The sequence below is a fragment of the Cryptomeria japonica genome, chromosome 3 (assembly GCF_030272615.1).
Source record: "Cryptomeria japonica chromosome 3, Sugi_1.0, whole genome shotgun sequence".
Classification (NCBI taxonomy): Eukaryota; Viridiplantae; Streptophyta; class Pinopsida; order Cupressales; family Cupressaceae; genus Cryptomeria; species Cryptomeria japonica.
In genome coordinates this window covers 203,566,791-203,638,879 of record NC_081407.1, presented here as the reverse complement: position 1 = coordinate 203,638,879, position 72,089 = coordinate 203,566,791, and the positions used below count along the sequence as shown (strand labels likewise).

Sequence of the window (72,089 nt, the reverse complement as noted above, 5' to 3'; positions counted from 1 at the left end):
CATTCTATTAGCATGAACTTCCTTCTTGTGAAGTACAAAAAAATGGATCCACTAGTGATTATATAGTCTATATTAATAACATCAATATTAGACATACTCTCATTAATACCAATTCAATAGTAAATGTTTATAGTATTGATCGATTACCTAATATTAATATAAATTGTAGCTCACTTGTAGCTTAATCTCTATTCATTTGTGGGTTTTATAATATTAGCTACCAAGCTCTGCATACACTTATACTACCTTTGAAGCTTGGATCTATTACCATTCCCACCTTGGTGTGTGTTATATACCAAGATCTTTATTGTGTGACCTTCTCCTAGGAAGATTGTGGATTCATGCTATGAGTGCAATCTTATCTATCTTGCATCAATCTATTAAATTTATTCATAATAATTAAGTAGTTGCAATCAAGGTTGACCCTAATGCTATGCACTTATGTGAATTAGTTGCAATAGGTCAACCTTTGATTCCCCATACTCTTTAAAATTGTATTCCTTTATATCTCCCCATAATTTAGCATCATCCTCCAACACTTTTTTCAAGGATGATCTTATTGATCTTATTCCTCATAAGAACTTTGGTTCTTCTGAAAAATAATTATTCAAATTCTTCTTATTAATCAAATGCATTTCTTGGTGATGATTGGATTTCCTTTGATTTTATAAAATCCTTCATTGAATAATATAAAGTTGGCCCTATCCATCTTAACATTCCAAAAATATCATTGTCACCTACTATCAAAGATGAATATTCTTTTGTATCATGGGATAATGTGAACACTATTGACTATACCGTTAATGGTGATCCTCCATGTTTTGAGGAGTTTCAATCACGTTGCGGTCCAAAATTCAATATTCTTTCTAAGCATAGATATAAAGAAGATGTTGTTGAGCGCATGGAGAAAAGAGTTATGGTCCCTTTGCAACCAAAACCACATTCTGTCACGACAAATTTAGGTTACAAGTCTTCTCCTTTGTCTTCATCTCCTCGTCCTTTATTTGATGTTTCTATGTATTCTTTGTGTGTTCAATCAAAATTTTCTCCATTACAGAAATTTTTTCTTCTTGCTCCGCATCCATTTTTGTGGATTCTCAAAGCCCACTTTATTACTCTTCCTACTCCTACACCTAAAAAACTTTCTAAAATTTAGATAACAAAACTTTCTTTATGTGCATATCATCTGGTGCTCAGACATTCCACTAATGAGTGTAATGCCTTGAAGAATAATATGCAACAAATTCATGAATTGGGTGTCATAAATATTCCATCTATTGATATATTTGTATCTTCTTCTTCTCATGACAAGTGATATTGAAGTTCAACTCTATCTTGGCTTTTTTACTTGCTAAGCATTTTCTCATGAGGTTCTTACACCTCCCTTATTCTATTGTGCTACTCCTTATTATGTGGCACTTGTAGATTTCTTTCTCATTGTCATTCGTGGTGTTAGAATATTGTGTTCAACAATACTTTTCTATATGGTAGCAACATAATAGTTTCTAGCATAGTTTTCCTCCACCATGCATTGGGGCCAGGGACAACTTTATTTTTTGAGGTGTACGTCGATCCTTTTTCTCTTATTTTCCTTGAGATATCACCATAGTAAACATAATAATATCTTAAGCGATCATACATATTCCACTCTTTTGTGCATTCTTACCATGTCTCTTTTGTGTTTGTCTATTTTCCAACTGCGATGATGTATGTATGTCTCTCACAGGCACCGTAATGATTGTCTATTTGTCACCCACTATGGTGAATGCCTATTTTTTTCCCTCTAAGGCACTTATCAAAATCTATCATGTCTGGGCCATAACATCAACAATGATCCTACTTGTGTCTATTTATCTTGATCAATAGTGGCCCTCTTCCATAGTGAATTTGAGTCTAACGACAATCTTATTCAAGAAGGGTTTTCCTTTGCAATAGGTTTGGTCCTACTAATCTTTGATTGCCTTGAATAACAAAACTTCCTAGACTAATTTATCATTTTAATCACTACCATTTGTATGACCCGTAGTGACAAAGCAAGCTAGTGCATGATTCATGTACCACCTCTTCGAATTTGGTTACTTCCTTGTCTATTGGGTTCATTCTTCCCTAAAGCAATCAATCCTTGCATTATGCTCTTCTTTTTAGAATTATTCTGTGTTTTTTCTTATTATTTTGGGGACAATGCATAGTACTAAGAAAGCCCTTTACATTAAGTTCTTTTTCACTTTCCCGACTCAAAAGAAATAAAGTTTATTTTCCGTGTGTTGTTCTAATTCTTGTACATTTATCATGTTTCATCATGATCTTGTTTATATATCCATATGTTTATCTTGTTCTAACCCTTATGGATATGTGGCTTTTCTACTCTAACTTTGTTGTCTTGTGCAAATTTTTTTAGATCTTCACCCTGGACGCATGTTTCCTCAAATTAAAGAGTTGTTTGTTTCTTCTACAATATCCTTTTGTCATCATATTGTTATTTACTTGTACATTAGCTTTCCTTTAGCATTCATATTCATGTAAATTCATAAGCCCACTAAAGTGGGGGCAAAATGAAGAGTAAAAATTTGTATAACCCCTTTGCGATTTCACCTACACTTTTGTATCTATTTTAGTATCCATTCCACTAGCATTTGAGTAGGCTCGTTTCAATCCTTGAATCATCCCTTTCCCTTTCAAGATGCTCAAGGTCCTTTTCATTACCTACTTTTCTACGTTAGTTTTGCATTAATCGCGTGTTTCTCTCTTTTCCCACCATTTTTTAACGTGGTTGGTCTAGATACTCGCATGTTGTGTGGACGTCTATGTGTCATGCTAACATCCTACAACATATTAATGTTCAAAGGTCATTTATAAGCATTTTGTCACTTGTCACTTTCCCATGTTAGTGGAAACACTTTGAAATCTTCCAAAATAACACGACAACCTCTTCTATCCCTCTCTCATCACTTTTAAATCTCTCTTTCATTGGTGCTTAGTTGGATGTTCGCTAGTTCTGTCTTGGCTTTCACAAAATTCTATATACTTGTCTAGCTTGCACAACTCTCTATAGCTTAAACTCGTAACAATCTAAAGCTTTCACAATAATGTTTTGCTACCCTCTTAGCTTTCCCAAGCCTTATTGGTAATACCTTTCTACTTGTCTTGTCTCTTTCAATGTTATGGGATTTATCACATTCCTTATTTATTAATACTTTATTATTATCTATTTGTCTTTTTATCTATCTATCTATCTATCTATCTACCTAGTTGCTATGGAGGTGGAAACACCAATACAGAGACTTGATCGAGACAAGCCTCTGAACAACCCCAAATATTTATCCTCTTCTATGTTGTGTAGGTTTATTTGAAGACATTCAACTATACGAAGGTTTGATACGTGGTCATATATTTTATTTCTCTCGTTTAATTACTAAAGTCTTGTTATTTATTTTATTCTTTTATCTCTCTTGAATCCCAAGAAATGTGTCTTTGGAGTAACCTTCAGGAATCTCCGGGGATAATTTGTGTCACAATAAGGTACCAAAGTTGATCCAGTGAAGGTCAAAGCTATCTTAAAGATGCCTACACCAAGGAATATCTGTCAACTCAAGTCACTACAAGGAAAGATACAATCAATCTAAAGGTTCATCACACAACTTGTCAATAATTGCCATCCTTTTACACATTTTCTACACAAGAACAACATAGTCAAATGGGATGACAAGTGTCAATAAGCTTTTGATATTATTAGGAATTATCTCGTGAATCCTCTTGGTCTCATGCCACTAATTGAAGGTAAGCCCCTACTTTTGTACATATCAGCAACAACAACAACATTGGGGGCACTTTTAGAACAACAAAACTATAAAGGAAAAGAAACAACTATCTACTACATCAATCACACATTAGTGGTATATGAGCTTACTTACACTCATATTGATTGTGCGTGTCTTGTTGTATTTTTTTCCTCACAAAAATTATGACATTACATGCTCAGTCACAAAACAAAGCTAACAGAAAAAATTAATCCCCTTAAGTACACTTGCTCGATGAGGAAGCCCTCACAGGTCAACTAGAAAAATGGGTAATGATTGTCAGTAAAATTGGTATTGAGTATGTTGAAAGAAAATACTTCAAAGGAAAAGTCATTGCATATTAGCTAACAGATGCACCAATGATAGATGATCACCCATTGATTTCATAATTTCAAAATGAACCCATCCTAGTAGTCTCACGTTCAAGATTATGGCAACTATATTTCAATGGGCCACACATCATGGATCAAAAGTAGGAATCCTTTTTGTCACACCACAAGGGGATTTAATTTCAAAATATTACATACTATCACTCCCTTTCACAAATAATATAGAAAAATACGAGACACTTACTATAAGACTACATATTACAATTTAATGGAGGGTCAAGGAACTTTATGTTTTTGGTGATTCTCAATTAGTCATTCAATGGGCAAGCAATGATTATCAAACAAAAGATGGGAAACTTATATCTTACAATCAAATTGGCCAATGAATTCAAGAAATACTTCATCGAGATCACTTTTGAACAGATTTCGATAGACAATAATAGAGTTGTTGATGCTATAGCTACCATTTATTCTTTGATCAATATGCCACTGAATACAATATGATGTGAGTTGTTCATAGATAATCTCTTGGTCCTTGCATATAATATCCCTCTATCTAAGCTTATATGTGTTGTTGGTTATCATTCCCCTTAGTATGATGATATTTTCTCCTACCTTCACAACAACACGTTTCCAACAATCAACGTCATACCTTCATCTGCCTAATCTCCTATTACGTAATAATTGTCGACACCCTTTTCCATAAAGGTCTCAATAGTAATCTCCTTATATGTTTATAGTGTGAGGAAGTTCAAACCACGTTGTATGAGGTACACAAATGTAGATGTGGAGCTCACTCTAGTGGTCCAACCCTAGCTAATAAACTAATGAGGACTAGTAACTGGCCCACTATGGAAAGAGATGCCTATCAGTTTATCAAGAAATGTAAACAGTGTCAAATTCATGTAGACTTGATACATATGCCCACACAAGAATTATAACCAATCGCAACACCTTGGCTCTTTTGTTGGTGAGGACTTGATCTTGTGGGTAAGATACACCCTCTATATTCTAATGACTAAAAATTCATTTATCACCACCACTAAGTATTTCACCAAATGGATTGAAATCATTCCTCTCCCACAAGTCGCTAACAAAAAAATTGTCACATTTATCCTCAATTACATGATATGCTGGTACGTTGTCTCTATCTCCATCATCATAGATAACGAGTGTACCTTCAAAAATTAGGTTCTTCATGAACTTTGTGAGAAGTTCCATATTCAACAATATTTTTCCACTCCATATTATCTCCAAGCCAACGATAAAGTTGAGGTGTCTAATAAAACTATCTTGAAAATCTTTAAGAAGACGATCAATGACATTGGTCATGATTTGCACATGCAACTTAATCCTACCTTATGGGCTTACCATACAAGTGTCTATAGTCCCACTAGTGCCACACCCTATTCACTTGTCTACAGATTCGAAGCTATCTTACCCATTGAGGTCAAGTTACCATCTTTGTAGGTATCTTTGCATGATCTTATTACTGGTGAAGATTATCGAGTATCTCAACTTCAATATTTGGAATTATTGGATGAGTGTCGGCAAAATACTTTTAATCACCTCAAACCATATCAACAATGCATGAGTCAAAGTTATAATCACAAGGTTTAACCTCGTACATTTGAGGTAGGTATCCTAGTTCTCTAAGAATCAATAGGATCAAGAGAAAAGGGATAAATTTTAACCTAACTGGCTAGGCCCCTACATTGTTACAAAAGTGTATGGGTCTGTAGCATATCGACTATCTACTCTTGAAGCTGAACCACTTGAAAATCCTATCAACAACATGCACCTTCACAAGTTATAAACTTAGGCCTTTAGAGAATCCCTTGATATCAAAAATACAAAAATAAATAAAAAATTCAAAAACAATACAAAAAATCAAAAAGTAAAAATAAATAAATAAATAAAAAACTCACCACCTTGATGAAAACTTGGCAAACATGCATCTTGTGTGACACAAAAAAAAAGAAGAGAAAAAAATTAAAGAGAAAAAATTGTCCAATGGTGAAAACCACTTCTGTGGTACCCTGGGCAAGTACCACGGTGAAAATTAGAGAAGCGATGCCATGTATAGGGACTTTTCTCCTCCCTCCTTTGGGATTCGTGTATTATCATTTCACTCTACGTACACTCACAACCATCATTTCATAATAAAATTTCCATCCCCATCGTGGCTTGCTATTATTCTACTAAGGTCATTTTCCTTTCGTGATAAACTTTTTTGTCACCCTTGCTTCATCCATAATAATTAGGTCCTGTCTCTAACTTGGAGCATATTCTCAACCTAGTGATGGAATTGTATCTTTAACACCACTACCTTCCATCTTATACTCACAATATGTAATAAAGTTTTCATATTTCTTTGCAATAAAGCATCCATTTCATGGAGTGAGAGACTTTCAGGTGGGCCTATGTATTGGTGAGCTTAAATCTAATCCATCATTTGATTAAACATAGATCCTAGCATGACTGACGATCCTACTTAACTTAGCACTATTTATCCTTTATCAAGATACAATAAAAAATTTGACCTTATCAAAATCTAATTTGTGGCAAGAAATATCTATGGCATGAGGATTTCATTGATTGTTGAATTAGGTATCTTGTTTTTCTTTTGATTTGATCCTTGATCACATGCTTACTATGCTTCTCATGGATGTCTACAAACTAGAGTGACAGAGATGAGGCATGGTCACTTGATTGTTGTCTATGGTTCTTTATCTAGTAACACTATGGTTTCTTTGAGGATATGATGGTCTATGATCATCAAGGACCTAATGAGTTTAGTGTGAACAAGGTAAATCCTTTTTTGTGATTGTCTTCTCTCCATGTAAATGGTATGTGGATTGTTTGGGTCTAATTCATATCTAGATAGTTGTATTTAATTGTCATAATAAGCTCAATAATGATATAAGCACTCTAAATTTGCACAAGAGCTCATCAATCATCTATCCCTTATATCTCATCATTCCATCATTGCTCCTTTATTCTATGGCCAATCACTTATTATTCCTCCTCCCCCATCCTGGTAGTCCCCTATCAATCAACTGAGTATACTAACACACCAAAAATACTAGGGGTGTACATTGCATTATAACCATCCTGCATCACCACGTGGTTAGTATCATATGTATAAGCATATGATCTCATTTAGTATCACATCTTTCATCCATAATAGGTTATATCACATCACAATATGCATCATTATTCATCCATATTGCATATAGAAGCATCGTATATCCATGTACATATCGATATAAAATCATTATGCATCATAAGTCCATCATGATAGTACATGCATACATATATAACATATATCATAGAAATTATATAGAATAATCATATACAATCATGTCATAAAATGCATCTCGTCATAAGATCATAACATGAATCATGATTGCATCACATAGTATGCAATACATAATCAATCACATAGATCATAGGAATCATAGAATCATATAACATCATAAGAGCATAACGTAAATAACACATGCATATAATCCTCACAAGGAATCATGTCATCTCATTTATATAATAAAAAAAATAACGTGTCAGATACAATGATGCCATATATCAAAAAATGGCTACTAGGAGCCCCAAAATTATGTCTCATAAGGTGTCTGCATATTGTACAAAAATTGATACATAAGGACTGAATGGAGATATGATGAACTCCCACCCTCAATACTAGTAGGTCTTGAAGGTATTTGAGCTCTTGATGGCCCTATCCCTCTTATCACTGTTAGTGGAGGTATTCCTCCTTGCCAAGCCTCTTGCTCCTAATGGTGTTTGTGGTGGTCCCATGACTCCCCTACTCTTTGTCCTCTTATTGTCAAGACCTCCCATAGGAAGTTCATTGAAATTTGTGTGCTCTTTGACCAAGAGGCACTATTGCCTCATATAATCATCTCCAATTTGGATCTCAAACTAATCCTCCGATCACCCCACCCACATTTCTTGGTAGTGTCTCCCCAGATCGAATTATCTAGTCCCTACTGACCTATCCTCCTTGGATCTCCAAGTCAACTCCAAATACTCAAAGCAGAGCATCATGATCTCCATCCTTATCATAAACCACATGCTCTCCCACAATGGGTATCCATAGTATGTAATAAGCATCCTCTAAGTTAATGAACATCTCTCCTATAGGCAAGTGGAATGAGTTATGCTCGATGTACCATCTCTCAACCAATGCTAACAAGATCCCTAGGTTATCCCTAATATTGGGCATAAAGATCAAGTGCCATAAACCTATCTGGCCAAGAATGAGGTGCTTTGTATAAGACAACTCTGGTCTTTATCACTATAACCACAAAAATCTCTCTCGTGACTCCAATGACACTAAATTAGCCTCTCATTATAGAAATCATTGCATCAACAATGGCTTAATTTGCTAATCATATTGGGGCAGTTGCCTAATTTTATCAATCTGGTAGTCATCCATATGAATCGCTTCAATGTATAACATTTACAATTTTATCTTGTAGAGGGGAAATTTGCAATGTAGAAGGGAGAAATTACCAAATCAATTTTTCTTAAAAAAAACCCTTTGCATTCAAAAGAAGGAAGGGAATCCTCTAGATTTGGTCACAAGTTAGATAAGGACTGAATATTGAAGGGATTGATTAATTTTTGTGTGTAATTCCTCTCTTTTGTAAGTTGAAATGTTGATTTAAGGTAAAGTGCTAAAAAATGAAAGTAAAACTAAAAAAATAGTGAGCTACAGATGCAAGATCGAGCTGGGCACTTGGAATTCAGCAGTATAAGCTGAATTAGATTTGACCAAAAAATCTCCTAAAAGGCTAGGACCAGGGTGCGACACCAAGGTCCTCCAAACTTTTTGTGTGTCGAAAAGGGTTGATTCATCTCTATCAATGAAGCTTATTATGAGAAGTACAACTTCATACCTGTTTTCTGCACAGAAAAAGAAAGGGAAATAGGTTGGGAATAGAAGCTTGCCTTACGTCAAACCCTAGTTTTGGAATTAACCATGAAATTGATATAAATTTAATTGAAATGACTATAAGGAAAGGATCTCCTTTCGAGAGAGATGCTGAATTATGACTGAAAATTGAATGATTATACCTCCTTGTGAAGTTTTGCTTGCCTCCACATGAAATTAGGGTTTCATGAAACAAGATGCAGATCTCCACTCAAATGCTTAATACTTGACTTTATTGCTACTCCAAGGCTTGAAGGAAGACTGAAAATTCTCAATTTCTCTTGAATGCTTGATTGCTTGATCTCATGTGTGTAATGTATGCTTGATAAATATGTTAGATGAATGTGTATATTCAAATGAGACAAGAAATCCTCTTTATATGCTTGCCCATTGAGAAAATTGATTAATTTTTTGACATGATTTGACACAAAGAGGGAATTCTCGCTCATATTTGAAATGTGAAAAAGAGTTTAAAGGGGCCCAAAAATTAGGGAGACCATGGCATGGTGCCTTGGTCCTATTGAGGACCAAGGTGCCATGCCCTAGTCCTCCCCTATTTTGGGGCAAGGGTCAAATGTCAAATGAATGATGCAATATGAAAGGAGCATGAGCATAATCAGGTCCCAAGCAGGTCAAGGGGTGCAAACACTAAGGTGAGGACCCAATGTGGTTGAAATTGCAAAGGGGTGCAAGTTTAGGACTCTACATTTAGCCCCCACTTTATTGGGAATATGGAGTCAATCATACTCTCGGTAAAGTACAAAGGGTTCACATTGAAACCAATTCTCCAAGTTATCAAGGAGGCAAGATACACCAAGCCCCCAATGGAATTCAAGATCTTACAAATTCAATGATAAGGTAAAAGGGAAGATCACAAGAGAGAGAGAAAGAGAGAGAACCATGACTACAAACTAGTAAGGTTCTCTTACTATGAGTCACAAAAAGAAAAATACCAAAAATTACAAAGCAAAAGACAAAGTTCGCTAAGTAACTTTAAGTATCAAGATATGAAAGAGAGAGAATCATTGAGTGGAGTGTATGCCCCCATGTTAAAGCGATTGCGTTTGCCTTATCGAGAGCAATTGCTTTAAGGTAGGATACACCCAAAAAGACAAGCATGTTATCACAATAATTTAGCCCCCAAGAGGGGACAAATAAAAGGATAATGATCACAAAACACAAAACACGAGGTGGTTTCACGTAGCTTTGGAGTTAGTATGCTTTTTATGATAACCAATGCATATCGTATATATATATATATATATATATATATATATATATATATATATATATATATATATGCATGGAATTGTCCTCATCCTCTAGAGAAAGGAATCCATCGTGGAAGAAGGGGACACATTCATCTTTTGAGTCAACATGGGAGAGACCAAAAGAGATCTCAACCCTTTGCATCGTCCTTGAGTAGACAACACTAGGGACAACAAATAGAAGAATGGAGAGATAAATAGAAGTTAAAAAACAAGCAAGAGAGGAGAGAGGGAGATAATATATGGTGCTAATGAAGCTAATCAAGCACGTCATATTCCCCCCGATCTTGCTCATCATTGTTTTGGGAAGGTGGAAAACACGCAAGAGGAGTGACATCAAGCACAGTAGATCGAGCTATCACAAGTTCCAAATGAGGACCATGCTCTAATGATGAGTCACTTTTTCTATTACTAGATGCTAGGATCAACGATTTTGAAAATTATTTAGATAAATCATTGTCAACATCAACATATTAATATTCATCATCAAAAATATTAGGATCAACAACATCCTCACCTATTTCTTCATCAAGATTAACCAAAATAGGAACTCTAATGGAATAGAACTTGAACCATCTTTTGTTTTAAGCATTTTGCATCTTGGAGAATTAGGTTGAACATCTTGGTTAGGAGAAGGTTGATAAAATAGTTTTATATCAAGAGTGGGTGCCTTTGGAGAAGAAATGGTTTGGGAAGCAAGTTCATGAGCTCTCGCAGAACGTCTTCATCAGTGTTCTCTCGTAGAACGTTTTCATTTAGTTTTAGTGGAAGGTTGTGAAGGTTTACGTTCATTAGGTATAGGAATTTTCTTCTTTGAAGGAAGGATGCATAAGAGAAGGTCTCTTAGGTTGAACAATAGGAGAGGTCAGTCACTTCCCTTTGCAAAATGTAGGAGGCGAAACCACACCATATAAAGGACGAATGGAAGGTGTAGGAAGGAGACCAAGTTCGTCATGAGAAAGAGGAATAGGTCTACCCTCGGGAGTAATGTATTGAAACTTAGGAGGAAGAGCATTTATATCTTTGGGAGGAAGAATAAACTCATCCTTAGGAGAAGGAATGGATCCTTCCTTAGGAAAAAGAATATCTATTTCCTTAGGAGGAAGGATAGTCTTATCTTTAGGAGAAGAAATAGGTTCCTCTTTGGGAAGAAGATTATTTCTTTCCTTGGGAGGAAGAATAATCTTGTCCTCAAGAAGAGGTATATGATAATCAAGAAGAAAGCTAAGTGTTAGATTTCTAGGTTTATTCAAGGATAAAATCATCTCATTTTTCCATTTTTGATATTATTAAAGAGAGAATCACTTCTAGGTTGAAGAGGTTGGAATTGTTCAGACCAAAAATAATCAAGACAAACATCTCCATGCCTCACTATAGGTTGATATATGATATGATTTTACCATCATGAGGAAATTTCAAATACATATGAATAGTAGAAGTGATCACTTAAGAGCCAAGGATGTCCCAAATTCGCACGAAATTGATCGGATGTAGGAATGATAGAAACGTTAACATCTAAGAGTTTAGCGCCAACATCAATAGGAAGTATCATAGAACCAATAGAAGGACAAGAGAAGCCATAAAAAACTCTAACTATTAGATCAGTTTTATCATATGTCACTTCATGCAATCGTAAAGTATAAAGAAATTATTCAATTATCACATTAATCATGCAAGCTAGATCAATAAGCACTCCTTGAGAAGGTATGCCTTTGATTTTTGCAATTATGTAAAGTGGGCCATCGGGTGCTTTAATTCTCTCACTAGGATCAAATGTAATGCATAAGTCCTTGAAAGTTTCATTTTTGTCAACAAGGTTCAACACATTATTAGATTCAAGGCCAACATCACTGGGAGAGAAGGCAAGATGATCAGTCTCAAACACATTAGTGGAATGGGAAGGTAAATGATCAATGAGAATTTGAAGGTTCTGATTTGGAGGAGCTACTAATTTGTTTCCTTTGTAACAATTGCGACATAATACTATGAAAAGTTTCATTAAGAGGAGTGAATTATTTTCTAAAGCATTTGGGGGTAAAAGCACAATGTTGTGTCACACTTTTATAAAGGAAGTGGCCAACGCAACTAAAATTGTTTAACTTTGACTGCATAAAAGTGACATTTCTGAATTGAATTTGAAAATGATGTAAAATAATCAAATTTAAAAACATTAATGAAATTTATGTATGTCCCAAATTCGCACAAAATTGATCGAATGTAGGAATGATAGAAAAGATAAAATCTAAGAGTTTAGCACCAACATCAATAGGAAGTGTGATTGAACCAATAGAAGGACAATAGAAACCATACAAAATTCTAACTATCACATCAGTTTTATCATATTTCAATTGATGTAATTGTAAATTATAAAGAAATTATTCAATTAACATTAAACATGCAAGCTATATCAATAAGCACTCCTCGAGAAGGTATGCCTTCTATTTTTTTAATTATGTAAAGTGGGCCATTGGGTGCTTTAATTCTCTCACTAGGATCAAATGTAATGCACAAGTCCTTAAAAGTTTCATTTTTGTCAACAAGGTTCACTACATTATTAGATTCAAGGCCAACATCATTGGGAGAGAAGGCAAGATGATCAGTCTCAAACACATTAGTGGAATGGGAAGGTAAAGGATCAATGAAATTTTGAAGGTTTTGATTAGGAGGAGATACTAATTTTTTTCCTTTATCATTCACACCTGCCACAAATATGGTATTATTATCAATCAAGTCTTGAATCTTACTCCTTAAGGAATAACACTTTCTAGTGTCATGATCGGGTTGATGATGGTATTGGCAAAAGGCTTTGACATCATAAGAAGTTGTAAAAAGCTTGGTTGTATCAATTGGTTTAATAGGGGGAAGTTTCAACACATTCCTTTGTAACAATTGTGACATAATACTATGCAAAGATTCATTAAGAGGAGTGAACTCTTTTCTAAAGTATTTGGGGCTAAAAGCACAATGTTGTGTCACACTTTTATAAAGGAAGTGACAAACACAATGAAAACTGTTTAACTTCGACTGCATAAAAAGCGACATTTCTAAATTGAATTTCAAAATGATGTAAACTAATCAAATGTAAAAATATTAATCAAATTTATGTATGCTATTTTTTATTTTATTTATTTTAAAATAAATTTAAAGAGATTTTTTTTTACTGAAAAAATGCTGAAAATCGGGGGTTCTAGTCGGTGTCACCAAAAAAAAATGAAAATAATTTATTTATTTATTTAATTTTTTTTTCTGATTTTTTTTTCCAAATAGAGGACATATATATGCAGTGTTAAAATAATAAAAATTGATGTATATTTTTCTCATAATAATATTTTGAAGTCCAACATAGCTAAATTTGGTAGTTTTCAAACCTGTTCATGGGTTCCCTAGGGTTAATCCTTTGTGCAATGATCTTGGTATTGAAGAGGTGAGTTGGTCAAAACCTGAGCGGGGCTGGGTTAAGATTAATTTCGATGGGGCTTTGAGGGGGAATCTGGGCATCTGAGGAGCGGGGTGCATGGCCTGCGATGATGAAGGGAATGCTCTCTTCAAAGGTGCAAAAAGATTACAAGATGGAACTAATAATGAAGTCGAGGTGCAAGCAGCTTTGCTAGCTACTAATTTGGTAGTGAATACGAAGGCTTCAAAAGTCCATTTGGAGGGGGATTCCCAAGTGGTGGTTAATGCTCCTATGAAAGGAGACACCCCGTGCTGGACATTGAATAAGTTCATCACCATTATCTGTGCAAAATTAAAAAAAATTCAAGACTTTTGTATTTCCCATGTAAGGATAAGTGGAAATATTGTTACCGATGGCTTGTCTCACGTGTCTTGTAAGCTATCCAAGGGTGAGGTGAGGTGGTGGGATGGTAATGGGGTAAAAGTACAAAGTTGTGTCACATTTTTATAAAGGAAATGGTCAATGCTAATTCAACTTTTTAAATTAAATCAATAGAAAGTGAAATATATGTTTTGAATTTTTAAATGATGTAAACTAATAAAATTTATATTCTTATGTCTATTTTATGTTTGTAATTTTAACAAAAATTAAAAAAATTATTTGAATGTAGTTTTTTATAAAGTAAACACTATAATTTAGTTGCTGAAAAAATGTTGAAATTGAAGTTACACAAGCCACCACACTTTATTTAGTAAATTTTACCTTTTTGTTGAATTTTTTTTTTGTATATTGATAACTTGAAACTTTAGTGCATAGATATATTTTTTACTGTTTTTTATATCTATGTATTTTTCAATAAATTTGAAAAGTTGCATGTGCTGAAATATAACTCTTTCCAATTCCCACCACCTTTTTTCTTAATTATTTACCAAATTAGAAAAGAATTATATCATCTTGATATAGATTCTTTTCTCTACTGCATCATATTTTTTTAATTTTTTAAAATAAATTTTAGTATTTTTCCTTGACAAGATAATCAACCTTATATTTTAGTACTGATGACCTACTTTCAACAAAAAAAATATTAAATATAAAAACTAATTAAAATATTAAAAGATATATATTTTGGAAAATTCACTTATAGATCTATAAAAGGGTATTTTTATATTTCAAAAAACGTATTATTTATAAGAGTAGGAGTTGTTGAAACATTGAGTTTTTTTTTTTTTTTGTAATTAGACCAAAAGTAGTATAAAATATACATTTAGTACACACTTCCAATTGAAAAAGTTGTAGCCCATATATAACTTAGCTATAATGAATCTATATAGACCATATCTTTGACTAAAATTAATTTTTAGTTAGAATTATTTAAATTCACTCGTGCTGATAAATTAGCCTGAAGTGTGACAGAGTTTTGTGCTTTTGCCCAATGACAACAATGTTGTATGGAGTTAAGACGATCTGCCAGGGACAGTACTATCGCATACTTGATATGTGCGACATGCGGCTTGCACCTAATTTTATGAGCTAAGTTTGGATCATGCTTTACGAGCAATTAATGTTGAATGCTTCTACAATGGGGGTGGTTGTGGTGCGTGCCTCTTTAATAACTAAAAATCAAATGTATGCTCATTCAATGTGGTAGTTGAGCGTGTTTGGTGGGGGAGATTACAAATTTTCTTTAGAGCTTGACTGGTTGGTGAGGCTTCTAATATGGAAGTTAATTTTACTCTTAAATCCTCTAAGTTGATGCCTGTGTTCTAGGGTCCTGTTCCTGTGAAGAGGCTTGAAAATATGTTTTTGGCGAGAGACCCCCTATTTCTGAAAGCTATCCAATTGGTTCTTGGTGAAGAGTTGTTGGTCATTGGCCATAGATATCGTTCGAGGGTGGATATTTACTCTTTAATCATGGCTTGGGATCTTGACTTGGGCTATTCATGCGAGGAGGTCAGAAAGGTGATGACGATGATAGTCCCGAGCGACTACCTTCTAAACATGAATTTTTTGCTGGAGTGGGCAGTCCCGGGTTGGGGTTTTAATGTTTCTGAAGGAATACTAGAGGAAAATGCAGAGCTCCGGAGCAGACACATTAAAATTCCCTTCCTACAATGCCGTGAGGAGGTTAAAGCCAGATTTATAGATGCCGCAAGGAGAGGGTGGGAAGGAATGATGATTTATGTTCAAATAATGGAGTTGGAAGAAGTTATCAGGCAGGCGAGACAAGAAGCCAGGATGGTGGACGAGGTGCGGACGAGGCAGTCGATTACCAGGGGACTTTTAGTAGAGTTATCAAGGCAAAACAACCTAGGTAGCGGTGTGGTTGGTGGAATTAACAGGTTGGGGGACGCTTCGAGTGCATCGAATGTAGTTGAAGACTGAAAAATGAAGCATGGCGGATCAGGGTACCTCTTGGTACCAATTTTCCTTTTGTTATTTTTTATTTAGTTACTTTATGTTAATTTCATTTTGAACAGTTATGCCAATTTAAGTTTGGCTTGGTGTAATTGGACCTCTTCTACAATATTTGTGGGGTAGGGTTTTTGAGCTTCTGGTTTGAAGAACAATATGTTTTTTGGTAGGGTGGTTTGGTGATCTGAGGGTGATTTTTGGGTGGATGATGGTTTTCATATTGTACTGTTTTAGCTAATCTTAATATAATCATAAATATCACCGATAAAAAAAAAAATTGGTAGTTTTCATTCGGCGTCACCTTTTGACTACTAAATTTATCATTATCAAAAAAAAATTATACCCTTTTGGAGAAGATTCTCTCATCTAGTGAAAAATATTTTTCAATTTTTTTTTAATATCATTTAATTTTTTTTAAATTTTTTAATCAGCTTCTTTTTGAACTTTAAAAACCTACTCGCAATGTCTAATTAATAAAAAATAGTAAAAATAATCAAAATACTAAAAAAAAATATATGACCAAATTCGTGACTTCGAGCTTTGTAAAAGGCTATTTTTTTATTTTTGTAAAAAAAATTACCTGATGTAAAATAGGGCAGAAGTTAAAATTCTTTGAAATGAAAAGTTTTTGAATTTTTTTGTGCCACATCGGATGATACCTAGGCTAGTTCGGCCGGACTTAGTCCAACCAAACTCAGTTTGGCCCGACTACCTTAGTTCGACTAGATTGAGTCTGGCCGAACTACTTCCCGCCAGCCTCGGTCCCCCGGCCAACCAGGGGACAAAGTACCATTTGTTGTGATTTTTTTGGTGTTTTTCACAAAGTCAATCAACTAGGTTAATTAAGTCGACAAGGTTAATCCAAAGGTCATTTGAACGTATTTTTGTGGATGACTTTAAAAGGTTTTTTTAATTCAATTTAATATTTTTTTATGTTAATTTTAATTTATTAATATAAATAATATTTTAATATTTATATTATGTGTGTAATTGGATATAAAAATATTAAATTGGATAAAAGTGATATTGCATTGGGTTTATACCCATATATATATTTTTAAATAATGCTAAAAAAATAGAAAATTTGTCTACATGTCTGTTTGTCTTTTTCTTTCTAGTTTAATTAGGTTGACATCTTTATTTTATTTTGAGGTTAATTAACTTGCTTGAAGTGTCTTGTGCCTTTGGTATGCTTTGTGTTTGTATAAAATCCTAAAGATGATAGCAAAGTATCTGAGCCCCCCTCCTCTTCTATTGGACGTTGGGTGTAAGAGATCATTTTCATATTCTTTTTAGCTAGAAGGGCCTGCCCTCCCGAGAAGCCCATAAGGCCGGGTGAGAGGGGAATGACCCAAGCAGTACTTCTTCAGCCCGCTTTATAAATTAATACGTTAGGTGAAAGTCAAGAAGACTTGGTGAAGTTGGCCTATCTGACAGGTTCCCTCAATATCCACACTTGTGTGAGATGCGTAAAAATCCTCTTATGTAGACCAGGATAGATTCTTAAGTGGATCACCCTTGCATTGATAGGCACCAAGGACCGCTGAAGTTCCCCCACTAGACACCTTTGAGTAGTGGCCCACCCTTTTTTTGACCGAACATCACAATAATTTAAATGCAAGGGGATACTTGGTTTTCCCCCAAGATACTCACCATAAGGCTCCTATGAGATGAGGCAGAAATCCTCAACTTAGCATAAGCTACTTGTAGCTTTCTAGAGTCATTCATCCAGTCCTAGAGGCTCCTAGCTATCCTCTTACAAAAAAGGCAAAATTAGTGAATAGACCCCTTAAGGTGTCCCGATACTTGAGCTGACGGAGATTCCAGGTTGAGGGCTGAAGTTACCGCGATGAGAACATTGACCTTAGGATAAGAAAGTGTTTTATGTGCTTTCAATTGCATTTAGACTCATGAAAATTGGGTTGAATTTGGCCTATGAACATACACATTGATGTTAATTTTTGGACTATCACTAGTTGTAACAACCATTGTGTCTTCTTGTTTGCGATGTTTGATCTAATTTTCTACAAAAAAATATTATTTTTCTATTTATATATGTACGTATGTGTGTATGTGTGTGTATATGTATGTATGTATGTATGTATCATGTATGTTTGTCTACATCTGTGTGCATGTATGTGTGTGTATGTATGTATATGCATGTGTGTACATGCATGTGTATTTGTGTGTATGTATATATATGCACGTGTACATACGTGTGTATGTATGTGTCTATGTATGTGTGTTTGTGTGTGTACGTTTGTCTATGTGTGTATGCGTGTATGTATGTATGTATGTATGTATGTGTCTCTATATAATATGTATGGTTCTCATACAATGTATGGACTCATTAGATTAGTTAATAAGAGAGTCATTATTAGCTAAGTGTATATGTGTGTATGTATGTATGTACATGATATGTATGTGTGAGTGTATCCATGTGTATGTGCATGTGTACATATAAATAGAGATGTGTATGTGTATGTGTATGTGTATGTGTGTATGTGTGTGTCTCTGTGTGTGTGTATATGTATGTGTATGTATGTCTTTATGTGTTTATTTGTCTATGTTTGTGTGTTTATGTGTGTACTTGTGTTTATGTGTGTATGTGTGTGTGTACATGTATGCATGTATGTGTGTCTATGTAATATGTATGGTTCTCATACAACGTATGGACTCATTAGATTAGTTAAGTGGACCATTATGTATTAGTTAACAAGAGAGTCATTATTAGTTAAGTATATTAGTTAAGTGGATCATTCATGTTCATTTTGTACGTGGACTTGACAAGTAGAATAACTTAAACATACAATATGAATATTTAAAGTTGGGTCCAGTTCACTTGCCATATATGTGCATGCAGGCATGTGTTATTAGGGGTCTACAGATTTGGATTGTTTCTCAATAGCAATTTGTCCAATGAGCAATAAAAGGACTGGATTACGGAAGTATGATTGAATAAAAGAGACAAAAAAAGGGTTACAACACCTTCTCATGAAAAAGTTCCCATTGATGATGAAGTAGTTGCAATTCAGGAAAGCCAAGAAATTGGTCCTACTCAATCTAATTTTTTTTCTTTGGTATGGCCAATTTGACGGAGATGGATGGAGATACTCTTTTCAATGAGATTTTAGCCGAGGATATGGTACCAAAAAGCACATTAAAATTACACTGCAAAAAAATCTGGGATGAATATTTTCAAGATAAATCTCTAATTGGAAGAGCACAATTGTTTGCAAAGTTATTTAGGAGAAAAGAAATGTCTCCCGTTTTGGAGTTGTCGGGTGTTGATAACAAGAAGTAATCATCAGATGGATTAGTAAATCAGACAGTGGTTGAAATTTTGCAAGAAGCTCTGAAATGTATCAAGAGCACGAGTCAAAGTCCTAATTGAAGTGTTGCCCAAAGAGCATTAATGACAATGATTTGTAGTAAGAAATTATCATAGAGAATACAAACTCAAGCAATTGCCTAGTTATTGGATGTCTCCAAAAGAACTGTCTAGAGATATATTAGCAAAAGAAATAGGTTGGATGAGAATATTGAAAATAATTGGGCCCATATTTGCAGAGTTCCTCGAAAAGATAGAATTGTTGAAGATCTAAAAAGACTTGTTATTGAATACTAGACCAGTCACTCTCATATTTCTTCCAATAGAAGAGACACTATATAGATTAGGGATGAAGATGGTACAAAAATTTCACATCCAAAATAGTTTATAGACACAACACAGAGAGAACTATTTGAAGCATTCAAACAAGAATTTCCAGATGTCAAGATATGTCAAAGGATGTTTGAGGGATTGCGACCATGTTTTGTGTGTATCAATAATGTATGTGAAACTTCTTGTTGTCGAAATCACGTTGACCTTTAACTGCACCTCTAATCATATAAAAATGAAATGGAAGTAACTAATCCAAATGTAGTCATCCATGCAAGTACAACATAATTTGTGAAGTCTATTTTATGTGACAGATTAGAAGGTTCAGATGAGTTCAATGTACAATGTATAAAAAATACATGTGCTTACTATGGAGATTTGAAGAAATTTGTACAAATTGAGAACATTGATTTTTCAATGCAATTTTGTGGAAGAGATTTTAATATGAGAAATATCAGACAAAGTCAGGAGCTGAATTGAAAAAAAATTATGTTAAAAGAGAGTGAATTGTCTTACAAAGAGTTTGTGTAGATTTAAGAATATGATATATCTGTATATCCAACATTGTCACGGTGCAAGATGACAAGCTAAACAGTTTCGCATCTCAAAAAATTTCTTTCCTTCAAGTTGTATTCTCTCAATAGTAGACTTCTTTGAGAACTATACATTTAGTCCTCACACAAAGAATCAAAGTCAATACTATCATTCTGAGCAGATTGCAATCTTTGTACAAGTTTTTGTATAGACATGCACTTTCATGTGGACGGTGTAGAATGTGGTGAAGATGAACACATTATCATTAAGGAGGTTTATTTTTATATCAGTGATGATATTGGTCATGACAGGAGTTAGGTAGCACATTGTTTTGGGTTTTTTTTTGAAAATATCATACAATGTCAGATAAATGCTTCACAAAAATGGATTTGGTCTAATGGATGTACTGGTAAGCGTAAAAATTGATTAAATTTCTTGTAATATTTTAATTAACTAGTATAATTAAGTTTTTTAAACTAATAAATATTACATTTGATTGTAACTTCACATGACAATTCAAATCTGCAAAAGTGTTCAATTGGTTGTCACAACAACATGCTAAACATGGTCTAAAATTTTTGTGGAACTTTTTTGAGAGTGGACATGGAAAAGGAGAGCATGATGGAGCGAGAGCATGCACTTCGCCAACATGATCTTGGAGGTACATGATCAACGTATATTTGTGTACTTCGTTTAAAAATTCTTTATTTACTTGAGTATGTATCTTATGAGTCAAAGTTAAATTGTTAAAATAAGTTAATGTGCAGGTAATAGCATACGGAATTCAAGCGAGATAGTAGAATGGTGCAAAAATCATATTGGTTCTCATGACATGACATACAACAAATGCTATTTTTGGGAAGTTAAAGATATTGATCGATCCAATCCTTATAATTGTCAAACAATTAATGGTATTAGAAGTTTTCATCAAGTGATGAATACAAGACATAGCAAACCTCTTGCGATTTAGGTAAGAGAAATTATAACTTGTTTTTTTATTGAAATTGCATCAAGAAAATAAGTCATGTCTAGAAAACTTAACAAACCTCTTGTGATTCAAGTAAGAAAAAAATCATGTTTTTGTGTTGGTTGCATTGAAAACAACGCAAATATTCAACAATGTTAGAACATTAGAGATGGATTTGTTTCACAATGGGACATGAAATAATTAGTCGCAATGCCTCCTTATGAAGACAACAACATTGTAGATATTCATGATCCTCTATATTCAACTAATTATGAACGTGTGTGTGATTTAGTTGTCAGGTAGACTTGCATTTTATTTAAATATCCTTACGTATTTTCAAGTACTTTGTTTAAAATTAACTTAAATTTAAATTATTTATACATTCCACCATACACTTTATAATTTAATTGTTTATAATTTGTGGTGTACAGGTGATATTTTTGTCGTTGTTGCATATCCTGGTGATGTAGAAGATGTTGACTATTACCTACTAAGATGCACAAAACCAAAAAGTAAATTGTCAGAATTAGTGGAAGATGTTGACGGGTAACAATATCCCACTGGATCAATCATTGTTGAAGGTACTTATTATCAACAAACCAAGATAGATAACAATGGTGTTACATTTACTGGATACATGCCTGGCCAAAAAGTTTTGCATTATAATCACTTAGTTATAGCAACAAGATTACATTTAGAAACTTTACCAAAAAGAGGTCATGGCCCCCAAAAGTGGAGGTTGCCTATCGAAGATCATGAATGGATATTATAGATAGTAAAAGATAAAGAGGATCTAGATTTTATGTACCACAAGCTCACTTAACTTATTAGTACAAGAGAACTCATGTTTTTTGGACCACGATACATGTATATATGCATATATGTATGTACATTGGAGTTTTTATTTTTGAATTGTCATACATATATACATTTACATGTACACATGTACATTGAGTTGATTTGTTGCAACTGCTTTGATATCAAAATTTGTTCAATTTGTCATACATTGTATGTATGTACATTCGAGCTATTTTTTTGGATCGTCATACATATACATGTACACATGTAAATTTGAGTTAATTTGTTGCAACTACTTTGAAATCAAAATTTACTCGATTTGTTCATAAATTGATCCTTACATAGTCTCTAAACGCAAAGAGTGCAAAATTACCTATTTATATCCCCTATTCTATCTTTACTTTTTTCTCTATTTAAACTTTCATTCAATTTCTTCTTTACATGACTTCCCATATAGCCTTTTTTACTAACCATACATTCAATAGTCAAATTGTCTTAATCATCATTCTAATGATAATTAAATAAGTTTTAATTTATAATTAATCTATCTAATATCTCTTCTAACATTGATTGAGTAAATCAATCAAACATGACCTTTTCTTTGAGCAATTATTGTGTTAGAGTAATTGGGTCTTTACTTGATTAATTAAACAATAATTGTTTAATTCTCTAAGTTCCCTATTATCTTTTTACACTTAAGCTAACATTAGGTGCATATTAATTAATTATTTTATTAATTATTATGTGCAAGCCTAGGGTTTTCCATTTTTGGGGTTTATTGACCTATTAGAGGTTATTTTTGCTATTCATTGTATTATGATTCACAATACATTTTTGGTGAATTGGAGCTCTCATCTTTTGAGCATTATTTTCCTGTGTTTTGTGAGTTCTTCAGATTATTGCTTCCTTGCTTCTCCTTGTAACAGGTTATTCAGCTTGCAGAAGATCTTCAGGCTCCTATGGTGTTGTATTTCTCAACTCCAATATGGTATCAAAGCTCAAATTTGTAGCTATCTGTTCCTGGTTTTGAGAATTTTGCATTGGAAGCGGATCTGGGTTTCAGGCATTTTTTTGTGTGCTTAGGGTTAGGTTTTATTTTTTTATTTTTACTTTTTTTTTTTAATCTGAGAACTTTGGGCCTAAATGGACCTCACCATCGTGCTCAGAAGGCCCAAAAATCCCTATAGTCATATAAAATTTGTCTAATTTTGACTCTTGAGCATCTGGGTGATTTTTTTCTCCAACACCAGGCCATACGGCTTTGGCATGCAAATCGAGAAAAATCAAATTTTTTTTTGCCTTTTTACGGCATGCAGGCTGGATTTTTGATTTTTCGATTTTTAAAAAAAGACCATTTCAAAAAATATCAAAAAATCCAAAGAAAGGGCACGAAAAAGTTTTTTTGGCTTTTGGGGGTGGGAGATTTTGCACTGTACCGGACCTGTCAGTCCGGCCCCTATGGTCGCCGCCGGCCCCTCCGAACCCCCACTAGTAACCTCTGCTTCCTGGCCTGGCCCTCGCCGCCGGCACTGCACCTGCTGTTGGCCACTGCTCGACCCTGTGCCCGCCATCGACCCCTCCGGATTCCCCGTAGGTTACCGTGTTCCGACCTCGCCGACCTCCACACTGCCGACCCTTCAGCGCTGCTAGTGACCTCCTCTCACTGCTTCGGAAACCATCGCCACCTCCGCTTGGCCCGATCTCACCACCGCCACCCAACCCGACCACCACCACCGTCGCCCTCCGGCCACCTCCTTCTTCTGCCTTCTCCACTCTCTAGTCTTTTTTGAGAGGGGGTTGGTTTTTTGGCTCTATCTTGAGCATATGGAGTTGGATTTTGGCCCTCGAATAGGCATCGGAAAGGTGATTCCGAGCCGGACCTCGTGATGGTGGATTTTTTTTTCTGAATCTTCTGTTTGATTGTACTTTTTTCTAGTCAAAGTTGGGCTTCTTTTTTGCACTTCTGGAGTCGTAGAATGGGCAAACAGACTCCGTTTTTAAAAAATGAATAGGTGTTGGAAATCTCTCAGCATGCTCTATTTAGATTTGCGATATTTGTTCTTAGAATTTTCACTAGGTACATGAGATATCAGTTTCATTTTTTTTGCTTATGCACTACTTCCTTCTCATCAGTTTGTATTAGGGTTTGGGTTTATCTATTGTGGGGGGTGTTTTTTTCTCGCTTTCTGTCATTTATATCAAAAATCAAGAACACCTAGACTCTCAAAACAAACAAACCCTTATTTATCTTCTGTTTATTTTGAAAGATCACATAATAAAAAAAACCAACAAGTAGGTGCAGGTGCAAAGTTTTTTGTTCTCATGGCAAATCCTTCAGTTGAGTTGTTGACTTCACACAAATTTCACACCTGGAAGCCCTGCATCACAAGGCTTCTCAGGGCACGGGGGTTGTGGTCTTGTTTAGATGAAGTTTAGCCTGTCTTGTAGCGTCCTTATGAGCTTCTTTAGCACAGGAACAAGATGGATGAGGCCATGGGTTTGCTCTCATTGCATTCTCTGATAGTCTTACGTTTCACATTGATGAGTTACTCACTCCTCGGGATATGTGGTTGAAGTTTGAGACTCTCTTCGGGAAGGTCAATGAGATTTAGGCATTGTAGATTGATGCCGATTTGGTTTCCTTGTCACTTGATTCCTTTCCCACCATTGAGGATTTCTTGAACCAGTTCAAGACTGCAAGATCTGTTCTTCAGGGATGTGGCAAGATCAAGACAGACACAGAGTGCATTCATTTGATTCTTTCGAAGCTTCAGGGTCACTTTCAGTTCTTTGCCTCTGCTTTCTACTCCACCATGGATGGCTTGGGTGCTCGTTTCACAATGCCTACCTTTGATGTCTTTTTGTGAACGTTTGTCTCGTGAACAGTCTCATCTTTCTCAGCTGGATAATCTCTCAGGCTCCAAGAACAAAGCATTGGTTACTCAATCCTCTAAGGAGAAGGAGAAACAAAAGCAGAAACCAAAGCTTAAGAAGAATTCTGCAGGCAGTGAGTCTTCCTCCAAGCCACCTCCTAAGTTTGATTCTAAACCTCCATTTCCTCCAAAACAAGGGAAATCTTCACAGTCTAGCGAGTCTTCCTTCGAGACTGAGAAGAAATCAGGAGACACTTGCAGTTTTTGTGGCAAGGAAGGACATCTAGTTTTTCTAGGTGTTGGAAACGTTTAGAGGCTTTAGAGGAAGCCATGCAACAGCATCACATCTCCTCACCTCAGGCATCTTCTCCTTCCACTGGGAAAGGTCATGCTCTCACTGCTCGAGCTTCGACTTATGGGTCCACATGGATACTAGATTTTTGTGCTTCTCACCATATGACTCACACTCAGCAGTTGGTTACTTCTCTTGACTCTTGTGGTATTTCACAGATTGCAGTGGGTGACTCAGTTCAGCTTTCAGTCTTGGGTTTAGGTTCTGTCTCTTTGGATGGGGGTACTCTGCAGGATGTTCTAGTTGTCCCTGACATCTCGATGAACCTCCTATCTATTTATTAGATTTGCCACTCTGGCTTTGGTAAGACAGTTGAGTTCTCACCACACGATGTGGTTATTCGAGACCTCCACGACCCTGATTTGGTTGTGGCTACTAGGAGTATTGATACTGCATCTTGTCTCTACAGATTTGATGAATTTGAGACCTCTTCAGGTACAGGTTCATCTCTTGTAGCACATGCAGATTTAGTGAGTCGGCTTTGGCATGAGCACTTGGGCCATGTCAATTATAGATATCTTCAGCAGATGAGTCCACAGGCACTTGTTCTTGGGCTCCCACAGATTTCCTGCACTGATGGTGTTTGTCATGGTTGTGTGCTTGGCAAGCATCACAGAGATCCCTTTTCGAAGGGAAGAGCCTCTCGTACATTGGCACCCTTGGAGTTGATTCACAATGATCTCATGTCATTTCCCACTCCTTCTTTTTCAGGGGCCAAGTATGTACTCACTTTTATTGATGACTTCTCCAGACGCGCATGGGTGTACTTTCTTAGGTACAAATCTGATGTCTTTGATTCATTTTGAATCTTCAAGACATATGTAGAGAAGCAGTCCAGTTGTTCTATTCGATGGATACGTACAGATAATGGGAGGGAGTATGTGAATCAAACTTTTAGATATTTTTGCACTGAGCATGGTTTGCAGCATCAGTTTACTGTTCCCTACACCCCTCAGCAGAATGGTGTCGCTGAATGCAAGAACAAAACTTTACGGGAGATGGCAAATTGTTTGATTCAATCTAGGTCCATGGATTCGGCTTTTTGGGTTGAGGCAGTCAATTGTACCAACTATTTTCAGAATCGGATGCCTCACAAGGCTATTCGACATATGACTCTTGAGGAGGCTTGGTCTCATGACAAGCCTGATGTTTCCTTTTTTCGAGTATTTGGCAGTGAGGCATGGACTTTTATTCCTGATGCTCAGAGGAAGGCCATGGAGTGGAAGAGCCGACCACTCATTTTTGTTGCTACTATGAGGATGTTAAGGCATACAGGTTGTTTGATCCTGATTCCAAAGAGGTCCTGTTTCGATGGGATGTTCAGTTTGATGAGCACCTTCGCACAATGGATACCCTGACTCCAGTGTCTAATCCTCTGCCTACTCCTTCCACTGCATCTCTTTAGGATCTTTTTGAGGATGATTCTAATGATGGTGCCAATGATCCACCATCCCCACCTCCACTTGCTCCACCTCAGATGCCCAAGTGGGCTCGCCTTACTGTTGAGGTGACAGGTCCTATGGTCCGTGATCCTTCAGATACTTGTCGCACCCATTCTCATACTATGGGTTCTAGTCTCTTGAGTCATGCTATTTTAGATGATCCTCAAAAGTTTTCAGAGGTGACAGGTCACCTTGAGTGGGATTGTGCTATGGAAGAGGATTATTCTTCTTTGATGAGGAATCACACTTGGGATCTTTGTCCTCTTCCTAAGGGCAAAAAGATGGTTCGGTGTCGCTGGTTGTATCACACTAAGTATGCTACTGATGGTTCCATTGATAAGTACAAAGCTCATCTTGTTGCGAAAGGGTTTTCACAGGTTGAGGGTATTGATTACTTTGAGACATTTGCCCATGTCATCGAGATGAACTCTATTCGCTTTGTACTATCTCTTGCAGCTTCTAGGAGATGGCCTATTTTTTAGATGGATGTGAAGAGTGCCTTCTTGCATGGGGATCTACAGGAGGAAATCTACATGGAGTAGCCTCAGGGATTTGTGCAGGATAGTTCTTTGGTTTGCAGACTTCGACGTTCATTGTATGGTCTCAAACAAGCCCCTCAGGCTTGGTATGAGAAGATGGATTCTTTCTTGCTCTCCACTGGGTTCTCCTACAGTCATTCTGATCACACAGTGTACATTCAGCTTCTTGAGGGTGACATACTAATTCTTGTGCTATATGTTGATGATCTCCTCATCACAGGTAGCTCATCCTCTATGATTCAACATATTTAGCGTGCCTTGATGGATCAGTTTGAAATAATAGATCTTGGTCTTTTGCACTATTTCCTTGGTCTTCAGGTGATTCAGTCTTCTGATGGGATCTACTTCTACCAGCAGAAGTATGCTCTTGACATGCTTCAGTGCTTCAGCATGCTTGATTGCAAGCTTGCCCCCACTCCATTTTATTCAGGGGTTGTTTTGACCACCACTTGCCCCACTCCTTTAGTAGATTCTACACTTTACAGGCAATTGGTTGGCTGTTTGTTGTACTCAACTCACACCAGTCCTGATATTTCCTTTGTGGTTGGTCTTGTCTCTCGATTCTCCCATGATCCTCATGAGAGTCATTGGCAAGCTGCCAAATGTATTTTGCGGTACATTCAGGGCACTAGTTCTCATGGCATTCACTACACATCAGGGGACCCTCACATTGTTAGCTACACTGACTCAGATTGGGCTGGTGATGTCACTAATCGGAAGTCTACTTCTGGCTTTGTTTTTTGTCTTGGCTCTGGTCCTATCACATGGTCTTGCAAGAAGCAGACTGCTCATGCATTATCATCTACAGAGGTTGAGTACCGAGCTGCTGTGCTTGCTAGTCAGGAGATCTTATGGCTTCAATAGTTGATGACTGAGTTTGGTTTTCCTCCTGATAGTCCCACTATTCTTTAGTGTGACAATCAGAGTGCTATTCATATTTCCCGCAACCCGGTAGAGCATTAGCGAACGAATCACATTGAGCTTCACATGCATTTCATCTGCCAGTTGGTTCAGGATGGTGTTCTCATTCTGGAGTACATTCCAACTTCCGAGCAAGTTGCAGACATCTTCACGAAACCTTTTGCATCGCCGCACTATCTTCAGTTGCGCTTTATGCTTGGGGTGAAGGAAGTTGTCCTTGGGGGGTCTTTATAGGCCTTCCTTCCTTCTTCTTCTTTCAACATTTTCTTTTATCTCTTTTTGGAGAGGAGTTTTTTCCCACTGGGTTTTCTCCTTTGTCTCCATTTCATAGAAATTTCATTGTATTTGGGTACCTGATCAGGCCTTGTTGCTAGGACCCATCTTTCATGCTTTCAATAGTTGTTCTAGGTTTTAGCTTCTCCCTAAGTCTAGCTTAAGGGGGGGTGTTAGAGTAATTGGGTCTTTACTTGATTAATTAAACAATATTTGTTTAATTATTTAAGTTCCCTATTATCTTTTTACACCTAAGCTAACATTAGGTGCATATTAATTAATTATTTTATTACTTATTATGTGCAAGCCTAGGGTTTTCCCTTTTTTGGGTTTATTGACCTATTAGAGGTTATTTTTGCTATTCATTGTATTGTGATTCACAATACATTTTTGGTGAATTGGAGCTCTCATCTTTTGAGCATATTTTTCCTGTGTTTTGTGAGTTCTTCAGATTATTGCTTCCTTACTTCTCCTTGTAACAGGTTATTCAGCTTGCAGAAGATCTTCAGGCTCTTATGGTGTTGTATTTCTCAACTCCAATATACCGTTTCACCTAAAGTTCCACCTTAAATAAATAACTTAGAATTTTATATATTCAAATTCATCAAGCACATTATCAAAAAATTAATAAATTACTATATTTATTTAATTCCTTACTATTTTCACTTTTGGAATTTCAATAAATTAACTAAATTTATCATTAACATAATTTCAAAAGATGATTGATTAAATTAATTTCAAAAGATGATTGAATTCCTTATGATAATTGATTATTTCAATTCTATTTAAGTTATTAATGATCTTATATAAATATTGAAATAACAATCCATATATAGTAATTCAAATTTAATGTCAAATGTTTGATATTCATTTCAAGTGAAAAACATTCATAAATTTGAATTATATCTACATTTATAAGATGTGTTTGTGTCAATGATATCATAATTTTCCAAAAAGAAAAGTTACAAATATAATATTATATTCATCAAATAAATTAAAATTATTTAATTCATTGATATTTATTACTCTTTAAAATATTGACATGCATACATGAATAATAACTAAATATCAAGATTTATCATCTAGAATAACATGATCAACTCTATGTAACTTGAACTAATTATAAAAATATAACATGGGCTCATAAAACATGTAATAAACAAAATAATGAAATTAAATAAAACAACATCACATGTCAGATAAACAAAGTGTCAAACAAAACATACATGTGTCAGATACATGCATGAAACAACGTAAAAGTGTCAAATAAAACATCATCACATGTCAAATAAACTGTTGGGTGAAAATTTTGTAAACTTGTAAAGGGTTACAAAAAGAGTGTTTCACGACAACACTCAGAATAATATCTCTCAGAATGCAAGATATGCTCCCTCCTAATTATAAGTGAAGGCTCCCCCTTTCTACTGCATTTATTCTACTTTCTTCTACCTGCTAACTTTACACTAATCAAAGGTACAACAACAACTTAGTTCTCTTTTTTCAGAACCAATTCAATCCAATTATCTTATAAGATTAGAAATTTTCCCTAATTTAAACATCTTGAAAACTTGTAATACTTAAACTAATTATTTTAGAAAGTAAAGTGTCCATGGAAGAAAAAAGTCTCCAATTACTTTCCTGTTCTGAAAATGACCTAGGGACAGGAACTCACACATTTAAGAACTCAAAGGTTTTTTTTAATGTATTATAACTCCTATCAATCACTCTAACCCAAATATACTGTTATCTCAAAGACTGACAGATATATTGAAAGATATTCTACTCTAACTAGATAGTCTACGCAGCATGAAGACTTCACTTTCTATCTTTTTAAATTCAACTTGATGGATAATTTTCAAAGGCACAAATACTTGAAACAATATTATCTTAACTAGATCCCAATTATTGAATCTTCAAAGTAACTTGGAGATTACTTGCAAAAATCCAAAGTTCTTCAATATCTATCACCAATAAATTTTACCAAATTCAATCAATTGAGAGTATATGATACTAGATGGCATAAGAACATCAATATCACACAAAGATTGAATTCAAAACAAAGTTTGATTGCCAAGCTTCAATCCTTTTTGATTTAATTGTAAATTCACAAAAAGAACATAGAGTCTCAATTTGTTCTTCACTTGGGCAGAGTTTTGTTGCATAAAATAAATATGGAAAAAGATCCTTATTACAATAAAAACCCTCATATGTATAGGAGAGGGGTGCAACATAAAAATAAGAAAATATAACTAATTCTATGACTAAGTCAAAAGAAGAGTTCAATTTGACTTAGGACTTGTGCACTCAATAGGTGCATATGAGAAATTACAAAATGAGACCTAAGGTGTCGATAGACATAATAAAATACCATTGGGAAAAACACAAAAATAACCAAGTAGCTGGAGTTCCATTTTGTGTATCATCACTTTCATTCTTCTTTAGAAATCCTCTAAAATTATGGGGAATGACTTGTACTCTTGAATCTTTAGGTTCTTCAAAAAATGACTTTTTTGAAGAAGATCATTTGCGTTCATACTCTAGATTCACACAAAATCAGGTTAAAAAAAAACCCCTATTCGAAAACTTAGAAAATTCCAAGGTTGAGGTGCAAATCGGGTTTATAAACTTGATTTACACTTAGAAACAAAAATCAAGGTTGAGGTACAAATCGGGTTTATAAACTCGGTTTACACCTTGGATAGTGAAGTGAGGTGCAGCGTGGGAGTTTACACCCAACACTACACTTTGTACGTGCAGTGTAGGAGTTGAAACTTGATACTACACTTTGGAGGTGCGGTGTAGGAGTTTAAACCTGACACTGCACTTTGGAGGTGCAAAACACTTGGGAGGTGTGGTGTAGGAGTTTAAACCCCACTGCACTTTGGAGGTGTAAAACACTTGGGAGGTGTAGTGTAGGAGTTTAAACCCAACACTACACTTTGGAGGTGCAAAACACTTGGGAGGTGCAGTGTAGGAGTTTAAACCAAGCACTGCACTTTGGAGGTGCAAAACACTTGGGAGGTGCAATGTAGGAGTTTAAACCTGACACTGCACTTTGGAGGTGCAAAACACTTGCGAGGTGCAGTGTAGGAGTGTAAACCCAACACTACACTTTGGAGGTGCAGTGTAGGAGTTTAAACCCGACACAACACTTTGGAGGTACATTGTAGGAGTTTAAACTCAACACTACACTTTGGAGGTGCAAAACACTTGGGAGGTGTAGTGTAGGAGTTTAAACCCAACATTGGACTTTGGAGGTGCAAAACACTTGGGAGGTGCAGTGTAGGAGTTTAAACCCGACACTGCACTTTGGAGGTGCACTGTAGGAGTTTAAACTCGACACTGCACTTTGGAGGTGCAAATCGAGTTTATAAACCCAATTTGTACAAAGGCAAAACAAAGAGTAAGGATAAAAACCAAGTGTAAATCGGGGTTATAAACCTGATTTGCACCTAACATAGGACTTAACTAAAATATCTCAAAAATACTTTAAAACCCCCAAATTGAAGATCAAGTTACGAAAACACACATATGAAGAGAACAAAGAAGCCTCGAAAAGTGTGTCTTAGAGCACATGGGCTATGAATTGGACAAAATTTGTAGGATTACCTTAATTTTTCTGTGAGTTAAAATTTGGGACAACATAAACAAACTATCAAATAAAACATACAAGTGTCAGATACATGCATGAAATAACATACAAGTGTCAAATAAAATATCACATGTATATCTACAACATATATGTAAAAAAAGTGTGCACTATACATATAATCTCATCAAACGAATATCTCCCAACATGATTAGATGACATCTAATCAACTTGAGTCACAATGTGTGCAATGCTGGAGAACATGTGTCGCCTGGCATCATCCGCTGCTACATCGACAGCCTATGATAATTCCAAACGTTTTGGCAGAACCAAAAGGTTTGGACCAACTAATGCTCGTTTATTAATGAGTGTGTCGTTTATATTTATCGCTTAGGCTCCCCCTCCCTTGCCTAGAATTCGTTGGTATAGATGTGTAATCTACGTCCATGGCCATGTGAAACTTTGCAAATAATTGTTTGCAAAAATAAAGTGGCAACTCATCTTTTTGTGACCAGATGTAATGAGTTGCCAACCATCTGGGATAGATGAATGACACCACAATCAGGTCAGTGCATTTGGTCACTAAATAGCCCCTAATCTTATACTGACTCCCTAATAATTGGGGAACATGGTATGCACCTCTGTGGAAGATACAGTCTCTGAGATGGTTTTCCATCCCGTTATGTCAGCCACACTACAAGAAAGGGAGGTATAGAAAGATTCAATAGAGATATCATCACATGGATTATATGTATGCACAATGTCAACCATGTTCATCAACTCATATCCAATTCTCTTTTCCCTTTCCCTATTTGGATGGTTAGGGATATTCAGTAATGTTGTTAAGATGAATTATGACACGATGTAAAGAGTCAATGGTTTCGGCAAAAAGTTGAGGCCTAACATCATAGTCATGCGAAGGTATTTGACCAGACTGTGCAGATGTCTGGTCACCCTCACTATGCACACCATCATCAGATGGATCATAATCAACCATGTGGAAAATATCTGCACGTATAGTTATAGAAGCGAAGAATTTTAAAACTAATTATTCAAAACTATTTTAAAATAATTCAAACTAATTTTGAAAACTATTTTAAACTAACTCAAACATATTTGAAAATGATACAAAATTTATAATTTAAAGTAATTCAAAGTAATTGAAACATTTGATACAAATTACTTTAAAGAAACATTAAAATTAAATAAACATATATACACATACACATACATGTATACATAGAAACACATACATACATACATACATACATACATACATATACATGGACACATACATACATGTACATACACACATACATATACACACATGTACACATACATATACATTACATACATGCATACACATACACATACACATACACATACACATACACATACACATACACATACACATACACATGTATATGTGCATGTGGAGGTGCAGGTGCAAGTGCAAGTGTATGTGTACGTGTGATTATGTGTATGTGTGTGTATGTGTATGTGCATGTGCATGTGCATGTACATGTGCATGTGCAGGTGTATGTGTATGTGTATGTGTATGTGTATGTGTGGGTGTGGGTGTGAGTGTATGTGTCTGTATCTTTATACGAGTACGAGGATTTTCTTTGCTATGTGTAATATATTGATTACATTTTTTTTATGGTTTAATAGTAAGGGTAATGAGGAAATGATTTTTTTTGTCACCATTTAATAGTAATTTGGCCACATTTTTCTAATGGTTTCATAGTATTGGTTTTCAAAATTTGCTAGGTTTAATTTATTTTTAACATTTTTCTAATGCTTTCATTTTAAATTTTTTTTAAAAATTGATAAACTAAAGAATAAAAAAAAATATAACAATAAATATATTTAGTTTTTAAACTACAAAAACAAAACAAAACAAAAAAAGGAAAAAAATGTACATACTTGGAATAACAAGGGCTAGCACTAAGCTCCTTTTCTAGTTCGACTGAATTCGCAAGCTCCTCAAGGTGCAAATGAGGGTCGATCGCCAAAAAATGGTTTATATAACTGATGGTTCGGTCAGACCGTTGGTGCCATGCAAGCAACACATGGCACCACGCGGCTCAGGGGTAGTCTGGTCGGACTCAATCCAGCCAGGCTACCCCTTGTTAGCCCAAAGTGTGACACAACTCCATTCTTTTGCCCTTGGACAAAGGAAGCACACCTGTTGTTGCGGTTGCTACTTGAGTGTTGTTGTTGTCATTGAATTTGATGAATCCCTCATTCAGTTTGAACTTCGCAAAAGGTTGCTAAGCACTTTCACTTTTATCACTTGGAGCCGTTGAAGATGATTGTTCCAATTGACTCACAGTAACCTGATAATTGTGAAATACTGTGCACAACTATGTAAAGTAAGTAAACTCAGAAAAGAGAAGTTTATCTCTAATATAAAATTTCTTTGGATATCTTGATTAGACACAGGAAAAGAAATTTGAGAATAAAAATGCTTATATCTACCAATAAAACCTTTCACTTTTTCTTTAACACCTTGTTTACAATGCATCAAATCAATCAGAGTGATTTTGGGACCAATGTTATTGTGAAATTATTGAATAAAAGCATTAGCCAAATGTTGAAAAGAAGTAATAGAATAAGGAGGCAAAGAACAATTCCATTGCAAATATTTATCCCTTAGTGTTCTAGTAAACAATTTAGCCAACAATCTTTGGTCATGAGCAAAGTCACTACACAAAGTTTGAAATGTTTTCACACGAGTCAAAGGATCACCTTTTCCATTATAAAGCTCCAATTGAGGGACTTCCACATGTTTAGGAGGGACAACTCGGACAATGTCATTGGATAATGGGCTCACTACATCAAATGTGGGCACATTATACTTAGATTGATTCAGAGAAGTGATTTATTGTTGTAAGGTAGACATTGTTTGGACTAGACTATTGATGGTAGCTTTGATAGAAGGACTAAAATTGGACATGTTGGATTGAGAAAGATGGGTAACATTGTTGAATGAAGGAAGGGGTTGAGAATAAGGAGGGATGTTGTTATAGGAAGAAGAGGGTTGAGAGTAAGGAGGTGGAACACTATGATAGGCAGGTATGGGAGAAGATTGGGTAACAAATGGATGACTAACTTGAGGAGGGATGAAATAATTATGATTAGAGGAGTTGCTCCCTTGACTAACACTTTTAGGATTAGAGGAGTTTCCCCCATGACTAACACTTGTAGGTATGACATTTTGAGTAGAAGTAGCCATGATGTTGGAGGTAAAAGTGTGAACACTAGCCATAGGGGTAATCAAAGGAATGAAATGATTAACTTGACTAGAAGGTTGTGTATAACCAAGGACTTCGACACAACTCTTCATAGGCATGATATTAGAGTAAAAAATATGAGCAATACTGCACAAGATATCAACACCAAGTTTATCACTTGGAACCATTCTTTCAATCCTTCAATCAATGGGAGAGCTTCACTTTCTGTGTATTGTTGACTCATTCATTGTTGAAGATTTTCAAATTGATTGTCAATCTTCTCCAATTAGTCAACAGAAACCCTAGCAAGTGATTCATCCACATCATGAGAATTATCTAAAGAATGAGGATAAATGGGGACATTTGTAGGATTGCTAGAACCACCAACATCCTCATGGAATAAGTTATCCAAATTAGGCTCCATCTCCTCGACAATTAAACCTTGGGAAGCCTTAATTCTACAACTTCTCACAAGGATATTATAGGTTGGACTAATAGTAATAAAACTCATGCACTAAGGGAGGGAAATAGGAAATTTGAAATTTGCAAAGTAATTGAATAATGCAAAATTTGAGAAAAATGATTACTCAATTAAATAAGCAAATTAATTGAAAAGATAAATTATGCAATCCACTAGGAAAGAAAATTTGATTTGGCAATTTGCAACATAGAAGGGAGAAATTCCCAAATCAGTTTTGATTAAAAAAAACCCTTTACATTCAAAAGAGGGAAGGGAATGCACTAGATTTGGTCACAAGTCAGATAAGGATTGAATACAAGATGGATTGATTAATTGTTGTGTGGTTTTCCTCTCTTTTGTAAGATGAAATGCTGCTTTACGGTAAAGTGTTGAAAAATGAAAGTACAATTGAGAAAACAATGATAAAAGTAAAATTGAGAAAACAATGAATTACAGATGCGAGATCGCGCTGGGCACCTGGAATTGAGCAGTATAAGCTGAATTGGATCTGACCCTTGAAAAAGCTCCTAAAAAGTCAGGACTAGGACGCCGCACCACGATCGTCATGTCCACAATGATAACCCATGACCAACATGGACACCATGTGATCCAAGTGGGGATTTGAACCTTGGTTGCACCATTAACAATGCAACCACTTAACCATCACACTACAAGATGAACCCCTAAATTATTATATTTTCAAATTCTATTAGTTTTATTTATTTGTATATGAAATGAATAAATATATTTAATTTTTAAATAGTTATTATATTTAATGTTGAATTAAAGGAATTATAATATATTTCTTTAACTAAAATATAGAAACATAAAAAATCCGACTCAGATATAGAGACATATTTAGTCTCATTAATTATATATAAATTTGTAATATATGCATAAAAAGTCATAGAAATAATGTAATCTTAAATATATATTTGTTACTATATTGATATTTGTAAATATAAACAGATAATAGTGACATAATCTTAATTTATTTAATTTATTAAATTATAAACACTTAAGCTTATTCTTTCTTGATATTTTATTTTAATAAGTGTATTTATATTTAACACAATTTAAAATTTAACTACGAAAGTGAGAGAATTTTTGAAAATAGATAGCAACAATGTAATCAATACTGATATTTGATGGAGGAAATGTTCCTTATAATGTGATTTGTTTTGATATACTATCTTTAATAGAAAGAAGAAAGAAGAAAAACAAGTTTCATTGTTTCTATATATGAAAAATGAAAAATAGTCTAACAAAATAAGAAAGGCGTTAAAATGAATTCTAAGAATATGGAAAAGATAATTCACAATTACACATTCAAATCTTATTTAAAACATTAATATAATTTTTATTAAATAAAAATTAAATTTTATCAGTAATAAAAATATAATTTTGTTGATGGCATAAAACCAAAAAGAATGTGTAAAACAATAATATCACAAATCAAAATATGTGTACAACAAAAAAAAAAACTATCAAATAATCTAGATCCCTATTCGATTTATCTCACTCAGTCATTTCAAAGTAGGTTGTAGTTTTCAAATATTGTTAAGATAAAATAAAATAAAAAATTCTATAATAGTTTTCAAATCTTGTTAAGATAAAATAAAATAAAAAATTCTATAACACCACACAAAGCATAAATTTGGAATAACATTCTCATTTATTAAGATATTAGCATTAACAAAGCATATATTCACTATTATCATTTATTAAGATATTAACATTAACAAAGCCTATATTTATTGTTTTTTGTTTGCATACCAACAATGCAGACACATACTACACATTTCTTTTGTTGGAGAAAAAATAACATAATAGGCATCCAATTTTCATTAACTCGTTATTATTCAATTGTTTTTCCTATCTATGAATTTTTTCTTTGGATTTAAAAAAATAAAATTAAATAGTTAAGATGCATGATTTTTAAGTTTTCAAATTACATAAATTTCTTTTCTTCAATCTAATTGGCTCAAATAAGTTACATCTTTGGATTTATTTTTTTAATTTTTAAATAGTTAAGATGCATGATTTTTAAGTTTTCAAATTACAGAAATTGTTTTTCTTCAATCTAATTGGCTCAAATAACTTGCATCTTATTACCGGATTTCCCATCTCCACTTTCTACATTTAGGCAAATTTTTAGGTCATTAAAATAATATTTAGTATATTTTAATTTTCTTTACAAATTATTTAAATTATGCATCTAAATATTTCCTCATGAAGTTTGATAATATAAAAAATATTTGATAAATATATATTTTCTATATAGTATATAATTAAATTAAATATTAGATAAAAGATGAATAAACAATTTTAATATTATAAATATTATTAATATATTTAAGTCTATATATACAATAATATAATTTAAATAATTATATTAGGATTAAATATATTTTTGATATTAAAAGAAATCAAAATGAAATAGGTTAATTATATACAATCAATGAATAATAAAATTATTATAATAGTATATAAGTAAGGTATATATTAAGTTATTAAAATATAAGAAAATTAGAGATTAGGGTTTGAATAAATAATTAAATATTATACATATTATTGACAAATATTGTTATAATCTAAATTATATTTATAACATAAACGAAATACAATATTATATATCCTTATCATATAATATTAAATCTATAAAATGTAATAATATAATCCAAAATATTATACAAAGATTAATATATTAATTATAGATAATTTATTATAATAACATTACCCAAAATATATAAAAATAAATCTATTATTAATTTTTCATTAAATAAATATTAATTGAAATTAAGATGATTATTATTTTTAATTTTACAGATATAATTTAAATAAATGATTATAAATTAATTTATAATTCTTAATTATATTATAACTTTAATCTTAATTTTTATTTATTATTATAATTCTAAAATCATTATAATAATGATTAGGATTAAAATTAGGTTTCTTAATAAGAGTTAGGGTTAGAATAAGGGTTAATGTTAGGGTTAAAAATAAGGTTCAAATTATTTCTAAATTAAGATTAGATTTAGGCTTAGAGTTAGATTAAAAAAATAGGATTAGGGTTGTATTTAATGTTAGATTTAGAGTTAAAATTAGGTTAAAAATTTGGGCTAGTGTAGAAATTATGTTAAGGTTAGAATTAAGGTTATTGTTAAGGTTTGAATTAGTTATAGATATTATTCTAATTTTATAACTATGTTATAATTATGGGCACTCTCTATTATATTATTGCAAGAATATATTATCTCAAATTATTATCCAACCTACCTCTAAACAAAAAAATTATTATTGCAATACAAAAAAGGCAAGTACTTACCACTATCAACAAATTTATCCTTTTAAAATTTCTTTTTACTCTATAATGCTTCTAAATTTCATAGAAGAAAATAAAGTTGAATATACACCTCTTTAAATTTTTCCTCTTCTTGTTCTTTTCTATTCTCTTCTTTTCTCACCTTCTAGAGATTTGTCTTACAAAATTTGATCTACCTCTTTTTGTTGTTCATTTTCCTTCACAACCTCTTCCAGCTAAGGCAACATCTACTTCAGCAAGTCATAGAGGTCAACAAATTCATCAATAAAATTAGATTCATGATGAAATGATGAACTATGCATTTATTTCATTCCTTCTCTGGTACTTTCTCTTTCACCTTTTCTCAATTGCTACCCTACATTGAATTGGTCTAGCAAAATAAAACTTTCATTTTTTGTTACTCTATACCTGGTTTTCAACTGAAAATCTCTCCTCCGAAAACATCAAGGGCAATAAGGAAAATCCAACATTTTATTTTATAAAATTTCATAAATTACAACCCACCAAACTTTTGCATGGAAATTTTCAAGATTGAATAGATTTGAGAAGCTTAGATTGTCATATTTGGTAAAATGCTTGTTGAATTACATAAATCTATTAACTAAACAGAGAGATTGTGACCTGTTTCCTGAAATCACCTACGTGCAAGTTAGAATGAGAATTTCATAAATAAACTAACTATTAATTAAAACCCAAACATTTGAAAGAAAACAAATAAACAACATTCACTGATATCATAATGCTATTAGCACTACCAACGTTAGTTGAAAGCAACAACATTCACTAAGATCATAATACTAATGCATTCATTGTCTTTCTTCAAATTCTAGATGAATTTAGCAAAACACCTTTGTTCATATCGAATACATTTGTCGTTCTTAAATAATCAAATATATAATTATGCGCAGGAAAACGTGGTGATCAAAAGGAATAAATTGAGATCATATGACCTACATACCAATGAGACTCTCAGTGCAAGTATAAACTAATTTGAACTAGTGTAACTTCCCAAGGGGTGTCCCATTGTTCTCTATCTCACAAGATCCCTAAAGTCAATGTTTTGCTCTCAGATCATTGAGAAAATGACTTAGGAATGACAACTCCAAGAACAAGTGATATTGTGATCTATATGATGTGTTAAAACTATGATGATTAAGCTAGTATGAAGATAGTGATATGATAAAGATATTGCTAAATTATCCTAATCATGATATACTAGCATGGATATACTATTGATATGAAAATACTTCTAAATGCTATGATGATATTCTAATAAAGAGAGGCTAAAATGCTAAGTAAATTAGACTATAATGTAGATGCATGGATACTTGGATCCTTCTTTTGTTTTAGAATGAAGAATGAGAGCTCTATTTATATGAAAAATAGGGCAATGGATGGTTAAGATTGAATAATCTCAACAAGGGCTAGGATTGAAAGTTACTCAATCCATGTTTATAATTTTCACCAATGAAATGGTGACAATTGTCAACAAGAGGTGGCTCGAGAGGAGATGAAAGAGACACTAAATGTCTGAGAAGACATAAAGGTTGCCTTAGGAGGTAAGGTTAAGGTTAGGTTAGAGATATCCATTGGATAAAGCTTTTACCCAAGGGGTAAACTCTTGTGCAAGGGTTAATGAGATAACTAGGGTCAAAACCATGGGTGCTTGATGTGACCCTTGGGTTAGATGAGGGTTAAGTTAGAGAGAAAGTTTCTAACCAAAGGTTAAAGGTGAGTTGACCATAAATGGTTATGTAAGAGCCTTTAATGGTTTGGAAGACTTTGAAGGTTAACTTGTTGAGGACATAAAGCCTTTAATACATTTCAAAGACTTTGAGGCATTTTTGAGAAGTGACTTTTCTTAAGGAATATGCAAATGAATAAGAGATGAATTAGGCTAATTAGGATGATTAGGAGAATCTAGAAGGCTCTAGAAGAGGTTTAGGAGGCAAGTGGGAGATGTAGGAAAATACAAGTGGATGGGGGAAAAGAATTTTAATTAAAATAAAATGTTTTATTTCAACTAAAATAGATGCAACTTGCATAGATACAAGTGGGAGATTTTTATAAATAAATTAGATTTATTTATATGCAAGGGTTAATTTAATTAAAAGGAAGAAATGGGAATTAAATAAAGTGATTTAATTAATTAAAGGCTAGAAAAGGTCTAGGTGAATTAAAGTGGTCAGATTTATACGTCTACAATAATGGTTCTTGTACTTTCATTCTTCAATGCAATAGTTTGATATTTCCCACTTCTCATTTGTAACAGGGATTTGCAACTGCCAAGCAAATCGTTTTTATGTGCACGAGAATCTTGTGGCTATATAAGAATGCCTATCGAGATAATTAGAATTAATGGTATAGAAATACCCTATTCGCTTACATACTTGTGTCTCATGGATGTAATAACCTTAAGGAGAACTTAAGATAGAATTAAATTCATCTATTTTTTTCAAATAAGTTTAATTTATCTCCATACACCCATGTATGACATTGAGGTGAAAATTGTATTAACTTAAAAATGGGAAGGTTCCCACTTCCTCTTCCTCCCACACGACTCCCAAGAATACACCAAATTTTATTCCTGCCTAGCGTATGTTCTACATGGTGTCACCAAGTTAACCTTATTGCTTGTTGAAAGGCACAACCTAATGTCTTACCTAGTTGTGATGGAACATGGGCGGGGAGAAGTTTAGGGGTGACCACTTGCTTTGCGAGACACAAAGAGGATTTTACCCTTCCATTTAAGAATCATCGACATTATTGTTGGATAAAGAGTTTGAGAGCTTTGTGCACTCTACTTTTAAAATATTTTCTTATTGTAGGGTTTTTGGGGTCAGATTGAGTACCTCCATCCTCTCTTAACCTTGGTGTTAACCTTTCTTTTTAGCAAATTATTGGCTTGATTGTTCAAACAAAATTTGATAGGTAGGAAGAGAATTGGGGGACACCCTACCTTCAATCTTGCTAAGAATTTAATTTTTTATTTATTTGTAGAATAAATGCTAACCTGACACCTAAAGAGGGGCAATGAAGGGTACAAAGGTAGCCTTGATTTGTAGATTTTTCTAATTTGATTTCTATCTATTTATTTTGTTTTGATTTGTTTGTTTGATTGAATGAGCTCTTTTCTTGTGCACGAAGGGTAGAGGATATGAACTAAAAGGCTTTACATTTCTACTAGGACTTCCACAAGGCTAGAATCCTGGCTTTAGGGTTCTTTCTTTTTATAAAAAATTTCCCTTTACAAACCAAATGTATTTGAGTAGAGTTTTCCTCAATCTTAATCTATGCTATTTAGTTATAGGGGCTCTAATGGTCTCTTAGTTGGGTCTAAGAGGTAGTTTAATCAATCTTATTTGTTCAAAACTACAGTTCCCATAAATGCATGTCCATTCATTTTCCTTGGTGAAATTCAGGTTCTTATTGTCTTTATGTTTTCTTTGTATATCATTCTCTATCTAGATTTATATTTCTCAAGGAGAAGAAAGAAAATTTAAATTTATTTGAAAGTTTATGGCTTGGGTTCTATCATAGTGTTGTAGTGAGCTAATGGAGTTATGTTCAAGGAACAACAACAAAAAAAATACTTGAAGAAATTCCATTTTTCTTTGTTTAAATAACTTAATTTGTTTTACATACTGAACAAACTCATTTTAGTAGGTTTATGCATATGCATTTATTTTTATGCAAAACTAATTTCATTTTTTTACTAGCAACAAGTAATTATGACAAATTTGTTTATCATAAATCTATACCTACAAAATGGAGAGCATGCAATTGTCATCCTATTTATTTACACATTTACTTTCATACCACGATAAGAGCAACAAAATGACATTATGTGAAAGTAATACACTGAATGGAACTTTCCTCTATTGGTACAACCATGCATCAAATTCCAAATTATTCCTTTGTATTAAAATTAATCATGCAAGTTTACATATGCTAGACAATGTTGTATACTTAAAATTTATGTTTCCGAGCGGAACTAAAGTATATACTAGTAGTTGCACGTTATGTGCGCGCAACAGGAAACTGATAGGCAGAAGTTAGAAAAATGGAAGGAGCACACAACATATGGAGACAACATATATAAAATGGACAAATAGGGAATGTGGCAAAGGAAAGGGCATATCATTTGAATTTTTTTATTTATGAGTGAAGTAGAATAGAAGAACAAGCATGTTTAAAATGAGATTCTTGATCTTTGCTTTAAAACAAAGTACCATAGCAAAGCAATTTTGAGCCAAAATTTGCCAGCGATAAGCACAGACAAAATAATGAAATAGTGTGTTGCAATTTGTTATTTGAATCACTAATATGGAATGAGTGAATTTGGAGACAGTATCAAAAAGTTATAGCAAGAAAATCAATAGTTTGCGAGGAGAGTTGTTGTGGAAGATTGAAAACATGGGCTGCAACTTCGACGGCTCACTCGATGTGAATAAAAGATTTGATTATGCATATCCTCCATGGTAGCTTCTGGGTGGGAATAAGCAACTTCCATTTCATGATGGAAAATTTTATTTACGAAGCTAAACCCAACTATTGCCTGATTAGCAAGGTACCTGTCGAAAACAAAAAACTGAAAAAGTTGAAGACCTGTTGCTATCAAAATTCACTACAATTACAAATTTAATTGACATGGAAGAAATATAGAAATGAGATGTGCACAATGGTGTGATAAGATAAAAAACTGGAAAAAGCCATAAAATAAGGATGTGAAACAAACAAGGTTGCATTAAAAATGGGATGTGAAATAGAAACAAAAATGTAGCACCTGATTATTGCATGCAAAATACTTCTATACAACGTGTTCGATGAGGAAGGTGACTGCAGTAATAATTTATTAAAATCTAATAAGAAAATGAGAGATGTGAACTTTTATTCAAAATAAAGCACTATAGTAAAGAAAATGTTAGCAAAACTGTGACACATTGGTAATTGCACATTACATAATGAAATTGTCAATTTGTTCTTTTTTTTTTTGAACTAGCAATATGATATGAGTGAAATACATGATAGCATGGAAAGAGTTATGATTGTGCTGCAACTGAGTGATAATTGGATGTTGGCAAAATAATGCAATGTTGTAGTGGTAGTGGACCTAGAACCAAAGCGAAGAATGCAGGAATGAAATGTAGTCCATGCAAGTAAAGTGTGTGGAAAGGAAGAGATTTAATTTGATATAAAGAATTGGAAAAAGTTATTACATGATGTGTAAGTGAGATCTTTTCGAAATTACTTGAAATGGTGGCCATTGAAAGCAAAATGGTATGGTTGTTGTTTCTTGAGAGGAGTGAGGAAGAAGGTGCACTAAGGTTCTGCACATGTAGAAGTAATTGAAATTAAATTAGGACCCACATTCAATGTATTAAGAATAGTATGAAGAAAACATGCAAAAAATTTGAGCGGATTATATGAAAAGGTAAATAACCTGAAGTTTGAAAACATACCAAAAATTTCACATTGAAAAGGATTTAGTTATTAGGCAGTGTGTTAGATATATAAACAAAGAGTATAACAAATGCTGAACAATCTAAAATTTGAAGCATACTATGTAATGCTCGTAAGGAGGAAGGACACCCATTGAATGGAGACCCTGTTGGAGATGCAAAGCATATAAGTACAAAATTAGGAGAGATGAAAGAAGGGAAAATTGAAAGGGAAAAATGGAAAATGCGTACCTTTTGTTGTCACCAAGGGACTTATTAAAAGCCTGGAGTGATGCCTAGGCAACAAGGTAAAACAAGAGTCATCACAGATAAATGACAAGGGACTTATTAAAAGCCTGGAGTGATGCCTAGGCAACAAGATAAAACAAGAGTCATCACAGATAAATGACTATGTATGTACACACGTACATATCTAGCATTAATGTTTGCGTAAATATATCCACGGTATTGTAAGCAACATTAATTTTCAAGGTATTTAAGAAATCAATTTTTTGCTAATAATCTAGCTAAATAGGTTCTTAGAAGCTTAAAACTTTCAACATGAAAGCTCTTTTTTTTATTCATTCATTTTATGCCTGAATGAAGACTGCAATTAGCTCATCGGTAGGGACTAAGCAGCAACATTAATTTTCAAGGTATTTAAGAATTCAATTTTTTGCTAATAATCTAGCTAAATAGGTTCTTAGAAGCTTAGAACTTTCAACATGAAAGCTCTTTTTTTTATTCATTCATTTTATGCCTGAATGAATACTGCAATTAGTTCATTGGTAGGGACTAAGCTGGGACAAAGATGTCGGGATCATATAAAATATGTATTTTAATAAATGTCTTCATAAGAGTTGAATAATGGGTTTGCTCAAATGGGGGACAGTAAGGTGCATGGACTATAGGTTTGATGAAACATAGTTGAAATGCTATTAATTCATTCTATGTTTTGGCAAAATCCAATATTCATTGATAGAGTTTGGGGACTTGGTGTATCCATCCATAATCTTACATTTTTCAATGAAAAATATGTTTAAGTTATATTTGTCAAGCTTATTAATATAATATTAACTTAGCCTCTTGAAATAGGGTTCTGCAGTGAACATGCTCTAAAGGTTGCATGTTGCAATAGTTTTGAGAATGTGTAAGAACTTAAAATTATGTATTTTGCAATAGTTTTGAGAATGTGTAAGAACTTCAAACTATGGTTGACCAAAAATGCTAGCGGTGGAATGGAATCTAAACCTACAACATAATCTGGTTGGGTCATATTTATTTTCTAAACATATAGGCTTGGGCAGGTAATATGAGACAATAATTAATGTTAGAAATGAAAATAAAAAATTCACTAAGCCGACTTGCCTTGATATATGGAACTGCAAACAACGGAAGATGCTTTCAGTTAGAGCCAAGGTAAATATCAAACATGCATGCAATGTCAGTGACAATTTACGAATGAGCCATTCTGAAAAAATGGAAATGATGTATAGCATGAGTTTAACTTACAAGAGATGGCACCATAATGGTATATAGTAATTTGGTGATGGCCCGAGAGAAACAACAGGTGCGTGTCAATACCTACAACAAAAGGTAATTTGTTAATATACAAATATTTATTAAAGGGTATAATAGGAAAATTATAGAAATATTTGGAAGGCAACATGTAATGCCCCGCCAGGAACCCTAAAGGATAGCAACACAACAAGGCAACTAAAAGGCGCAATAATTTTTTTTTTAAAGATTAAGGGAAATAATCATAACCTTGCTCAATAATTAACATAAGCGGAAGACTAACATTACATCCTAAAGGGTTACCAACGAAGATTACTTCAAAATAAAAACCACATCACAATATTAATCCAATCTTCCATTTAAATTAAGGAAAGCCAATTACGATAAAATAATTCATATTCATAAATTGATCTTCAAAAGATAGGCTTACAGAATTACAACATACATACTTCCAAAGATTCATTTATACAAATAGGAAAGATAACTGAAACAATATACATCCCATGACTTAAATTACAATATTCCATAAAATTACATGGCTTCCATAGAACAATAAATTACAAATTTTACAAGTTGTTGATACAATGACCACACGGCCTCAAGGTACAAAATCAGGAACATAAGTGCTACATGAAGCAAGAACCAAGATGCACCGGCGAAGCCAATCCTCGCGTGAAGGTAGGAACAAGGTATCCGATGGGAAGTGGCACTACCACCCGACCATGTGATCCCAAAATGGAACCACCCCACCGTGCTAGGAGATAGCAGACGACCCTCAAGCAAGCAAGAAAAGTACAACAGTACACATGACTCTGCAGTACACGAGTGACTCGACTCGCAAAACACTAGCGACCCTATAGAGAGAGTGTCATCACATGGTTAACATGGTTACCCTAGGAAGGTCTCCATAGGTCCCGGCCCCCATCATGGGTTATCCTGGTAACCTCTCCCGAACCCCCGGCTCCATCTAAGCATCATGCGGACCCTACCATCCTTTCGTGAAGACAAGGTGGTAGGTTTGCCATTCCAGGCCTTCCCAAACACCTTGAGCCTATACAAGCACTCAACCATGTACGGGGTGCATTATCTTAATTAAATTAATAACTACCCACCCCCTAAACAAATTATTAGGTTATCACTTAATAGCTGACTTTCGAGGGGTTATCCTGCCATCCACTTTGGGTGCGGCCCCCGCCCGAAAGCCACTCTCTCTACTGGTCACTAACTGGATAAGACTATCTATGAGAACTCTATGGTGGACTAACAACCATAAATTATCCAGACATAACACAGGTGTAGGACTCACAGTCACAAACCCAGAGTTAACCATAAGAGACATAACACATAAAAGCCCACTTCCTCAAGGTTTGAACAACGACACCTGACCAAGGGCAAACATCGACAACATAATGACCATTTTAAACATAATGCGACGACATTAAAACGACTAGACTGCAATGATAAAAACACTACAAACAATCTTTCTTTGAGCAGTCAACATTTAAATCAAATTGAACAAATGTATACAAGCTATTATAAAATAATTCCAAAATAACATCTATTTGACGAATACAATCCTCATACAATTATTTTATAATACTTGGATAACAAACACCAATATTAAATTTAATCCGACTTTCCTTAATTCCATCATTACTACTAACCTCTAAATCATTTTATTTATTTTCACGATACCAAGCAATTAATCCTCATTACTAAATCAAAAGAATTACTAATTAATCTTAACATCATCATAAACTACATTTAACACGTTATTATTATTTAATATTAAATAATAACATATTGTCATTATTGTCAAAATAACAATATATTATTACTTAATACTAACACAAAATAACGCTTATTGAATTTATTAAAAACCATTAACATAATATTGTTATTTAATATTAAATGATAACATATTATTATTTTTATTAAAATAACAATATCTTATCACATAATATTAAATATACAATAACACTAATCATCTTACTTACCACTAACATAATAATTAACATTTTCGTTTTTTTTTTTAAAACTAACAAAAAAAAACATTAAAAATAAACAATTTTAAACACCCCGTGGGCCCCCACGCACCCACAGGCAGCAAGCGCTGCCTTTCCCAAACTGGGAAATGCAGCGAGCTGCACTCCCAGCTTGGGGAAAGCAGCGCTGCTGCTACCCACGCTGGGTGTTGCAGCGAACGCAGGGAAAAGGGAAGGGGGGGTGCGTGGCTGGGTCGAGCCCAGCTCCCCGCCACCGCCCCCAATGCAATTGACTTTAAACTTAACCAATTTAATTTTATTAAATTTAACAATTTAAAACTTGTTCAAATAAAAACGACAGAGGCTTAAAAAAAACAGAAACTCAAGACACAGACAGAGGTGAAAACCTCTGTCAAACACAATTAAAAATTAATCTCCCAGCCATCGAATTTTATCAAACATACAAACAAACAAAATTAATTTAAAAGGAGTCACAATTTTACCAGCAATAACCAATCTTCTGAGACAAAACAGGGGCATTAATATTTCATTCAAATCAGCCCAGTTTGCTTTAAAAGTTTAATTAAATGGGAATAGACTAAATCCCCAAACCCCAATTGAATCTATTTGCTTCCAATCAAGCATGAACAAGGAAATTTAACTCATAACCATCATTTTTAAAACTGGAAATTTCTAGGGAGAGGTATTTTATGAATGCCTGGCAAAATTTTGCCAGCATAACACTACCAAAACCCATCGAAATTCCTAATTACAAACAGCATGATAAACCAAGAAATTTCTTGCATAGCAAAGATGAAACAATATAAATTCAGTTAAGGAAACTACATGGGAAGAAATTAAGTTTAAATTTGATAACCAAATAGTAGAATTCTTCTTCCATAACCCATAACAAACAAACAATTCAAGATTTTAAACAATTAACAGCAAGTGGAAGGAAAGCAAGGATTTTTTTGTTGCAATAAGCAAGGATTCAACCAACCTTTATGACTTCCAAGCAAGAATGGTATGTTTCAGCAAGAATCCCAGCTAGTTCACACCCAAATCCACCCTTTAAGCAAATTTTCCAAAATTTCTTTCTCCTCCTCCAAAATAAGCATAACCCCCAAAATCTCCTCCAAAATGGTTTAGTAAGAAAAATCTCTTAACCTAATTTTCTAGGTTGCCCAAAATTTCTATTTTAAAAAAAAACATTAAAATTCCCCATTGACTTTCTTTTCTTTTTCTATTTTTCCTTTTTCATATTTCTCAAAACAATAAATGAAAAATTCCCTCTTTTTGAAAATTACATTTTCATAAGTAGCAATTCAATCAATTTTTCTACTAAATAGGAAAGCAATGAGTTAAGTTAATTTGCATATATTTAAAAGCAATTAACTAATCTATTCCATTTCTTTCGTTGGATCTAAACACGATTTCTTTTCCAAATAAGCAACTAACAGTTAAAATTTAATAACTAATCAATTACGCTTGATTCAAGACATAAGGCATAATAAGGAATGAATCGCTCAAGTCAACAATAATGACAACTTAAACTTAAATAATTAACCGAACCACCAAGGCACGCAAATCGAGGAAAAGTAAAAGGACTCGAAATTTAGATAAAGGGATGAACGACCGACTGACGACACTCACAATAACAGACTGAGGTAAGGACTAGGGTCAAAAGCTATCTCCTCCACTCCCATCGGACATATAAGGCACGCTCAGACCTGTGAAGCCAGGTGGAGACGATACCCCGTACCTACCCGGTACTTGTACCTGCAATAGCCTACATCACCGAAGCACACATACATGCATATAGATATAGAATACACGGCACGCACATCGATGAAGGAGAATCGCGACGTTCCCTGTCTCATCGAAACGAGTGAAGGAAAATCGTCCCCTTGCATCCAATACAATAGCAAACACGCAACATATATATGACACATCACCTAGATAAATTAAGATGTCAGTACGAGCAATAATCCATGAAACACTAGAAATCACCAATACTGAAATACTGAAAATAACTCATGCATCCAATATCCAGATAAACATGATATAATATCATAAAGGTCTGCAAAATGACGAGCCATAAAGTGCCAACTGAATAGTAAACTGAAACACAAAATCAGTCTAATAAGTTCGATCAAAACGGGGGTACTACACAACAACAATATACCTGTGATATATGTGTTGGCAAGTCGCAACAAATGCAGTGGCGAGAGAGCGGTATTTCAACTGAAGCTTCTGAAAATAGATGTTTGTAGGGTGGGAAGAACTTTTTAAGGGTAACAATTTTGTTCTTTGGACATAAAATATAGCAAATAATAGTTAAGTCATACTTACAAAGGTTGCAAGCAATACAATAAAATTTAGTTTGTTACAGTCGGGAAAAATAAAAGAAATTTGTTAATAAGTGCATTAAGAGCCATAGTGTGAATTTGTAAGAAAGCATGCATAAATGAATTGTAATCCAACACCATGTGGTTGCACCATAGAAAAATGATATTAGCAAGATACGGATTGAGCTGATGTTTGTCCTCAATAAGATTATGAAATTGTTCAACCCAAGGAAGGTTTATATGTTAAGAAAGTCGCTTTCACACAAAATCTGCTCACATTTGCCTAAATTTGTAAAAATGCATTGTGATGCAGATTTTATTGGATTTTACCATCTAGATCTCATGCCTTACCCTCTTATGAGAAGATTTTTCATGCTTAATCTCCAGTCAATGCCTCTGTGTATTGGTTGTACCGAATAAGATAAGCTTTAATAATTAACAGTTTAAGCCAAAACTTCAAATGAAATCTTCTTGTAAGAAGATTTTTCAAGGTTGGTCTCCACTCAATGCCATGTGTATTGACTACCTCATATAAGCTAAGCTTTCATAAATATTGATAGATTAGTCAGTGGTTCCCACAAAATCTATACAAACTAAGGTTATTTGTCAAAAAAATACATTTGAATGAAACTTTTACAAGAAACTAAATTACAATTTTTATGCCTTTCCACATCATAAATGGGGATCAATTTCCAAACAAGATGCACCAATATGATTGTACAAATGCACTGCCATAAAGATTTTATTAGGTACTCTCATCTAAATTCCAACCCTTATCATTTTATAAGAAGGGTTTTCAAACTTGGTCCACTCAATCCATGTGTGCATTACTTTCCCCAAGTTAACTAAGCTTACATAAATGGTACAAAGGGTATATGTACAAACTAGTCTAATTTTGAAGAAAATATATTTTGATATATAAGAAAACAGAGCAACATAACATTCTCCACTTACCCTAATACTAATAAGCAAACTATCTACTAAAATATATTGGGTTGAAACTGAAGTCTAGATTATGGAACATAAACTTAAGATTCAATATTGGCCAAGTTGAAGTCTAGGCAATATAATTCATTTGTTAAATACGATGAGATTGCCTTTAGACATCATTAGAATATCCCTATACCCGACTCATTTCAATTGATCAAAATTTTCCTCTGTAAGTATATAAACAACGAGGCATCCATGGCACCCAAAACTTTAACATTTGTTGAAATTCTCACAATCTTTGAACGGTATAAATTATATTGTTATGCATTTGAGGCATATTGTGAAGAAACAAACATAGCAAGCCTAAAACATGTACCTAAGATGAATATTTTAAAATTCTTATGTTTCAAAACTAAAATTATTTAGGCTTAGTTCAAGTTAGCAATCTCAGCTATCAAACTTGACATCCAACACAGTTGTTTTAAATGAAACTTCTCTAATATGTATCAACTATTAAATCAAAAGCAAACAAAATGGATTTGGAAATAAATGAACTTACAAGGCAGAAGTAACGAGAATGGGAATATGGCACACTAAACTAAAGAGGACTTAAGATAAATGTGTAATCACATAAACATGTAAGAACATAAATACATGTACAGAGACATGAAAATGTATGTGACAATTAAATGTGCACCCAAAGCAAAGAAAGAAAGAATGATCCTAAAGATACACACCTGCATAAAACTAATTACATAAGTTACCATAATGGACTACAAATATTAATATATGTATGTATATGTATATGTGCATACCTAAATATATACATGCACATATATACACACAAATATATACAGAAATGTGTGTAACTACATATACATGTATGAATAGAAATACATGTACACTGACATAAAAATGAATGTGGAGACCTCAACTTGCAAGATCATTTCTTTCACATTGGAACAGGTTATGTAAAAAACAGATGGATCAAGGATTCTATGCAATAAACAGATGGGCCAAGGATAGAATGGAATCACATAAAAAGCATTCTGATATGTAATTGAACCATAGTTGTGATCAACAATTTAAACATTTACCAGAATACAATGCTTTGCAAAGCCAAATAGTATGTCACTTATTAAACATAGCAAATGCAATTGGCAGGTATAAAACCAACTTCCACCATCTTTACCAGCTTCTTCCACTATCTTATGCAATAGGAGCCTCTGAACAAAATAGGAGCCATTGAACAGGGCATGGACATCCATCAAAGCATAAACCATAGAAGAGTATTATCAGATATTGTAGTTGCATCTGCCTTGAAATAAATATATGCAAAATGTGGGATCGTTATTAAGGCAGTGAACTGTTTCACAAAATGCCTCAAAAAAATTCTTGTTACCTATAAGACTTCAAAATCATACAGCTTTGAGTCTGATCCGGCCTTCATATGAAAATTAGGAATGTTGATTTGGGACAAGCGTGTTAATTTTAGTACTTTCAGATTGAATAAAACTCAGAAAATCAGAATTAGTTTAAACTAGGTTAATTAATTTATTGTTTTCCAGATTTAAGCGTAGTAAAGGAAATGAAATACAAGAAGGACAAAGCACAGTTACCCTAGGAAAACCTCCTAGGAGGAAAAACCCAGCCAAAGAGATCCTCGGATCTGATTATAGATTATGGTAATGCAATTGTTACAACACTTATCTCAAGAACTTGTAGAAGTAGATGTTGTTGTCACAGAAAGAATGGCAGATTGCTTCACTGTCATGTGTGTGTTTGTTGCTGATAGCTTGCTTCTTCTTTTAACCCAGATTTACAGATTCTCAAGAACTTTGCACAATCTTAACTAAGTTCGCCTCCTTCTAATGATGTAATTCACGCCTCAACTTGAAGACTTTCTTCCTGAAGTTCGCATTCTTCTAGACTTGTGTTTTTCGCATGAAGTGAGTGCTACAAAAAATGATGATTCGTGGTGAGAGTTGAATGCTTATTTATATAAGGAGCGAACCCCTTTTAGCATGTCGGCTTTTGCAAAATAGAACCCTTTTAATTATTTAATTTACTAAATTGCTTAATGCGAAGTTAGGATAGGTCCTATCATGAGGCATGTATGTTTTAGTGTAGCGTGGAGGTTTAGGGCCCAGCTCTTATGCGTTGGAGGTTTAGGGCCCAACCCTAATTACAAACAACACTCCCTCTTAATTAGGGATGAGAACATAACCATAATCTTCCATCTTGCACACATGCAAAGGACGGATTACATAATCAGAATATTGTAGTCTTCCATCTTGCACACAAGCATATAATGGAACTACATAACCTTCCAGTTTGTGCACAAGCATAGACTGGATCCACCTTGCATTGCCCGCAGAGGGTGGAGAGGATCCCTTTCTACCATCTTACATTGCCCGCAGAGGATGGTCAACAATTACACTTCTCCCTGAGAAGTTTACAATACCACCTTACATTGCCCACAGAGGGTGGTTAATATTTACAATACCATCTTACATTGCCCGCAGAGGATGGTTAATAATTATACTTCTCCTTGAGAAGTTTACAATACCACCTTACATTGCCCGCAGAGGGTGGATTTATACAATACAAAGTATCACTAAACTTGAGACTCCCTCTCAATCGGAGTTTCATTTTCTACAATACCGAGTCTATCCTTGAAGTACACAAACTTCACTTTGGATAGAGGCTTGGTAAGAATATCTGCAACCTGCTCATCAGTGCTGATGTATTTCAGCCAAATGGCACCCCTTTGCACCATATCCCGAATGAAGTGATAATGGGTTTCCACATGTTTTGACCTGTCATGAAACACTGGATTGATAGACATTTTAATACAACTCTGGTTATCACAGTGAATAACTGTAGGGTCCCATGGCTGACCAAACAGTCCAGCAAGAAGCTTACGAAGCCACACTGCTTCTCTGGATGCTACACTTACTGCAATATACTCAACTTCAGCAGTACTCAATGCCACTGAGGATTGTTTTCTGTAGGCCCAAGAGATCACTGCAGCACCCAAGCTGAAACAAATACCAGAGGTGCTTTTCCTGTCTTTGACGCTTCCAGCCCAATCTGCATCAGAATAACCTTCCAAGGTTATTAGAGTGTTACGTGGATACTTCAGTCCAAAGCCAACTGTGCCCCGCAAGTATCTTAGAATATGCTTAGCTGCAACAAGGTGAACATGCTTGGGCAAACTCATGAACTGACTGAGGGCATTCACAGCAAAACATATGTCTGGTCTAGTGTTAACTAGATACATTAGTGTTCCAATCAACTGTTGGTACTCGGATGGATCTGCAAATTCAAAGTTAGCTGCAGAAACACTTAACTTCTTTAAGTTAGATTCCATAGGAGTAGACATTGGTTTACAATCCATCATTCTAAATCTTTTCAAAATGTCAATAGTATACTTCCCTTGACTTAGAAAGATTTTGTTAGATCTTTGCCATACTTCTAGACCTAGAAAATAATGCATTAGACCTAAATCTTTCATTTCAAATTCTGAAGCTAATTCTTTCTTGCATCTAATAATAAGTTCATCTTTACCAGTCAAAAATAAGTCATCCACATAAAGAACTAGAATTAGCATTTCATCATTGGCTACTTTAAAGTAAATGTTAGGGTCAGCATCATTTTTACAAAAGCCTAGACTTAGCAAATATTTATCAATTCTTTCATACCAAGCACGAGGAGCTTGTTTAAGACCATATAGAGCTTTCTTTAACCTGCACACATGGGTTAATCTATCCTAAATCTCATATCCCTCAGGTTGCTCAATATAGACTTCTTCCTCAATGACACCATTGAGAAAGGCAGTCTTAACATCCATCTAATGTAGTTTCCAACCCTTAGAAGCAGCAATAGCAATTATTGTTCTAATGGAAGTTTATCTAGCAACAGGAGCGAATGTTTCTTCATAGTCTATGCCTTCCTTTTGGGAAAAACCACGCGCTACAAATCTAGCCTTATATTTTTCAATACTACCATCAGCATTATGTTTAATTTTAAATAACCATTTAGAGGAAACAACAGACTTACCTTTGGGTCTGGGCACAAGGTCCCATACATCATTCTTGATGATTGACTGATATTCTTCATCCATAGCAAGTTTCCAGGCATGATGACTTAAGGCTTCTTCAACATTGCAAGGTTCAGTTTTAATGAGATTACACATTAAAGAAACATAGTTGGAAAATACCTGAGGTCTCTTAGTTTCACGGAAGATGCCACTTGGAGTAGCAAATCTTTCAGCTTCTTGAATGGTGTTTCTTACCCAAAGTGGTCTCTTCTTGGTAACGACAATGTCACTAGGAATATCAGTGGGATTCATGGGTTCTGGAGGATCATCATGATCATCTTGTGGTGGAGGTTCAACTTGCTCACTCTGAATCTCAGGGTTAGTATCAACGTTCATATTTTAATTATCATCAGATTCATCAATAACACAAGAACCTTTCGATTTCTTAAACATAATGTCTTCTTCAAATTTAACATCCCTACTTACCTCAACATACCTTTGACCTGGGATGTAAATCCTGAATGCTTTGGAGGATTCACTGTATTCGACTAGCATGCCTTTCTTTCCAGAGGGTTCCAACTTTGATCGCTTTTCCTTGGGCACATGAACATAGACAGGACTTCCAAAGATCCTGAGGTGACTAATGTCTGGTTTGAATCTCGTGAAGGCTTCTTCCGGGGTCATGTTCTTTAGAGCACAATGAGGACATCTGTTCTGGATATATACTGCTGTTCTAGAAGCCTCAGCCCATAAGAAGGTCTGCAAGTCTTGATCGTGAATCATAGCCTTTGCAGCCTCCACAATGGTCCTATTCTTTCTTTCAGCAACACCATTTTGTTGAGGATTGTATGGAACACAAAACTCCCTCTTAATTCTTGACTCAACACAAAAATCATGAAAGCTACCGGAGGTGTACTCACCTCCATTGTCAGATCTTAAACATTTGATTCTTTTACCAGAGAGGTTTTCAGTTAATGCTTTAAACTCCTTAAATTTACTTAAGACTTCATCAGATTCTTTAGATTTCAAGAAGTAGATTCAAGTTTTCCTAAAGAAATCATCTATGAAGATTACATAATAAAGGAATCCACTAGGAGATGCTATAGACATAGGACCACATAAATCAGAGTGAACAAGTTCTAGTTTGTCTTTAGCTCTATTTTCACTTTTATGAAAAAGACTTTTAACAGCTCTATTTTCACTTTTATGAAAAGGACTTTTAACATTCTTACCAATAGCACAACCTTTACAAGTGTTAACATGAATTTGACTGAGTTTAGGCATACCTTTGACTAACCTTTCAAGGGATGGAAGGGCTTGATAATGTAGATGTCCAAGTCTTCTATGCCATAACTCACATGATTCCGGGGCCTCATTAATGAGGGCTTGAATAGGGTTAGTAGAGAGCTTATAAAGACTATCATATCTATGACCAATTATACGAGCAGATTCAAAACTATCTTTCTTAGACCAAGCAAGAACTTTTCGTTCAGAAAATGCAATTTGATAACCTTTATCTTCGAGAGCAGAAATGGAAATTAGGTTTCTTTTAATTCCAGGAACAAACAATATATCACTAAGATGCAAGGAAATACCATAATCTAATTTTAGAGAAGTAGAGCCAAAACCTCTTACCGAATAATGAGCGTCATCACCAATTACTACGTGAAGGCTGGTATCCTTTTCTACTAGGCCTGAAAGATGATCGCAGTAAGCTGTGATGTGTTTGGAGGCACCACTGTCAATCAACCATGTATTGCTATCTGAGGGAACACTGCTAGATAGAGCGGAGATGAATAAGAAGTCATCATTTTGTTCTGAGACTTCATTTAGGTTTGCTTCACTTTGGTTGGAGTTAAACTAACATTCCTTAGCATAATGACCAAATTTGTCACATCTAAAACATCGCACACGCGAGGTATCTCTTGGTTTCTTCCAAGGGTGTTGAGAACTAAAGGATCTGGAATCCCTATTTCTTCTAGGATAAGGTTGCTTCCAATTTCCCCTTTTCTTGCATTGAGCTGCAAGCATGTGATGTTCATCTACATGGGGGTTCTTGAATTGACTCCTTGTGAAGAGGCGAGACTCTTCCTGGATGCAATTATTCTTAAGGCGATTAAGAGTAGGTAACTCCGACCGACCACTTACGGTTTGGATAAATGACTCCCAAGAGTGAGGTAGACCATTAAGGGCAATCATGACAAGGTCTTTATCTTTTATGTTATGGCCAATTAAACCTAGCTGATTCTTTAGTTCTGAAATTTTTATGAAATAGGAAATAACATAATCTTCTTTAGCCATTTTAATATTAAGTAGTTGTTGTCTTAACATAATTGCCCTACTAAGATTGTTAACTTCATACGTACCTTGTAGATGGCTGAACATTTCCCTTGCAGTGGTGAATGAGGCAATAGAGGTGACGAGGTGGTCTCTAACTGAATCAATGAGAATCTTCCTGGCCTTGATAGCATCCCTTTTGAATTGTTTCAACTCAGCTGCATCCGAAGGCTTAGTTAGCTCTTTCACTTCAATGAATTGGAGAAGATCTTCTTCCTCAAGAGCCAACTTGATTCGAACTTTCCATGCAGTAAAATTTAGATTCCCATCAAGCCTATCTTCAACTTTCAGCCCCATTGACCTGATCTGCAAAAGCTACAGCAATCTAGAAATAAAGGTGTACTGAATTTTAAATCTGAAGATTGATCTAACCAATTAGCTCTGATACCATGTTAATTTTAGTACTTTCAGATTGAATAAAACTCAGAAAATCAGAATTAGTTTAAACTGGGTTAATTAATTTATTGTTTTCCAGATTTAAGCATAGTAAAGGAAATGAAATACAAGAAGGACAAAGCACAGTTACCCTGGGAAAACCTCCTAGGAGGAAAAACCCAGCCAAAGAGATCCTCAGATCTGATTATAGATTATGGTAATGCAATTGTTACAACACTTATCTCAAGAACTTGTAGAAGTAGATGTTGCTGTCACAGAAAGAATGGCAGATTGCTTCACTGTCATGTGTGTGTTTGTTGCTGATAGCTTGCTTCTTCTTTTAACCCAGATTTACAGATCCTCAAGAACTTTGCACAATCTTAACTAAGTTCGCCTCCTTCTAATGATGTAATTCACGCCTCAACTTGAAGACTTTCTTCCTGAAGTTCACATTCTTCCAAACTTGTGTATTTCGCATGAAGTGAGTGCTACAAAAAATGATGATTTGTGGTGAGAGTTGAATGCTTATTTATATAAGGAGCGAACCCCTTTTAGCATGTCGGCTTTTGCAAAATAGAACCCTTTTAATTATTTAATTTACTAAATTGCTTAATGCGAAGTTAGGATAGGTCCTATCATGAGGCGTGTGTGTTTTAGTGTAGCGTAGAGGTTTAGGGCCCAACCCTTATGCGTTGGAGGTTTAGGGCCCAACCCTAATTACAAACAACAAAGAGCTCATTCTTTGTTTCCCTTCTCTATTAGTTCGATACACCGCCAACTCTGATTAAGTGGGTTTTCTCCCCCATTTCATTTCCTTGTAGACATTTAAAAGCTTCAACGCTTTGATTATAAGTAATTCAATGGACCCTTGCTATATATTAAATTTTACCGTTCTATCTAATGGAAATGCATGTAAGACAAAAACAAGGACTAAATAAGGATAGCAGGTATAAAAACATAATACATACAGTATTAATTGTGCTTGTAACCATCAATCAAACAAAAGTGTATGCCAAGTTAATAGACCTAACATTTTGCTTGTGCTTAAGTGTGTAATTTTTTTTTGAAAACATCGTGATCCTTTTAGCCCATTCTTTTGCTTTCAGACAGTTGAGAGGAATCTGGAAAGAGGCAATGTTTTGGACTTGGCAGTAAAGAAACAATAGCGAAACAGTTTTCGATTGTCATCCCCTACAGAAAAGGGCTCTGAATAGGTGAAAATAACGACATCTTAGACCAGAAATGAAAAGAGTTCAATTTCATCTAAAAGTTGAGCCTGAAAGATCCGCTATGATTTTGTTATATACCCTAATGAATCATGATGCATACCTATCACTTTCCTCATACATAAATTTATCGTTTAACATAATTCTTCGATCATGGGTGACAAACTAATTCACTACCCAGATTTGTAAACTAGTGATCACCAAATCCATCAACAAATAAACAATAGTGAGACAGTTGAGCTTTTAAATCCAGAAAGAAAGTGAACATTGAAAGGGAGTAAAACTTTTGCTACTTTGATAAGATAAAATAATCCTTAAATTTCATCAAAAGGGTTGGCCCCTTAAAGTTTTGTGAGGTTTCTAAAATCTACTAGGGGAAAGGATCTAGTAGTTGAGCATGTACCAATTGTTGTGAGGGTTGTTGATACCTTTTGTTCCAAAAATTGAAACAAAAAATATCAATTTTTGTTAGGAAATGTACCAACGGTTGTTAGGAAATGTACAAATAGTTGTTAAGAAATGTACTAGTATTGTAAAAAGTAACCAATCAGATGATGCCATATCAGCTGCACAACTATTGGGGTCTCTTTTGCACGTCTATTGGTCTCACTTTTTTGGGGGGTTGTTTTGGACACCTTGGCAAAAAGCATGCTGATGTGGCATCATATTTGATGATGTGGCCCTGAAACCTTAGTTATGAGCAAGGGACTTGCCAAGTAAGCTGCTGTTAAAAAATCGGAATGATTTGAAATTTCTAAGTAGAATTTTTAGAAGCGTGAAGTTAGGGTGCACAACTACTGAGTCCTTTCCCCTATAGGAATTTAAAAAATGAAAGTTAAAGAATGCTTCTTGGAGTAATTCCATATGCATCATTTGCACTATCTTTTTTTAAGAAGAGAACTCCCACGCAAGCCTCTTGTGAGTTTAATTTCTTTTGCCCCGTTTTTTTAAGTGTATACATAGGGACCCTAGAAGTATTTCATTGCACAATAATATGTTGTGAAAGCGTATATGATTTTAAGGTGGTTGTTAACTATCCATCTTCTTTTTTAAATAACAAGATACATTGCTTGGAGGAAAAAATAAATGCATTCAACTGTAGCGATGGTTTTAGTAAACTTAAAAGGGATAATATAGGAGCGCTAAAATTGCCTGTTCATCAAAAGAAACAACTCTGGTTTGAATTTGCGCCAGAGCATAATGTGCAATCTCCTTGTGAGAATCATGCTCCAATTTGCTCAACTCCATTTCGAAACCCTACAAGATCATAATAATTTTTGAAAATGAGATAAAAACTATTTTCTTTGTGCAGCTGATACAAACAAATTTAATTGTAGGCAATGTTGATAAAACCCAAACTAATTAACATGGATTTGGTTGATCTTGCCAAATATATGAAATGCTAAGAAAACCCTAAATACTCGATATAAGCTTCTGGATTAACAACATAACATCCTCGCAATGCTTTCTCCTCTAAAACCCTGTCATAATTACCTTTGGTTCCTTAAACCCTTGCGCTTTATTAATAGATGGTGAACATAGTTGTTCGTCTATGCCACGACCTGTAGCCGGCCAGAGCATTCTGAACAAAAAATTCATGTTCCTCCCCAATTTCTTCTTCCTGTGGTAATTAGCCGAGCCATTGGTATATGAGGTATCAGTCATGAGGTTTCATCAATGCTAGAGGAAAACGAATTAAGTTCGTTGATAGTCGTACTGCAACCATCTCCGCCAAAATTCCCTAAAAAAAATTTAAAAAAGGTGCCCAAAATATGTGATATCTCCATGTTTCCACATGTCTTTCATTCACACCACCAAATATTTTTCCGGCAAATAAACGCCGCCAAATATTTTCGTGACAATTTTTCGGGAATAAATGCCCACACTGAAGCCTATCGGCTTAATTACCTCATTTTTTCCTTTATTGATCTTAAATAGAGTGCATACGATATGATGTTGTACATTATTATTATTATTTATTTTGTTCCTCTCGAACTTCCTCACCATAACATTTCTAATAGTTAACTTCCATGTATAAATTATTACTATGACAATACTTTCTCTTCCATAGATGATTGCGTACAAGTAAACAGATTTAAAGAGGTTTTTGTCATGGTTTTTATTTTTAATTCAATTTTCCACCATACAAGATTTCGCTTGAGGGTTGTTGACTAGAGCCACATTTTTCACTTTAGGATGACAAGAAAACTGGATCATTACACTGTAGACGCTTAAATTAATTAATATAAGTAATTTAACCTTATTACGTAATTAAATTATTTAATTATGTTTTTTTTTTTAAAGGTGACAGTGCCACTTAATATATTTTATTTATATATTTCTTTAAAAAATTGATTCAAAAAGTTCCTGGAGAAAAGAACCAAAAAAGAAAAACTTCGATCCTTACTTGATAATACATAGAAAGGTTATGAAGCTTATATCCCTAATATGCCAAAAAGATACAATATACCTCATAATGTCCAGAATACTAAATGCCACAAATCAGCCCTGAGTATCAAATGCTTCCTGAAGTATGTTTAGTAAGATGAAGTTCGAACCAAAAAACATCACAAAAGTTGTACACATTTACATAGCAGCCCACAAACTGCCTAACTTTAGCATTTATGCCACTTGAAGTCCACACGCTTCATAGATGCTAAAATCGACATCCATTCACATCATTCAGATACAACAAATCCTTGAAACCCTGTAATTATAATACCTCCCATACAAACTTTCTATCATTATGAAAAGAACAACTGCACACCCATGTGCAGTATTATCCTATACACATGTCCTCCAAAATTATTTTTTTAAGAGTTGGAAAAGAATCGAGATCGCAATTCGGACCTACCATATTAAGCTCCACCTTGGACTTTCCCATATTTGCCAAATGATCTGCAACCCGGTTCCCTTCTCTATACACATGTGAAATGGTAAAGTTTACAAATGTATCAATAAGAGCCCATGCTTGTTCAAGCAAATATCTTATCTGCAAATTGTCAATATTTCTCTTCATGCAAGCGTTGATAATAATAGAAGAGTTGCCTTCGATGTGAATATAAGAAATGTTCAATTTTTTAACTAGTAGAATGCCTTCAAGCAAAACATGTGCCTTTGCGAAGTTGTTAGTACCCGGTGGAATGGAAACAGATTTTAAAGCAAAAGCGCACCCTGTGTGGTCCCTTATGCATACTCCTACTCCTGCATCACCCAAGTTCCCTTTAGAGGAGCAATCAAAATTCAATTTGAAATGCGTTGAATCTGAAGGACACCATTTCACTTTATTTATATCAATTTTACTAATTCTCACTCTCGGAAAGCAAGGTGATACAGGAATAGAAATGCCCTTTCAACAATTAATAACTTGGCCATCCCAAGAATTAAATTCCCTATTTGGATTGAACTGATTTGAAACATGAGCATTAACCAATTCTAACACTGATTTTTCAATGTAATTGAGAACATTAGAAAGAGAAGATGTCTGCTTTCTAAAAATACGCTTATTTCTTTCCCACCAAAGTGATCATACTATTGTGGATGGGATCACTTTCCAAATGCATGCAAAAATAGAGGATGAGTATAAGACTGGCTAGGACTGGAACAAATCCCACACATTATTTGGAAGAGGGATGCTAAAGGAATGTTTAGCAAGCACAAACATCCAACAATAATGAGCAAAATCACATTGGAGGAGAAGATGATCTAACGTTTCATTATGCTCACCACAAAGTACACATGCAAATGGAGGGGCAATATTCAATTTATCAAGTCTCTCACTAGTAAGTATTCTCTTGTGTAAAGCAAGCCAAGCAAACATCCTTGCCTTGGGAAGAATATTGTTGTTCGAGCAAAAGTTATAAGCTCTTTGTGAATAGGTTTGAACAGACATCTGATGAATTGCCTTATACCCTTCCTTAATAGAGTACTTTCCGTTCTTTGAAGGGAAACTTATCAATTTGTCCAAACCAGTAGAAATGAATACAATGCAGTTCTTGAGAATCAAAGAAAACTTTACCTTTGATCCGGGGAGATTGGGAGTGAAGCTAGATTCTTCCAAATGACACGGTTTGAAGGCTTCTCAAGGTCATCTATGTAATCATAAAGGTAAGATCCCCAATGAGCAATAAATATAGGGATTGCATCTACTAGATATTCCTCAAGATTAAGAGGGGGGAGACCACCCATGAATCATGCCAAAAGTTGACATCTTTGACATTATGTACTTGCCAAGATAAATATCTAGTAATCACATTCCTAAAAGCCATCATGAAGTTCCAAACTGCAGACTCTGATGGAGGATCAAGGATAGTAAAAATACGTGATGGGGTAGGATTATCTAAATACTTTTCTTGCATAATTTGACACCACAAAGCATGTGGTTTTACATAAATGTTCCAAACCAGCTTTCCCCCAAAGGCCTTATTCCTTTTTGAAAGATTGTGTAGACCAATCTCGCTCGTATTTTTACTGGGAGTCATTTTGTTAAGAGACACAAGAGGGATCTTTTTACCTTCTCAAAGATTGATTTTCCAAATAAAATTTTGAATATTTTTCTTGATATGGGAAACAATAGATTTTGGGGCTTGAAGGACAAAAATGTAGTAGTTTGGGATAGTAGCCAAAACAGTTTTGACAAGAAGGATTATGCTTGACAGAGATAACCATCTAGCTTTCCACACATAAATTCTTTTTAATCTGTTAATCACAGAATACCAAAAAGAAGGTTTCTCTGCTCCCATAAAGAAAGGGATACCCAAGTACGAAGATGGAAGAGAATCCATTGGAAAGCCCAAGGTCTGGATAATGTTGTTAGACACCATTTCAAAAGTATTAAAGATGGATAATTTAGACTTCTGGGCACTGATTTTCTGCCCAGATCCGGAAGTATATATGTCCAACATTTTATTAATATGCCTTGCCTCTTGAATATTGGAACAACCAAATAAAAGTGTATCATCTGCAAATAAAGTGTGGGTGATGGAAATTGAAGTGTTGAGGATGCACACCCCCTTCCAAAGACCCAGAGTCAGCTGCTTATTGACCAATCGGCTAAAAGATTCTACCATGATAATAAAGAGAAAAGGTGATAGCGGGTCACCTTGGCGAACTCCTTGAGTGGCTCGAAAAAACCCAGAAGGATTACCATTAATAATAACAAAGAAATGTGCACCAAAGAGATAATTTTTGATCCATTTGCACCACTTATCCTAAAATCCAAACTTTTTAAGCACTCTCAAAAGAAAAGACCAACATACTTTATCATATGCTTTCAACATGTCTAATTTAACTATGAAAGTAGAGGAGTGTGAAGAGTTAATTGAGTGCAAAACTTCATGGGCCACAAGCGCACCTTCCGATGTTTCCCTACTAGGAACAAAACCTCCTTGCTGAGGAGATATTACTTTAGGAATCATTTAATTATGTTACCCTTTACTCTTCCCAAAATTAATTAAATTTAATTTAATTAATACCGTCACTATAGTCCAACAATTGATTTATTAAATAAATTAATTATTCCCTATTTTTCTGAAGTTTTCCAAATTAATTAATTCTTCTAAATTCCCTTTAGATAATTAATTCAAATTAATTAACCAAATCATGTGTTTCTACAAATCACTTTCCTCTAATCCTCACTTAGCTTAATTAATTCTCCCGGAAGCATGCTTATCATTATTTCCTAATTTTTAATTCCTCCACTCATTCTCTATCCTCTTATCAAATCCTCCTAACTTTCCCACTTGTCTTCTAATCTCTCATCATCCCACTTAATCACTCCCTCTAATCATTTGCTAGTGCCTAATCTCCATGATTAGCTACAAGTCAACCAATTTCCATAAATGTCTTGTCCCCCTCTCAACCCCCAACCTTAAATGCACCAACTTTGGTCATTTCAAGGATTTCAAAATTCTTCTCTTCCCCATGCACTCTCATCTTACCAAGGAATTTTTAATCCCTTTTCCCTTTTTATTTTCTCATGCACCTCATTATTTGGGAATTTTTAATTCCCTTGTCCTCCCCCAATGAATTTTTAATTCATTTTTGTCTTCCCAATGTACAAGAAATACCTTTGTGGCAAATCTCTTGGTCTCCACACCATGTCCTCTCAATCCACCTCATCTATCTCCTTCAATATCAACCCTTGATTGATTTTCAATCTCAACCGTCCATTCCTCCTCTTTCCAATCTATAAATTGGGGTCTCCTCCCCTTCATTCCATATCTCTTGTTTAGGCAGTCTCGCACTGCTGACATGGATTTTGAAATCCTCCTTGTGTATCCATACTATAGACAAATTTAGATATCCACCCATATCCATTATCCACTTGCTATCTCTCATAGATTTAGCACTCCATCCTTTGATCATAGTTGTGTGTGGAGAGCAAACCACAAAACCATCTTGGAGATCATCAAATCAAGTGGAGATCGGGCGCTTCTTCACTTCATCCAAAGCTCAATTTGAAGGAGAAGGTAAAATTTCAGGGTATAATAATTTGAGTGTTAGTATTTTGAATGATTTATTTGATTGATCAACCATTTCATTCACCTTGTGATTTTCCCCCTCTTCATACTCCTTACAGTAAGGTATAGTCACAACCTACACACAAAACAAAAGAAAGATTCCCGAGGATAATGAGAGTGTGTTTCCCAACCTTAGGACTACAATGCAGTATTCCCTGGTGACCCGATAGAAAACAACACACGAAATAATGACAAGACGTATAATAATATTTATTAAATGCAACAAAAAATAACCCAAGCTGAGTTCTATACACAAGGTCTTCATAAAGCCACAAAGGGGGATAGAGGAACACACTTTGTGAGTGAAGATATGCATCACAATCGACTAAAAGTAGTTTAAGCATGCTTCCATGAAGCACCATTCATCACCATAATGACAACACTCCAATGTCACAACACCACAATTATGGTCATACACATAAATCTCAAATGGCCATGAGAATGCTTTCAACATGAGCATAAGGGTAATCACACCCAATGAAAATTTCTTTCAAAATAAGCATTAGGGTACTCGTACCCAACAAAAAACACATGCCACAATGCATCAACTCCCTCAACTCCAACACATGGAGTGAGATCCTCGTTAAGGGAGTGAACACCAATTTATTACTCAACCCACAACACATATATGTGCATCAAAACTAAAAAGAAAATTAACCTAAATATTAAAATAAATATAACACCCATGTATACATCAGAATTACATAACAAAAGAGTGGTTAAACAAAGCCCTGCCTAATTTTGTCTCCATGACTTGATGAAGAATCAAGCAACTCAATACAACAATCTCCCTCTACCTCTTCTCCTTCCACATTCACCTCCTCTCCTCGCTTCCTCACATAACTCTCCACTCTTAAAACATGGGTAGCAAAAAAACAACAGTCAATTTTGTCACCAACAAGAGTGAATACTCCTCCTTTTTTTGAAAACTAAATAGAAGACTTCTCCTTTCATCCTTCATTGTGAAGATGTCATTTATCATCTTCACACTTGCTCTCCTCCTCCCCCCTTATTTTTCACACACGTGTGAGTGCTTCTTCACAAGTCCACACCTTCCTCGTGTTCTTTTCTCATGTGTGTGAACTTGATAGTGAAAGAGATGTATTGCATAGGATTGTTCCAAGTGTTTAACACTCTCTCATGCCTTACTTGCTAACTTCCCCATGTGATAAAACTTGACAATTTTGAAAATGGTCATAAAAGAGGGGTCAAATACTCTTATATAACCAGTTTTCATCCCATAGTCCTATGAACTAAGAGGTTAGGAAACATGTATGTAGTGGAAATGACTCAATAAATTCATTTAAACATTAAATAAATATTAGTTTCACATAAACAACCTAATGCCACGTTTACTATTTGTCTCACTTAAAACATCACATTGACACAACCTTACAAAACGTATCATACTTGACATCACCTACAAAATTCCCAACACAAACTTTTCGTATCACAAAATAAACACATGACAAAATACCTTAGCCTCTCCAAATAGTCTAGGTCGGGTTTAATTGGTTTGGCACAAAGATCACCTTTTTACTTTCTGCTCCCATTGACCATGGGTACCTGCACACTTGATTTCAAACATTAGTCCATCATGAAAACTTTATTGTTGAAGCAAAGGAACATTAGAAAGTATAAATCACATAAATCATATCTAACAAACATTCCAAGTATTCTCATTCCATATAAGATTGTATTGAATCATTGACACATACATAAGGAGGTACTTGTGATCATCCATCATATGAACATTTCCTCTTAATGATAAGTTAATTCATGCATCACATTATAAAATGATCATTGCCTAAAGCTAACCACTCAGTAGTCTTCATCACACATCTTTAGCATCCTTATATATAAAAGAATATGTGTCAGTGTTCAATACTTGAAGACACCATACATCACGGTGTGATATTTCCATGTATATTGTCTCTAGATAATATCTTTATAAGATGCATATAATATGGCAATGCATTAATGAATTAAAACTTTTCTAGATTACATGGTCATGACTCCTCAATCACATAAAGTACATCAAAATATCAAATTGCAAAATTAAATTATGCATAGAACTGGTAGAACAATCACAGATAACATCACCAACTATTCTAAGTGTACTCTTGCATGAATATATATATACCATGGATCCTACTAAATAATCCTAGTGAAATGTCTATGATAAAGTAATAGGGGCTGATACTATTGTTTCATGGTGATGACAAAAATAATCCTAGGTATAAGCATACACAATTATCATTAGAAGGTGGGTATCACCTTCTAATATATGGGTAGAAGAATACTTGAGAAATTATGTCTTAATTAAAAAAATAGCTTGGATCAAATGCTTCATTTGGGTTAAAATTGCTACAGTACTATTCATCATGTGTCCATTAGCATGTCTACATTCAAAGAATTATATAGATATGATGTTTAACTTTTGCTAATTTGGTTCTTTCAAATAGTAGAGCACTTAAAACAAGAAACTTGGTTGATCACGTCCAACATATATCAAGGATTTATACATACAATTTACGACAAGCTCAAAATCAACATAAGTTGTATGTATATAGGAAGTGTATAGAAAGAGTTTTTGAGGTGGGAGAAATGGTATATTTGATTGCAATCTTCCATCAAGAAAATTGGAAAAGAAAATATTATGCCAAATTTACATCTATGCCCTACAAAATTATCAAAAAATCAAGTTTTATATGAATTAGAACTCCGTGCAAGTTGCACAATTCATGATATTTTTCATCTTTCATGTTTAAACAAAACAATTAGTTTGCATATAGTTCCTTCCATTGAATTGCCACCTTTAGACAATGAGGGGGGACTAATATTAATTCTTGAAGTTATGCTTGATACTAGGAAAAAGAAATCAAGGAATAAAATCATAACAAAAAATTTGGTTCATTGATAAAATCTTCTTGTTGAAGATACTTTGTGGGAAGGTGTTGAAATTTTAAAGCATCCAAACTTAAATTTCTTGAGGAAAAAACAATCTTCGAGAGGGGAGAATTTTCATGATCCCTATATATAAAATTAATTTGATGTGATTATTAGTCCACTCGTATTTCCCATGGACCAATATATTTTATTAGAGAAAATATTTAATATGTTTCTAAAAATAAAGGGGATAATATTTAATTAAAATTAATTGTATTATTATTTATATTCATTGGCACAAGAAGGTGGGTGGGATTTGCATGAGATTATTTTTTAACTGATGGGAGCTATTTTTAGATGATTTCTAATAGCAATAATAGGAATCTATGACATGGATTTACAACAAGTTGTGCATGTAACCGATGACTGTAAGTGATCAGTCAATTTGGCATGCAAGTTGAGTAGGAATTTCAAATATATTTTTTATTAATGTTTTCCCTCCCACAAAGGGTATTGGATTTTTGGGCACCCAATATAACATAGAGGCTTTTAAATACTATTCTTGCAATTCACAGGGTATCATTTTATCATTTCACCTTCTCATTTTCATTCAATGAGCACTTGTGTTTTGTAATATTCTTATGTGGACAAAAAATTATAGAATATTGTGACTTGTGGACAAAATCCCATGGGTTAATAGAGTCGTATGACAAAACCCCTTTGATTAAAGAATGCTTTTTGTATCAAAGTGTTACAATAAAGCTTCGAGGATTGAGCAAATTCAACTAGTTGTAGTGTGGTGATATGTTTGCAAGTTCATATTTGTAATTTATTTTTCAAGAGTCCTATAGGTTCCATTGATATTATGTGGAGTATTTTTGTTGTTATTTCATGATGCATTTCAATTCCCGTGAGATGGAGCATTCAAATTTCAATTGGGCTTTAGTTTGGTAGTGTTTGGGTAAAATTGCGTATTTCAACCTTTTCTGGTGGATTTGTGGTCATTGTTTCAAATTTGTAATTATTTTTGTTATTGGTATTTTTACTATTATACTATTCCATTATAATGTACAACTCGAATAATGCCATATATAAGGTAGAGGAGTTTCTCGTTCATTTGGTGTCTCTTCAATGTTGACTATCTTGCTAAGTTTGTGTTGATTTTGTGTGGATAATCATTATTAATTGTGAAAAAATTGGTCTATCATTCTTAGATTTGATTTCAGTGCTTAAAATGTTCAATAGGGATATTACATACTATAATGGGTTTTAGTAAATGAAACCTTTATTCATTTAACGATGTCACTCAAGAATTTGTGTGTTTAAAAATGGGTCCAATGTTTAAAAAACTATTCATAGATAAGAGCGAGCAAATGGTTATCACTTGTAAAATCCAACATTCCTGCAAAGCCTTACCTAAAGTACAAAACAAAATGGTTCATTTTTATGCTAAATAAATGCAAATATACCATGTACTTATTATTCATGATTCATAAATGGTATGGAAATATCAATTATTTATTGAAGTGGGTTTAAGTAAATGAAGCATTGATGAATTTAACAATGACATTAAATATATCATGCATTCGATAATGGCATCCTCGATATTTAACATACTTGTTCACAAATAAGAACAAACAGATGGTTATCACTTGAAAAACCTTAAATAAAATAGAAAACATGTCCATTCATTTTTATATTTGAATAATTGTAAATATACCATGTAATTGACTTCTTCAAGTTCTAATAAAGATCACTTATGCTTTCTTGTGCAATGGTGAATGTCAAGTGTAATGGTGACTATAACGTGCGAGTGGGTCAATCTAATACTTTTTTTAATTCAAAATACAATCAATATTTTTTTAAAGTTTAGCTAGATAATGATGGACAATCATATAAGATTGCTAGTAGGGATACTTATTTTTTACCGATTTATCACATTAAAGTGCATTAAGCGTCTCGAGAAGGATATCCCTCATCTTATTCTATATATTATTAAGTATGTGGAAGCTAGTTTAGTGTCATAAATTGTACACCTTTATTAGTGTGTCCAATTTCACACTCGCCTAGCACTCATTTTAGTACTTCCCATTATAGGACCCTTATTGTAATTATTTAATATTTAATTCAATATTATGGGTCTTATTTCACTTTATTATATCATCACTCTATTATTCGGGCCCTTTATCTTTTATTATCTTGATTTATCCTTAATCATGCCCCAATTTCAGCTTTCAAAATATATTTTGTATATCTAAACATCATGGTTTGAGCCATCGAACTAGAAGTAGCATTAGAACCTCGTTATCTTGCATCCCTAGTTTTTTTTAAAGATTTGTTAGGACCAAGACAATTGGCTCCCCTCAGTGTCGATAATTTTTCCTCAAATTTAGGGAGGATAATTTGGCAGTCCTAATCAATTCAAATTTAGCTCCGTGTGAAAATACACCAAATCTAAGCTATCTTAAAGGTGATTTTAATTATGAAATCCCTATATAAGGCATCTCTCAATTCATTTTCATCATCACATCTTATACTAACATTATCATCCAATTCAAGAGCAATTCTTCTCCCTCGAGAGCAAATATGATTCAAGAAGCAACGAACTAGACATCAAGGCATCTTCCATTTATGTTTTATCTATGATTTCATGATGGATTTTATGTGACTTATCATGTTATTGCATCGACACATGGAGGACTTATCCTAAGTGTAGACACCTAAAATCGTCCTAGCCTAATTAAATAAATAATTTTTTTTCCTAAGCCTTCTATTAATTAAATAGTTATTTATTTATTTAATTAATTCACTAATCCTCTTCTAGCGTTTCTCTATTTAAATAAATATTTTTATTTATTTAAATGTTCCTTTTCCTAAATTAAATAAATATTTTATTTATTTAATTGGTCCCATTTCTTCTATTAATTAAATAAATCTTCATTTATTTAATTAATTCATTAGCTTTTCCCTTCCATGACTCTTGTCATTCATATCTTAATTTACCTTCAACCACCTCCCTAATATTTTCCTATTTTCTATAACTACCCTCTAATCCTAACCGACCATTTATCCCTTCACCTCTTAATGATATCCCTTCATTTCTAGGGTACTCTCTATAAAAGAGGATCCTTTCATCCTTATCAACCCTAATATCCTAATGAAAATCATAATCTTGTTCATGCGATCCCCATAGTGACTAAGCATCTACACAACCACAATTTGTTCTTTATTGAGCTCTTGTGCACAATACAATATATTAGAGCAACCAACATATCAAAGCAAGATCAATGGAGATAGGAAACAATGGAGATCAAACCCTAATGAGCATGTGAATGGTATAATCTTTC

General features: G+C 34.2%; 1 protein-coding gene across 5 annotated transcripts; it reads right to left on the bottom strand.

Annotated features, from left to right (window-relative positions):
• Nucleotides 1–43,414: 43,414 nt before the first annotated feature.
• LOC131874596 (uncharacterized) lies at nt 43,415–61,217 on the bottom strand. Of its 5 annotated transcripts, none has more exons than XM_059218169.1 (7): nt 60,827–61,217; nt 60,485–60,589; nt 50,260–50,341; nt 46,084–46,155; nt 44,824–44,867; nt 44,382–44,460; nt 43,415–43,704 (listed from the first exon to the last, which is right to left on the bottom strand). In XM_059218169.1, exons 2-7 carry the CDS (start codon nt 60,556–60,558, stop codon nt 43,693–43,695), a joined length of 363 nt encoding a protein of 120 aa, XP_059074152.1. In that variant the 5' UTR covers nt 60,559–60,589; nt 60,827–61,217; the 3' UTR covers nt 43,415–43,692. The 5 variants fall into 5 exon arrangements, with proteins under 5 accessions (XP_059074152.1, XP_059074149.1, XP_059074148.1 ...); XM_059218166.1 differs by having other exon boundaries at nt 44,350–44,460; nt 44,824–44,855; nt 60,827–61,212; XM_059218165.1 differs by having other exon boundaries at nt 44,350–44,460; nt 60,827–61,209.
• Nucleotides 61,218–72,089: the final 10,872 nt, after the last annotated feature.

What these genes read in the sequence shown, in the direction of transcription:
- LOC131874596 (XM_059218165.1), bottom strand. Translation starts at nt 60,558, where the DNA reads ATGATTCTCACAAGGAGATTGCACATTATGCTCTGGCGCAAATTCAAA. An exon ending in TGCCAACACATATATCACAG is followed by an intron (nt 46,156 to 50,259) that starts GTATATTGTTGT and finishes CTTTTGTTGTAG; the next exon opens with GTATTGACACGCACCTGTTG. An exon ending in TCCCTTGGTGACAACAAAAG is followed by an intron (nt 44,461 to 44,823) that starts GTACGCATTTTC and finishes CTACATGTGCAG; the next exon opens with AACCTTAGTGCACCTTCTTC.